Raw genomic sequence first — 71513 nt, forward strand, 5'->3', positions numbered from 1 at the left:
TCCATGATGAATTCATCCACAAAAAGCTCCATAAACTCTCATGTGCCCAACAATCCATCATTAATACCACTATGGTAAGAGCGAACAATGTGGTTTCAACTGCATTTCCCTTGAAGTGGGGGATATTATGAAGAGTAGGTTCAGATAAAGTGGCTCATCACTTTAAAAAAAAATAAGATAAAAAGTGACTTTAAACTAAAAAAGTACTATAGAACTCTATAATGATACTTTTTTAGCCCTTGCGTTCCAGGCCTCACATGGGCCAGGTAACTCTTCTCTGCTTCTCAAACATTGCTTGGACACAGCCCTGATCTGGTCCTGTAACTCAGAGGAAACTCCAGGGCCCCTGCTGGTCAGGCACATGGAGATTTTAAACCTCATCAGCATAGAATCTTTTTCCAGTTTCTGTACAACTTATTCTTGGTTCCTACAAAATTAAAAGTCTAGTCATCCTACTACACCAAGCTATCTACTGTCTTTCATCTACAAAGTATGTGATTTAAGAGGTGAACCATTTCACAGCACTGAGCAGAGGGCCAGAAAATCTCTCAAGTGCCCCTGGGGTATAATCTAGAGAAGAGATTTTTTTAGAAAGCTGTTAAAAGGGCAAGTACAAAAATCTCCATGGATCCTTTGGATGTCAACAAGCTGACCTGCATGCCCTCTGTCTTTCTGTCCTTCTCTCTGTGGCTGACACCAAGAAGCAGGGGAGCTTGCCTGGCTGAGCTGTCTGGAGACCTTTCCTGCTAGCATCTTCAAAGCCAGTCCAAGAGGGCACTCCTCCCTGGCACTGAACCCTGACAGGTGAGTGCTTCCACAAAGGCCCCTCCATGTAAGAAGAGTCAGGAGCTGATGCCCACCAGTCAGCACCCATGTGGGAGCCTCTAGACTCTGGAGGGACCTCCTGTGGTTCTCCCAGGTAAGGACACCATAAAGAAACTGCTTTCAGCAAGTGCGCTGTGCTCTGGAAGTTCTAAGCAGGGCTGGCTCTATGCTGTTGGTTTTTGATTCTCCTTCTTCATTATTCAACTTCCAGGCTGCAGTTGGTTTGATCCGCTCTGGCTTCCCATACATGCTGATGCAAGAGCACAGGGGCTTCCTCCGCAGGTCCTGATGTGGGTGGGTGTGGGCAGACTGCAGTAGAGACAGGCTGGATCAAAAAGTGCTTCCTCCCACAAGACACTGGGAAGGAACTTCCCTACAGCAAAGATATCTGAAGGCCTGTCAACCAGTGTACCAGCCTTTTCTGTCTGGTTCTGCTGGGTCCCTGGGCCACCTTTCCTTCACGAGCTTCTCTGGACCCACTTCTGTGGACATGAGTGAGACTGACTGAAAGCAAGACAGGACACAAGCTGATGAAGGTGTACTGCAACTGGCCCCTGCCCTGTGATAAAGCTATAGGAACACATGGCTGCCAGAACTTTCTGTCTGGCTCCTATCCACCAGGACCTATTCTGTTCCCTTTCCCCACACTCTGTAACTGCTCCTGAATGGAATTTGGACCTATGCATAAAACTAAGATGTGACGAAAGCTGATTCTTGGCTCTCACCTCTGGTGGCCAGGTGTTGGAGACTTAGGGAAATGTTCAAGGCCTGTTTTGACCAAGTGTGACCGCCTTCCAATACCAACTTCAGGATCTCAGCCCCAGTTATGACATATCTCTACTGCAGGGTCACTCACTACCAGATCAGATGCCACTGTCTGCATGATTCCAGATATTTCCCCAGGTAAAATGGGCTCCATGTGTATAAATGCTGAATAGACTGACCTGCAACATCTTCTGTGGGCATAGCTTTAATCTCACACTTTCTTCACCTTTAAGGATCAAGGCATCCAAGATAATTCACCTGAATGGTCCATCCGGCCAGCCAACTACTGACTTAACTGTGTAAACTTAACTCTGAATCGTCTGCCACATAGAGGCTCTTCCCTACACATAAAAATCTAAAATACAGAACACTGTCAGGACAAGACATGGACTGTTTCTAATCACGTGCATTTCCTATGTGAATCAGAACAAAACACACGTCACTGAAATAAAGTAAAACTATAATCTAAATATTGTTTAAAACAATCCATTTTAATCATCTCAATTATTTACAATACAATAACATGGATCCTTTTAAAGACATTGGATTTTAAAACATCACCAAGTGATACTTCAAATAACACATTAAAATATATTAATAAAATTTTTTCAGTGCTCAAAACTCCCCCCACCCCTGACATGGGACAGCAGGCTCTAGACAAAAGTGCCTAAAATACAAGTCTTCCCAGTTTGCCCATCACACCAGTTGTTAAGAAAAAAGGTTAATCAACTTGTTTTCAAAATTTCTCCCTATGAAATCTTCCTGGAGAGAATGGCGGATCCCAGGACTGTGGCTAAGTGTGGATGATGGACCAAAGCAGAGACCAGACCAGCTGGATACAAATCCCAAGACAGAGGATGCCCCAAGTCTTCCCACCGAGGCTCATCTGTCTGCCTGTAACTCACTGGTTGTATACAGAGAGCCACCTGGAGCCTCGAGGATGATTTATGTACAGAGTAAAATACTTTCCACATTCCAAACATCAAAATGGTTCTGTCATTCCCAACAGAGAAAAAAAGAGCCAAATCAGAGTACATCCTTCCCCCTCTGATGAGCTTTTAGAGATGAGTCTTATCAGGAAAACAAGTTCAAAAGAACTCTAGGTCATTCAAACAATGAGACCGTCCCTAAATTAATTTTAACAACCTAGATAATTCCTTTTTGAATTCACATATCTTGAGCCTGACCCTTCTACAGTTTCAACTGTAACTGTGCATGCCTCACCTCAAATAACATTGCTGGGGTGGATTTGCTGCAGGTTTCAGTAAGGAGGGCCTAGGAAGAACGGTCACTGCCTATGGTGACTTTTTAGTCCTCATGACTAGTCTCCTGGCTCCTTTCCACCAGGAGCTGCTCCCTTCCTTTTTATGTAAGCCAGTGCTTATGGTTGGGACTTTAGTCCCATCACCAGTTCCCTCTCTCCCTCGGTCCTCCAAGAGAAGTTGTTTGTCAACATGACAGCTTCTGTTCAACTTCTCGAAGATGCACCCAGTGGTGGTCCTTGAACTTCCTGGATTCACCTTCTACCTGTAAAGCTGTGGGGAGGGCACTGTCTACCCTTTCAGCACAAGTCACTCAGATACTGTTCTTCAAGGACACCTGCCTGCCAGATGGCCACTAGGACAGAGGTAGGATGGCTAACACAGCCAGTTGCCCTTGGTTGACGGTGTAGATACTACATAGATAAGCATCTTCATTTTTGCACAAACTTAATCCGGTAACTTAATTGCTTAAAAAAAATCAAACCATAAATAAATCTAAATGCTAAACAATTGTCAACTTTACCTATGACTCCTTGGAAGTTGACAACAAAGGAAAAAGAAAAGTCAGGCCAATTCAAGTCTCTTGACCACAGCTGTCAGAAATTAGCCAGGGGATGGGAGACACCACCAAGAACCTTCCTGCCTTGTGTTTTTGTGGGGAGTGTTGGAGTCTCTGCAGATGAACATTGTGAATCACAAAGATGAATGTCCTTCCTTCAAAGGTGGTGACTCAGAAATGTTACAAGGATGACAGCACTGGGTCAATTCATCTTTTTCAGGGTCTGTCCCCTTATCACACAGAGCTTTGCAGCATGTGGATCTGGGAGATCCAGGAAGAGTAAAGGGTAACTATCTGGGGCATAGGGTGACCACAGACCCTTGCTCCCAGGGCCCTGAGTAGAAAGCTTCCCATTCTAGGGTCAACTGAGATGTGGGTCATTTTACAAACTCAGGCTCACCTTCGGAGACTGAGGTAGGGGGGTCGGGAGGCAAGATCAGCTCAATGTCTTTTCTAAATTCATCTAGAGTCCTCTGGAAGAACTTAATGACATTCTGTTAGGGTTTATTTGGTTAAACACTTTGAAAAATTCCACTTTGAACATGTGTAAGCTAGAAAGAAAGTGACATATATGCTTTCATTGAAGTAATTAAAGTCAAAAGGCTGGTATATCAAGTGTTGTCTGGATCCTGAACATTTTCTGGGCTTCTCTCTCTCTCAGTGCAACCCACAGGTAACAGATTTGTCATGTGCTTTCAGAATGACCCAGAACTCACAATTCCCCTAGTGCTGCTCAGGTCAGCCCCGATCAGTCAGGAAATCACTCTAGAATCTTCCCCTCAGACATGGGGCAATACCGATAACAGGAAGAAGGGTCCTGATGTTCTTGGGAGGCCAGTAACCCACTTCTTTTTAGCAGCCTCTCCTGCTCCCATTTAAAAATCCCTGCACCTCCAAGATGGGCAGGGGCTACGCCCATTTGTTACAAAAAGGAGGCAAGAGACTCTGTATTAAAAAACAGAACGGCACAATGGGAATGCTTTAATTGTCACCCACACAGACGAGCGGAAGCTACAGACAAAGAGCCACTACAGATGATGCCCGGAACAGAAGTGAGAATGGCCCAGAACTCTGCCTCTGGTAAAGGTGCCAGGTTACAGGACTTATTGTGGTGCCCTCACCAGACCCCTCCTCCTCCTCCTCCTCCGTGGCTGCTGGCATCTCCTGCATCTCCTCTGGGGAAGCCTGAGGCCGGCTCGGGTAACTTCTGCTGCCTGAGACAGTCACGTGTGCTCGGGACCTCTCACCTGAGGTCTCTGGGTGCTGAACTGGCGTGGAGGTAGCTAGGCCCGGGAGAGAAATGCGGTCACCTGTGTCATCTTCTTCAAAGTCGTTAAGGCAGTACACTTCATCCTGGTCAACATCCAGTGTCCGGAAGCCCTTGGTGACCACACCGGGCCGGGGGTCCAGGATGCCCCCAAGGTGAGGCTGGGCCAGCTGCTGCCAGTGGTGAAGGGTGGCAGAACCTTGCAGGAAAAAAAGAGAGAGAGAGAGAGAGAAGGAGGGGGTAAGGGCGAGATTTAGGATGGAGTCTAAGATGCTGTGGCAAGGATGACAGCACTGGGACAATTCCTCTTTTTCAGGGTCTGTCCCCTTATCACACAGAGCTTTGCAACATGTGGATCTGGGAGATCCAGGAAGAGTAATGATGCTTAGTGTGAACCCAGGGTAGGGCCTAGCCTGCTCTGGGACTGCAGAAGGCATATCATTATAGCTGCCTTAACCCTTCCTGCTGTGAAACAGTCACTAATCCCCACCACACCCGGAGGGGGCACCAATTTAAGCAATCAACCTTTTATTTGGGAGGGGGGTACTAGGGGTTGAACCCACGGCATCACACATGTCAGACAAAAGCTCTATCACCGAGCAACACTCCCAGCTTCTTAATTTTTATTTTAAAACAGGGTCTTGCTAAGTTGCCCAGGCTGACCTCAAACTTGCAAACCTCCTTCAGCCTCCTGAGTAGCTGGTATTATAGGTGTGCACCACCATGCTGGGCTCAAACAATTTTTTTAAGTAAAATGTTACACTGTATGTCAAGGAGGTTTGGTGATGCTCTTTATTTTAATCAACCAATGCCAACGCCCCAAACCAACACAGCATCATTTTACAAATACAAGAGGGAAAAAACATGGGGCTGGGGGTGCATATATACCAATTTCATGCCAAATACAGACCGCTGGGAACAAGGAAGGCTGAGACTATACAAAATCCACCCCGGGAGACACACAGAGAAAAGCAAAAGGAAATTAAAGCACACGGAGGTAAGTGATAGTCTGATTGTCACCTCCTTTACTTGGGTTATCTGCATTCTGCCAGCAACCTTGAAAGGCTGCAGGGTTAGGGAGGGGGAACTGGGTGGAGAGAGGTGTGATTTAAGAACACGGTAAGTCTGCACAGAGGTCTAAAGCCAAGCAGCCAATCTCTTCAGTGATACCAGACCCTGGGACTCAGATGACATTGTGGAAGGTCTGTAATAACACCGGAGTGTGTCTTTGAGGACTTCAAGGTGTCCCAGGTGTGGTACAAAGATAAGTATTCCAAGGCCAAGCATGCTTGGGAAACCTAGGTTCAGAGGTGTGTTTGGGGAAGAACATCTCACCACCTGCTCTGGTGGCTTGAGTTTCTGCCCAGCCTATTTGATAGAACAAGCCTTTTCTCCCCTTGAAACACTTAGTCATGCCTCACATGAAACCAGCGTTCTGGGGACAGCCTGGGAGACTGGGAGTTCAGGATCTACTATATAAGGACAGGAGTCACCCAAACATAGCCACACAAATAAATACCCAATGTTCAAGACAGAGGTGTTTAGAGAGGCATTGAAAGTGCTCTTAGATACCCACCTCAAGATCTGCCCCAGCCTTATATGTGCACAGGTAGGAAGGCAACCCACTTAACCTGCATCTACTGACTATAAATTAAAAAATATTCTACGTGCAAAAAAGGAAAAAGCTAACACAGAGGTGAACATAACAAAAGAAGTTATATCCCAGACCTGTCAGAACATCTAAAGCAGTTGTTCTCAACTGGGGACAATTCTGCCTGCCCCCCTAGGGATCAGTTGCCCAAGTCTGGAGACATTTTTGGTTGTCACAACTGTGAAGGGAGAGAAGGATGCTTATGACACCTCGTGGGCAGAGGCCAGAGATGGTGCTGAACATCCTAAACTGCACAGGACAGTTCCACCACAAAGAATGATCCAGTCCCAAATGTCACCAGCAATGAGACTGAGAAGTCCTGTTCTGGAGCTGTGGTTCTTAATGTTCAGATCTCCTGAGAATCTGAAGGAGGCCGCAGACCCTAAAGGGAGTTCATGTGCCAGCAACGCTACGCAGATATGGTCAGGGGTTCAGAGGGATCCCAAGTGCCCAGTGCTACAGCATCTGTTTTATAAAGCTACCTTGTATCGAGACACGTCTGCACGCCTGTCTCAGTGTTTTGACATGCATCATATCAACTAAATGGTTTTACATATGAGTCCATTAATTCACTCCTCAAAACCACCCTAGGCAGCAAGAATTATCACTCACTCACACATGCCAGGTGGAAAATGGAGCATTCCTGAAGTTTGATGATTTTTCAAAATCAATTAGTTATGGCAGAGCCAGGATTCAGTGACAAAGGCCAGGTTCTTACACTGCCCCCTCCCTAATGTACAGGTCTGAGAACAAGCTAGGGCATCAGTGTTCTGGCCAGGAAGCCGGGCAAGGTGAGCAGCAGTGGCTGGCCCCCAGCTGCATTAAAAAGTCAACAGCAAAATTCCCAGGTGGGTGTCTAGGTCCCAGCAGGAGACCCACACGTTCCTGTGGGGGCCAGGGGCTTCTCTGCCACTATTGGGACTCCCATTTATACTATCCAAGGGCCCACTGGCTGTGCCGGCACATTTCCTAGCAATAAAACAGTATCAGGGAGAAGACTTAAGCCACTGTCCTGTCTAACATGGGACTGCACCCTAGGGTCTTAAACGCTGACAAAAAATTCCTAGTACAACATGTCCATGTCTCCTCGACCTGTGGAAGGGAGGCCAAGAGACTCTGGAAAGTGAAGAACAGTGGAAAGGAAGTGTCAGCTTTCCTCATTCCTCCTAAAAGGGGCTCAGGATGCTTAAAATCCACTGGGAAAGGACGCAGGGAAGCTGGAGGACTGAGCCCTAGAAAGAGTCCCATAGGCTTGGATCTTCCACCTGTTTCACAGGTTACCCCTCACCCACCCACCCATGGATAGGGCTCTAGAAATGAGGCTACAGTGGGTCTTTTGTTTGGATTTAAGGAGGCTACAGAAATGCATGGAATTAATCCATTCCCTGAAACCACATAGCCTAAGAAACTCCGTACAATTTCCCCTGAAATATGCTGAATGGTGTATCATACTTCAATTTTTACCCCATGCCTTGGGCATCCCCTACTCACATAAGAACAGTCGACCTTTACTGACCACTTAAGTGTCAAACACTCTTCTGAGAGGTCTATGTCTATAACTTGTTTAATTTTCACGATAACCCTGTCATCTCTATTTTACAGACAAGGACACTGAGCACAGGGAAGTAAAAGTAACTTTCAGAAGGCACACAGGTGGCAAGCAGCTCATCCGGGCCTGAAACTGAGACGGGGAACGTGTCCATTCTCTTAATCATGTAGAAGGCCTCTCAGCAATGAGGCAGCCTCATATATGTAAAGCCTCAGGAGTCTAGAAAATAACGTCCCTGATTGGGCTCTCCAGTCCCCATGCAGGCGTTTTATATGCTGCACAAGTGACTCCTGGTGAAAGCCATCTCCAGCCCAGCTGTTCAATTTCAGATATGCCAGGCTGTGGGGCTCAGGAACCCTTTACTCCTTGCTAGTTTTCAGGCTCCAGCAGGGTTTGCTGAACCTAGCACCTGTGCAGAACACCTCCTGCCTCCCAGCCCTGCCATATCCCCAGCCAGAACCCACACCTAGGAATTCTATCCATCTCCTGGCTGCCTGAAATCTTTCATGTGACACAAAGAGGCATGAAAATTAAAGAGTAAACATGAATCACATATTCAGAGCTGATCCCAGGTTGCCAATTTCCTAGGCCTCTTTTTTTTCCAGTTTACTACCTTGCCTAGCTTCCTTTACAGAGCAGGAGAAGCACTGTGCTATTAGCTAATATCACCTAGGACCTAGGACCTGCTTACTCTTCCCACCCTCATGATTACAGGCTGGGGAAAGAGGCAAACTTTGAGTTCCTGGTTGGCACCAAAACCAAAGAGTTCTACAGAACAAGGGTGTGGAGAGCAGGGAAAACATAATTATGGTCACGGCCCCCTTCCCTCTGTCTGCTTTCTTCCACACCCCACTGTTTTATCTGAAAAGTTTTCCTCTAAAGAGAAGAAAACCAAATCTACTATGTCAGAAGAGCATTGGGGCTTAAAAGTCAGAATAAAACCTGCAGGATAACACACAGCTTAGAAGTGTATGCTTTCCCTCATTACATAGTAAGTCGTTTCTTTGGAAGTATCGCCTCAGTTATAATGAATCAGAAAGAAGAACAAAACAGAGGGAAGAAACACCACCTTCCTCAGTCTTTTTAACACTGATTTATCCCTCTTTCCAGTTGGAATATTTTGTTTGTTCTTTTACCTGCTTAAAACTCATAAGATGCAGACCTAAGAGTGCTAGGCTAGCATTCTTAAACATCTAGCTCAGCTATTTCGGTTGACACAATAAGCAGATGGCAAGATTAATCAAATGGGTAAGAAATGGTCTGTCTGCTAAGATCCCACCTAGCACTCTCCAAGGGCTTCAGCCTAGATGCCTTCACCTAGGCTGGTAGATGGAGATCAAGGGAATCCTGTCAGGTTCTCATCTGGGTCAATGGAAAAGGATAATGTAGGAACATGATCCCAGCACAATGCTGGCCCAGGTCTCAACACTGATACCTGGGCCCTTGAGACCTGAGCTGCTGGAACTAGAGTAAATTTGAGGTGCCTAAGTTTTAATAAGTATCTGTTGGGTGCTAGGCACAATACAAAACACACTGCATTAACTCTTCACCACAATCTATTTAACGACTATAAGCCTATTTCACAAATAAGGAAAACAGCTAAATAGATGGGTTATCTTATCAAATACTATAGTTACAGGGTACAGAAGCTAAGCTTCAGGCAGACTTCTATGTCACATCCCCCCTTATCAAATTAAACACAGTAACACAACAATTATAGAAGGAGTAATAAAATATTGCTTGTATTTTAAACAGCTAAGAAATCAGAGAACTACAAAATGGAGCCCAAAGGATCTTTATCATGAGGATGAGTTACAGGGTGTAGTGATAAGACATGACTTTTTAATGGTAGTAATTTAGCTTCTTGGGAACAGGGTGCTACAAATGAAATTTATCTTGCATATCAAGTGGGATTTTCTCTTATTCTATTAACTTATCACAAAAATATTTCTAAGTCAGAGGTTAGAAGAAATAAAGATGAATTGGTCAAAATAAATTTTTAAAAATCTCATTCTGCAATATACTTGGGAAATTAATCCAAAAAAACATATTCTTAGATGATCCAATGAAATACAGTAAAATAAAGAAAGGAAAGGATAGAGATGATAACATCCAATGATCTTTGAGAGACAAAGGAAGGAAAAGAAAAGAAAGGCAGAAAGGAAAATTGCAGAAATGGAAGATTTTATTGAAAGGAAAACAGACATAATTGAAAATCAGAAAACAATTGCCAAGCTTACAACTGAATAAATAATTTTAAAAAAAGAATGAGCCATCCCTTTTCTGAAATCTAGAAAGGCCCTAAATTATACAATTAAAAATTACCATGGAGACAAAAAACAGCCCATTTTCTTCCCTCCTTTGGAAAATAAAGGATTTTGTCATGTCTTGAATCTTTAACAAGCACAACCTAATCTTACAGCCTGCATTTTCAACAGGGAAAAAACAGATGTCTTTGAGGTGAGAAAAATTATACTCCTTTTAGGCACAGAATATATATTTTTATATTTGACATATATCTACATATAGATTATATATGGAGTACATAAATGATATTTCTGTGATATTAAAATTGCATGGTGGGTGCAATTAGGTAAAAGTGTCTAAAAATGGTTCTTAAAGAGGTAATAAATGTTGAGAAGTATTGACTCACAGAAATTTTGGCTTTGCATCAGAAATATAATGCAGAATTCTAAAACACCTTCTCAAAGTCTCTGTGGGTTTCCACACTAAAGGAGTGAAAAATGAAAACTACAAACATGGTGGCTCTTGGCAGGTAGCAGTAGGCACAGGGAAAATGTTTTATAATACCCAAAGCAAAAAATGAAAAAAGGAGAAAGAAAACAAAAGTTGAGTTTTTCCATGAGTCTAATCAACCAAGAAGCCCTGACACTAAAAAGTGAACTGCCCCTGCAAAAGGGTGGCTTAAACTAGAGAGCTACAAAAGCTCACTGGTCTACACAGCTACCCTTTCCTGGTTACCAAACTGCAGACTCTAGGAGTCTTGCTCGGAACACTGCATCTGTAGAAAGCCATACTCTTTGTATGAAGATCAAATCAGAACACATGAGCCCACAGATCATTTTCACATGGTTATTGAAAAAGAAAAAAGAAAAAAAATTATGGTAGTTGCTTGGCACTACTCCTTGATGGCAAAATGTCTAACAAGTGAAAGTGTGAGCTCCCTATAATCCTCAGGCATGGCTAATGATTTTCGGGGTCTGTCAGCAGTGCCTCTGCCTCTCCAAAAGGTCTCATATCTAAGGCACTAAGGCAAAAGCAAGAGAATTAGAAGGCTACTGTGTGCATCTCCCTGGGGTTACTTCGGTGGCCGGGGCATGCACTGCCAAACCCACTGAGGCAGCAACAAGGCCAGGTTATGGGCCACCCTCAGAGGAACTCGAACCAGCAGCGTGGGTGGCTGTCACGGAAGAAAAAGGAGTAGGTGTGGCAGCGGTGGCCACGCCTACTGTGGTGGATGAGGGACCACAGGGAGTCGCTCAGGAGGACAGAGAGGGGCCGTGGCCCCTTGCGATCACCTTCCAGCGGCTTGACGATCTGCAGCTTCTCGGGCAGGTAGGAGCGGCTGCTGAAGGACATGCCCGAGAAGCCAGTGAACTCGGAGCAGCGCGAGTGCGTGCCCAGCGACATGATGCTCTCGGTGGGCGTGAGGGAGCCGCTGCGCAGCTCGCCCTTCTCCGCCAGCTCCCGCAGCTTCCTCTCCTGCTCCTCCTCGAAGAACCTCCACTCGGACAGGTAGTTCTCCTGGCGGAGAGACAGCCGCCGCAGGGCCGTCTCCAGGTCATGGGAGCCGGGCGTGCCTGGTGTGCCTGGCTTCTTGCTCCGCTCCTCGTTCCTGCAAGAAGAAATGCCATGAGGGTGCAGCGGGGCAGCCGGCAGGACTGTTGAGATGGGACAGACCCAGAGGACAGCTCCAGGGCGGGCAGCTTGGCTCTGCACGCAGGACTAAGGAAACCAAGGCCAGCGGCTGAAATGGAGGCAAGAATGGAGAAACAAATGCCTGTCGCCAAGAACTACTTCACTCTGTGGGTGTGAACTAGTGTTTTTTTCAGAAGGGCCATGGCACTAGGGTAGAATGAAAATTGAAGTAAAATTCACCCCCTAGTAGCATCTCCCTCCTGAGCCTGCAGGAAGAAACCTTCCATAGGCTGCAGTTCCTCGCTACCAGAAGGGCAGCCAGCTAGTTCAAGAAGAGGCTTCTCTTTCCTCTTGAATTAAAGGAGCTGAATTTTAACTCTAAAGCAAATCAGCTCTGATCAAGGAGCTTCTCATCTGTCTTACTCTCTTGGTCCAGAAGAATCAGTTTTGATAAATAAGAGGACAAGGGTGTAGAAAGTAGGCAGTGCAGGGTTGGGGGAAGGATCTGCAGGACTTCAGGACAGGGAGGAACTGACCACTGCACAAAGCGCCCAACCTGCAGACCCACAACATGGCAGACATTTGCTAGGTGACTGGGATGCCTGCACCCCACCTCCACAACAAACAAGACAGAGAGCCTGAGTCCTAAGCATTTTCAACATTCAACTACAAAGGGGTTCACAAAACAAATGTCAGTGATGATTAATGGAAAAACATATTTATCAATCCTCTTCTTCAACAGAAAAGCATCAACTTGTCACACCTCTTTCAACTGGGTAAAATATCAGTCTCAAGGATAAGGATGAGCTTGGTGGGTTTGTAGAATGTATTTGGAGAAGTACAGGTCTAATTTTCCAGGCAATTCTCATCAAGCTCCCTCTGATGACTAATGAGCCTCTGGTTCAACCCATACTACCTCTCTTCTCTCCAAAACAGACACAGAAAACTCCCAGCTCACTCACCCCAGATCTGCTGCTTCAGTTTCCAAGATAATGCTGTTGGTCTTGTTATCAAGGACAACATTGCCAACATCACTGCCATAGAAGCTGGACCGGGGGGTGCTGACACAGCTGGACAGGAGGGAGTTCATGGCTGAGGACTGGTTGGAGCCAGGGATGTTCATGGGAGAAGGGGTCAGTGACCTCTGCTTGACAACCTGGTTGATGTTTCTCACAGTCTCAAAGACACCCTTCTGGTGACTGCAGAGAACACACAACATCCATGAGTAAGCAAGTTAGATCTTCCACAAAAGACCAACTGATGGCCCACAAAGACACCTGGCCCTCAAGAAACCCCTGAGCAGTCTACTATATCCTGTGCTTTCAACATCTTTCTTAGGGTGTTGGGTGCCTCTTCATAACGTGAAAACAGAAGACTCAACACTCACTGATTCCAAGACTGTAATGCACAGTTGTATACTAAAGGTGATACTAGCAAAGGTGACATTGCTTTTCATGTCCCGAAAGCTTGACCTACAAGTAAAAACTCTTAAGTATAACTTATGTTGAGCTGGGGTTGTGGCTCAGTGGTAGAGCACTTGCCTAGCACATGCGAGGCCCTGGGTTCAAGCCTCAACACCACATAAAAAAATAAATAAATAAAACAAAAGCATTGTGTCTGGCTACAACAACAATAAAAAAAGTAAAACTTATGTCTCCTAGCAACTACTCTTCTTTCATAATATCCACTCTAAAGCAAGCTCTAGGAGGGCAGTGTTCACTATTGAGCACTGAAGCAGCAACAAGGCCAGGTTATGGGCCACCCATAATCCTGGCTATGCTATCACAGTGCAGCTCAATAAATCTTTGTAAAAGGAATATTTATTGACTATTCCTATTAAAAAAAAAGCAAGACCCCAAATCAGTCTTAAATTTCCAGAATGAAATGATAAATATCAGATTTTTCTATTTTCACAAACAGCTATTTCTAAGAGTAGAACCACACTTTGATGCTAATTCATTCTCTTTTGAGGAGAAAAGGGTAGATATGTTCCATAATGGCATTTCCTTTGGGGCCACAGAGGGCTTCCTTCGCATGAGTACTGAAGTCCTTTGGACACTGATACACCCAGGGTCCCATTAAAGATCTGTCTGTGGAGTATGGATACAGAGAAAACACCACAAAATCTGGTCTACAGGTTCCTTATAATAAGCACCTTGGAGCAGGCCAAGAACCAGATCTTAAGTTAGGAAGAGAGATGTTGAAGCTGATGTCCCTACATGCATCCAGAAAGGAAATTGAAGCCTTGCTCACACCACTGAAGAGCCCTCTGCACATAGTGGGGTCATAGTGGGGCTTGATAAATATTTGTAGAACAAATATTTGTTGACCGAGCCTATATGCGCGTCAGGTCCTGGGTTTGATCCTCAACACCACATACAAATAAATAAATAATAAAATAAAGGTATTTTTTAAAAAAGCAAGACTTAAAATTGATCTTAAATTTGTACAATGAGAGGATAAATATCCAATTTCTTTTTTTTTTTTTAGAAACTGCTATTTCTAAGAGCAGAATCATACTTCAATGCTTCACCTCTTCTTTTCCAACTTTCTAGAAGTTTGTAATATATCTTCACAACCTCTCAAGAGGAGATGAGGGATGATGTTAACTGCATTATCTTATGTCCCTTTATCACCTGGGAAGGACCACAGTCATTACTGTTGATACCTAAGACCTAGTTTTTGAGCACCATGGGTCACAAGTCATTCTCTGGGAGATTTAGCGCTATAAAAGTGGTTTAGCCTTACGTGATGTCTGGAGACTCAGGCTCTTCCAACTGCAACTCCTTGCGCATCGTTCCCTCGATCTCTGCAGCCAAGGAGTCCTGAGAAAAGCCAGAAGACACATGAAAAGAGAGCAGCAATTCAAAGGGTCTTTCTCTATAAGAAGCTTGTAGCCAGGGGAGCCATTAAAGAATAAACTGAGGCATCAGAAACCCATAGACTTTCTGAAACACAGCATAAGGTTAAGAGCATTCTCTATGGTCTCTATGGTAGAGACCCTGGCTATGCTCTCACAAAGGCAGGTTCTGAACATGGCTGCACCATCAGGCCCTGAGTATAATGTCTAAAGTGCTGCTGAGTGTCTGAAAGATCCCATGTTCCCTTAGCCAAACCACAGAGCTACAACTATGGCCACGAAGAAGAACAGAGAATTGGGAGGGCAGAGGGGAGTGTGTTCAGAACAGTGGGGACAGATGAGTTTGAAAATACCCCCAAGCTTATAAACGGTTAGCTATGACATCACAGCCCACGTGGGCCACACTAAGTTATTGTCCTCCCAGGCCACAGGGTCTGCTGCAGCCCCTTGGCTCACCCAGGATTCTGGTACTGAGGTTGGATGAAGGCCCTCCAACTTTACTTCCTAGGCAGGTACTCCCCACCTTTATAGAGCAGTCTAGTTCTGCACTAGATAGAGTCTCTATGTAGACCACTGGGTTGTGGGCACTATCATCTCTAGGCCTCTGTCCTTAACCTCCCCTGGCCTCCCACAAGGGAAGGCCCTCTCCCCACCAACCCACCCACCTTCTCTATGAAAGGCATGATTCCTGTTCCACTAGGAGCCTTGCATTTGCTCCCAAGCAGACCCCAAACATAAGTTCTTGCTAGTTTTCTGAACAGCTCACTCATTTCTCTTTCTACCTAGGTTGTGAGCTTTGGGATGAGGGAAGAGCCAGTCAACGATGACTTCTCACTTCCCCAGTGGTCCAGGCTCCAAGCTGAGACTCAACAATATAGATTGCCTGATGGAACCCCTCTCCTATACCACCCACTGTTCCTCGCTATTTGAGGAAGAACCTAACACAGTCCCTCCTCACAGTGATGTGGCAGATGCCCATGGGGTCACATGTGTTCAGAAAAGCAGCTGCTGAGCACCAGGGGAAGACATGGAGGTAGGATAACCTAAGGGGAGGGCTAACTCCACGCTAACCCACAGAACTTTTGGCAGTGATGGAATGTCCTCTATACTGTCAACATGATGGCCACTAGCCTAGCACTTGAAATGTGGCCAGTATGACTGAAGACTGACTTTTTAATTGTACTTAATTTTAATTATTTAAATTTACATAGTCAGGTGTGGCCAGTGCTTCCCAGCGGGCAGTGCATGGAATCTCCTGGGCATCATCTCCTGGGCCCCATGGTCCGCAGGGACACTCCAGTCTGAAGCTGAACCAAGTGTGGAGACGGCAGAGGAGCCAGCAGGAAGCTCCATAAGTAAAGGGCTAGTGAGCTTGTTTTCAATCCTAACTCACAAATAAGCCATTTTACTTCATAATTACCACCCACAGATTGCCATAAGCATAAGCCTTGTTGAAGGGCTTCCCTGGGTGAGTCTGAGGTCTGTTAAGGTGAGGATATTTTTCTTAAGACTTCTATTCACCATGTGGTTTATATCCAGAGTTCTGTGGAAAAGAGAGAAAGAAGGGACCTTTGTATACCCTAAGAAAAATGAGATACCAAACTACTAATTTCAAAACCATGCTGGGGCAAGTCATAAGTGGGCTCCATGACATTTTGGAGCCATGACCCCCTCTAATCTAGCAATCCAGGGAAACCTATGGATGCCTTCTCACAATACAGTTTTTTAAAAAATAAAATAATTAGGACTATAACGAAGACAAATTATTTACTTATGTATGTATTTGGCTTCAGGAATGATAACTGATTTTGACATGGAGATTAGTTAGCATCACTGGTATTTTGAGGCATCTGTGACAACTGGTATTGCTATATAAATACCTATGATTTCTACTGGTCATAGATGGTGTTCACATCACTGTGGCTTGTTGCCTATCTTCATGGAGGAAGGACATACTGAATACAGTTAGGGATTAATGAAAATAACACATGATTTTCCCTCCAAGTTCACAGGCCTCCTGAATTCCATCTGTGGATCCTAGATTAAGAACTCCTGCCATAAGGCAAAAGAACTGGGAACACCGTTACACAAACTACTACTCGCTGTTTTATTCTACAATTAGAATGGCAGGGAGCGAAAGAGACAGAGCTGGGCGTTCTGCTCCAGAAACAGTCATGGTATGATCTTTAGAACTGTTTTAAATACCTTCAATGCATAACGCACTTTAAAAATAGCCATCCTCAAAAACTGGGCTTGCCAACAACTACAGAAAAAAGCAAACAAAAGCTTTACTTCAGCAAATATGAAAGCTGAGACTCCTTCCAGAAGGAAAAAAAATGAAGTACGTGTTTTCAATTCAACTTTTCCCTTACAATGGTTTGGTTTTCAAAGACAGATTTGTCCTTGAGAGTAGGAAAGGCAGTGGAGTGAATCCAGGTACTTACAAAACAAGACAGCCCCAGGAGCTCACTACATCAGACTGAGAAGCCAGGAAAGAAGGAAACCCAGGCAAGAAGCCTGCAGAGCTACACAGGCCAGGGGGAAGCCTCAAGCAGTTACTGCTAGATTGGGAAACTTGGGGGACAAAATATTCTTTGCTTTTATTAATCATCCATCTGCCCCTTAGAAAACCGACTCTTAACATTTTTCTTTTTGATTTCCCTTACATGTCAATCAAGTTGGGTTTTTTTTTAAATTTTTATTCTTTTTAGTTGCAGATGAATACAATACCTTTATTTATTTTTATGTGGTACTGAGGATCGAACCCAGTGCCTCACACGTGCCAGGCAAGCGCTTTACCACTGAACCCCAGCCCCAGCCCCTCAATCAAGTTTTTAAGAGAGAAAGGGAGAAAGGGTCTGAGGTTGTGCCTAGCATGTGTGAGGCACTGGGTTTGATTCTCAGAACCACATATAAATAAATAAATAAATAAAAGATCCATCAACAACTAAAAAATATTTTTAAAAAAAGAGAAAGAAAGAAAGGGAGAGAAAGGTCTAGTCTGACTCTAATATGTAAAAGCAAAGAAGAGAGATCGGGATTTAGGAAGAAGACCCAACAGAGCGGGGAATGGCAGGATAGTGTCCTCCAGGGTCAGCAATGGGAGAATAAAGGGAAAAAGCTTAAGAAAAGGGGGATCAAAACCAGAAGGGAATTGGTTTTACAAACTTATATAGTCATCTATTTTTATCTCATTGAGATGAACTTCTTTCCAAATCTGTTCTCACCTCAGAGAGAATTTGGTATTTCATCAAATCATGAAAATGAAGACTGAATATAAAGAAGTTCTTGATAGTTTGTTCTTTAGGCCTTCTATCCATCAATCATCCTTTCATCCATCTGTGCTTCCTTCAGCCATCATCTATCCATTCAGCCCACCAGCCAGCCAGCCATCATCCATCTGTCCATCCATCCATCCATTCATCATCTGTCCACCCATCCATTCCACCCACCCACCATAATTCAGCATCTATTAAGGATCTACAATACTACAACATACAAATTGTTGTGTTTGGTACAGAGTATTAAAGGGAGGAAGGGAGAGAAGAATATTACTAATAAGACATTCCTCTCCCCTTCCAGGGATTTATACTGATAGAAGATAAAATAAGTAAGCTGATTTCCCTATAACCAAATGCCATGTAGAAATGACCAGACAAGGAGCTTAACCCTAATGCTGTCCAGAGAGATTAACCTCCTGAAAAATCCCCTTCTCTAACACATTCCCCCTAAAGCCCCAACATGAAACAAATTAAGTGGGGCTAAAGAAATAAGGTTGTGTGAAAATAGTATGAAAAAAAAAACAAAACAAGAAAAATTGTTTAGAGATCACAGACACCAAAAGTCACCAAGAGAATGATTCATAAGTATACAGAGATCCAACAGAACTGTATGGCACTTTAAGAATTCTGGAATGTACTTTTGGAGCCAAAAGAAATAACACATACTCAATAAGGTTAGGAAAAAAAGTCATGTAGAAAATACATCCAAGTAAATCAAGTTCATAGTAAATTTATGTTTTAATGGCAGGAGTAGGAAAGACAACAGATTTAGAGGGATGGAAAATAAAGCAACAATCTGTCTTATGCAGTTAAGAAGACATCTACTGGCCTCACTTGCCCTTGACTGTGAAATAAGAGGCTAAGTATAAACGCCCAACTCCAGTGCTCACAATATCAGGCACCACGGCCATCCTACCCGACAAGCCTCCCTGTGGGTGGGAAGAGGGGTGCTGGGAAGAAAGCACCAGCTCACCATGGGAAACAGGCCCAGCGAGTGGTAGCGCCGGGACGTGGTGTTGGGCATGGTTTTGTTCCTGAGGTTCTTCAGCTCTTCCTGCGCTTCGTGAAGCATCTCCATGCACTCTGCGTACTTGTCCTCCAGCTCACGCAGCTACAGAAGACCAGGAAAGATGCAGAGGTCAGGACCTCATGAGTAGTCGGGCGCATGTCCCCCACAAGAGCCAGAAACACACATGCAATCTAACCAGGCCTCCAGTGTGGAACAGCTGCCCTGCTGGCCAAATAGCAAAAACTCTCAAGATTGGTTTTTCTTTGACTTTTACTTAGAGTCTACAGTCTCAAAAATCTCCTAAAATACCAACAATGAGCAACATGGATAAAACAACCTTAAAGGAACAGAAAAGCAAACCAGCACACCCTGCTTCAAGGCATATCCTTGAACAGGCTCCTCTCAATCCATATGTTGCATGGTTTACACTGGTGAGCATTTACAGAGCCAAGATTTAGCAGGTGCCAGGCCCTGGGCTGGTGTGGAGCATGGTCTCCCTGTGCTCACAACCAGCAACAGGGGCAGCAGGCGCAGAACCAAGGTGAAAGCTATATTAAAGTCAATATAAAAACAGTTGTTCCTCAGCAACTTAGTGAGATCCTGTCTCAAAATGAAAAGTAAAAAGGGCTGGGGATGTGGCTCAGTGGTTAAGCACTTCTGGATTCAACCCCTAGTACAAACAACAACACCAACAATAAAAACAGTTGTTACCATGGACATGACCAAAGCCTGTCAAGGGAATATGCTCTAACTTCACTGGAACCAAAAGCCCTCAAGAGGTAAGGAAGACACACCCACCTCAGCCGTGAGCTGCCGCTGGGCATCCTTGGCAGCTCCCAGGTGTTGGACGAGTTCCTCATTTTCCACTGCACACTAAAACACAGCAAAGACACGTAAGTAGACACCAGATAAGCCCAACTCTTCCCCTCATTACCTGATCCATTAGGACCCCATCCCCTTTCTACAATGAAATGTATTATCTCAAACTGGAGTAAAATTTTGTCTTATATAATTTTGAAGGTCTTACAGTCCAATTTCCACTCCCTACCTCCAATGTAAAGGCTGCTTTCTAGAAGCCAGTCTCTCTCCTTCCTTCCATCTTTCTTCTTTTTCTCTCTCTGCTTCTTTCTTCCCCCTTTTCATTTTCCAAAATTATTTAGCCTCTCACAGCAAAGGTTTCATATGGGAAACAAAACTGTTTTTTGCCATTTCACTTAATCCTCAAGGGGCTACTTCTACTGCACAACATACTTGGTGCACTGAGTCCAAACAAATACTAGGCAGGTGATTAAATTAAAGTTCAGAACTTCACATCAACAGCACCTTTTTATTTTATTTTATTTTCTAAATAATGTCCTCCTGTGGGATTTCTCACAAGGACAGTCATAACTGCATTGTAAATTATCTTAGTTGAGTTCATTGAAAAATAAGAATTGAAATCCATTTAATTACAATAAATGAGGAATGGACACACAACAAGTAATGTCTACAATAGTCCACCCTTTGACTACCCAACATCATCTATATAACTCTTCATGACCATAGAGCGAACTCCCATCCTTACCCCCAAAGCTCATCAAAGTACTGAATCTACCTCAAAGTGGAGACCTCTAGATGAAGAGCACTGTGCTTCATCAGGTCTCAATTTAGATTCTAGGGAACTGGTAACTTAGACACTTTCAAATACATGCCCTGAGCACATCATATAAAAGTACTGAGAAATAATAATAATAATAATAATAATAATAATAATACCACCTCCCATTAAGGAAAGAAGAGGAAGGAAAACATAGAGTGGCAGAAGTAGAAGAAAGTAGAATTGGGCAGGAAGAGAAAAATTTCTTGTTTTGTAAGTACAGTAACTCTCATTACCCTGGCCTCTGGCCTCTGGAGGAATGTTACTTCTCTAATTAATTAGTATGGTCACATCTAGGAATGTCACACTCAGAGGAGAATGTACTCATGGAAGGCTGCTCCACTCTAGTAACCCAATTCCTGCTGGTGTAAATTTGGGTGCTGGGATTGCACTAAGGACTGAACAACCACAGGCTATTGTCAAGCATAATTACTGTGACCAGTATATTAGCTTCTAATGAATTCCTGCAGCACCTTTTTTGATGAATTCTATTAATCTGTAGATTATTCTCAGGAGGTAAGAGGTTATGAAAAGACCCTTTGCCAACTCAGGGCCACAAGACATTTTATTACTGAATCCACTAAGCTTTTTCTCCAAAGGGGCAGCACACACTCTTCTAGAGTAATGGCCCCTTCCCATCTTGGCACAACCACTGTGGTGTTAGCCAGAGTGATAGAAGCCTTACAGCTTTTGCCTTTTTCTGCAAGTCGACGATCTGTGACAGCAGGTGCGTGATCTCCTCTTGCTGGCGGGCAGCATCTTCAGTCTTCTTGGCCAGCTCCTCTGAGATGCTGGCAATCTGCACGTTGGCATCCCCTTTGACAAAGAAATGACAAAGAGTAAGAGAGAAAACTACACACACAGACCAGAGAGAGTGGTTTCCTGGTGGTTCACACATGAAAACCCATCTTTATGGGGAGGAGTACAGAGGGTACATGATGAAGGGATGCATAGTGACTGTGTTCTTCCATGGTGAAGCAAAGTGGCTTCTCAGGACTCAGTCAGTCATGAGAAGGAACATGATCTTCCCATGGGCTGTCATCCTGGGCTCGGTGCAAGGGCCTAACCCCACTGATCAAGTCTGTCTCCTCAGAGCCTGATTAGGCAGGCACTGGGAGTCAGCCAGGAGGAGACACCCCAAACATGGTACATCTGGCCAAATCTCAACATTCCACACATGAATGGATCCATGTCACCAACAGGAAGCCCTGCTACATGCACCTTGTTCTAGAAATCCCAGTTGCTGATGCATACTACAATTCCCTTTGGTTTTCATTCCTATTCAGACATAACCCATTTTATAAGACTTAAACACGGGGTATGGTTCATTTGCTTAGTATTTTGATGAAATGCAAAAGATTCTATTTGCCCTTTTATCTTACCTTGCAAACTTACAATGGAGAAAATGGTAGGGGGGTACTTATTTGCAAAACTGAGAACTCAGGCCTCAATTTTCACAAATCAAATCACTAAAAAGCAGTTTTCTTCATATTCTCAAGCCAGATTTCTGTATCTGAGCCTAACTTTGGCATTTAATAATTCTAATATTCCAGCAGAAAGCCAAAATTAAATATCCCTTTCAGAAGAAACTGAGATAATATATGGTTAATGGCCTAGAACCCAATTCACAAATGGGGAGGGTGTGCCATACAAGGTCAGGGAGCCTGCTCTTCATCAAGGATGATACAAAGCCATTGGGTCCTGACAATGGGAGATACAAGGAAGTAGAAGCTGGGGTGGGGGTTGGGAGCGAGTGGGCAGGGGACATACTCAGCTCCTTCACACAGTCGTTGACCAGCTGCTGCTCCTTCTCTTCGTAGGTGATGGTTTCTGTCTTTAGCTGGCAGGCCTGTAGAAAAGGCTCGGGTCAGGACCCAGCACTCACACTGCACTGTGACTTGCCATGCGCATGAGGGCGAGGCATGGAGCAGGGGCAAACCCGAGTCTGGGAAGTGCTGGTCAGTATCTCTTCACCTGTCATTAGTTAGGCCCTCAAGTACAAAACATTTCCTGCTTAGTTAAAGGGACACTCTCAAAGCAGAAAATTGAAAAACACACACCACTAGATGGCGCTACACAAAGCCAGCACCCAAAGGCCACACAGCAAGCTCTGTAAGATTCTGCAGGAGGGTCTGCCTGTTCATTTGTCTGTCCAGCTCATAGATATAGACACTGCTGTGGCTCTCACAGTGCCTAAGACCCTGCCCTGCCTATGGCAGGCATCCTAAGGAAAACCACAGGACTAGGGCTGTAGCTCAGAAGTAGAGTGGTTGCTTAACATGCATAAAGCCCTGGGTCCAATCTCCAGTACCATTAAAAAAAAAAAAAAAAAAAAGCCAGGTGTGGAGATCCTAAGGACAAGGATAAGCACACATCATATGAAGCTAATGTACACTCTATCACTACTCTGTGCCAGGCACTGAACTATGAGGTTCTGAGTTGGAGTTAAACCTGCTGTGTTCAGCATATGGTCCAATACAGAAAATTTAGAGACCCAAGAGCCGTCCCAGGACCCTGGTCAGCTTCCTCCAGGAAGAGATCTGAAGGATCAGTGAAAATGATGCAGTTTGAGAAAAGGTGTCTCAGAGCCCTCTGATCCTGGCTGTAGAGAGAGAGATACTACATTTCTGAGAACAAAGGCAGGACAGTGAGAATCTATAGATTGGGATCAGATTCCCTCACTGACTTTAGGTAAGATTCTGACAGAGGGTGGGATTGCTGGGTACTCAGAACTGGGGCATCTCCCAAGGGCTGGAACGGCAGTGCTAGACTCAGAATGGGAAACACTGGGCCTGTAATTGGCTAAGCCACTGGCTGGCAGAGCACAATGGGGCAACCTTGGCCTCTCAGGGTTGTTTTCATTAGGAAGTGAAGAGCTGGAAGAGGTGAAGTCTACAAGAATAGGTCTTCCAGAAAACCATCTTGTTAGGTTCTTTCCAATGCGCGGCAATTTCAAGGTGACAGACAGTCTGCCCCACTGAAGGGGCTCAAGGGAGTCTAGGGCCAGCTTAGGTGGGCACACAGCCTGAACCTGACATCATCCCTCTGGCTAGAGAACACAAACCCACTGCCAATTAAGACAAATAGTACTAAATTTTTATGCATCCATGTTTTTAGAGAAGGGCAGTAGGTGAAGAGGAAAAGTGTGGGCTGAGAGTCACATAAATGTCCAAATCTTGGCTTTGTCACTTACTACAGACTGTGGGACCCCGAGATATCAAAACACTTAGCAGCCTGGAGCCTGGTTTTCTCACTATAAATGGGAATCAAAGTAAGCAACTTGCAGCCTTGTTGTAGAAGATTAAAAATTATAATAATAACATACGCAAAGTGCCAGCGTAGTACCTTGCCAATAAAGGGAACTCTCTAAAGCAGAGTTTCCAAGTTGCCTCAGCTCAACCTTTTTAAGTCAACTGTTCAAGGAACATGTCTCCAGGCTCTGGAGGCACTGTTTCTTTGGAGCCCATCTGACTACAGTAACATGAAAACTGGCTTCACCCCCACTCTCAGTCTTTTCCTACACATTGAGACCAGAGCTGAAGAACACCGTGGAAAGACCCTATGGTGAAGGAGGAGAGATCTGCACGTCTTCTCAGTCCACTTGCTGCAGGATTCAGCACCTGGGAAGGCAGTGTCCAGTGCAGGGGTGAGGCCTGTCTGCTGAGTATGCCCAGCAAGCCCAGGCTCCGTGGTTCTTCCAGAGATGGTGGCCTCTGAGGACAGCACTATAACTGTGGCTATTCTCGCCAGATACAACAAACAGGGCCACCACCCTTCCAGTGGGTGACAAGGACAGGGAGGGAGTGCACTTCACCTCGGATCGAAGTACAACGTTCTCCTCTTCTAGGTCCTTCAGCTTCTTTTGAAGAGAATCCAAATGAAAGTAATTCTGGACTGAGGAGGATGACTCATTCCTCTTCAGCCTGGGAGAGAAAGTGCGCTTACCATCTGGGGAGGGTGATGTCTCCTCCACTACCTAGCCAGCCCACCTAGAGACCCAGAAGGGCTGCCTCAAAGAAAGTTTGTGAGGCTTGCAATTAGACTGCTCCCTAATGTCCAGGAAAATAGCACCCCAGTGTACACCCCTCTGTCCACAATTTGCAGTTGCTACATTACCTCAGAATTCAGAGGGATGGGATCTACACAAAGCCAACACAATTCTGGAAAGCCAACACAATTATTTGATATTTAGGATGCACTTCTATGTTCTAAGAACTGCTTTAAGTATTTTGCATGTATTAACTCGATGCTAGAACTCTATGACTTAACTGCTATTAGTAGCTCCATTTTACTAATGAGGAAACAGCACAAAAATTAAGTAACCTGGCCAGGAGCATGCAGGTTAAGTCGCAGAGCTAAGATTGAATTCAGGCCATCAGGCTCTAGAGTTCCACACGGGGCTCTGCTGACTTTCAGAACAGCCCCCACACCTTCTGTCCCAAGGACCTGCCATGGCACCTCCAGCTTCAGAACCCTGTGTTCCTTTAACAGCAAAGCCCACCTTTTTTTTTTTTTTAACCTGTTAACACGCCAGGGCAAATCAACTGACCTGACAAGTAAGCAATAAGACCCAGTAAGAGGAAAATTTAAAACCTGCCCTTCTATGTCCCACAAAAATAGTACAAATCAATCCATCTGAGGCACTTAGAGATGCTTATTCTGGGGAAGGCTGACCTGTGCTGCTGGTGGAGGTGATCCTGCCTAGGTGACTCCAATGACATCAACAGCAGCCTGTGCCCTGGCCTCCAGAAACACAGCCCCCAGGTGACTTACGGGGTTGAGCAGACAGACTCCGGCTCGCTCTCCTCCGCAGCACTGGTGTAGAATTGGAGCAGCTCATCCTTCATGGACAGCTCATGACGGAGCTGAGAAACCTGCACAGACAAGAGCCAGGCCCACCTTTTGCTTTCTAAGAGGTGATAATGTCCTCCTTGTACTCAAATACTTACTACTTAGAGACAAACTTCCCATTGAAAATGAAGACACTAGTCGGTTGGTTATGTGCTACTCAACAAAACAGGGGTTTCTAAGAGTTGAGTCTGATCCCACTTAAGAAAAACAGAATCTCCTTCTCTAAATTAATAATTTTAATTTTGGTATAGAAAATGGACACGAAGGCTCTAGAATGATGATGGAGGACATGAGATTACTTCTGGGCTTTGGAAGTAGTTAGATGACCAGCTGGACACACTACCAAATGAAAGAAGAGGCCTTTCACTTCTGCTGGAACCAAATCCAACTCAGAACAGGATCATCGAGATGCCAGCTCTGGTGGGCTGCCGTAAGCAGCTAGGCCACTCTACCTGGAAGCCCACACAGCCCCACCTGGTGACTGATACACTTTCATGGGGCTCCTGGCCACTCTCGGTCAGTCCTTGCTCTGTGCTCAACAATCACTAGACAGAAATTTCAGATACAGGAGGAAAAGAGCAACTATCAAGAACTGATCACACAACTACTGCTATGGTGGTTTTGCAAATCATGGAGATTTATTTCAGGTTTTAAAGTAAAAAAAACTTTTGCTATAAAACTCTTCATTTGCCCTTCCAATATTTAGTACTGATGAACATGAAATCAGTACTAAAAAGAGTAGTGCAACTCTGTTTTCTTTCTTATTTAGAACTTGATGTGAGGTCTATGGTTAAGTCCAATCTCTGACCCAACACAGGGAGTGAATTGTTTCTCCCGAGGAGAAGCCAATTTATTATATACACAAAGGCTTTAACACCTAGACTGATCATTCAATGATGTGCCAAAGAGGAACATGCTATACTTTGTAAATTCAAAGCTTTTCCAAGGCAGGGGGACAAAACATTTCCAATCCCAGAGAATAGGATATTTTTTGTATGTGGTAAGGAATTCCATGAAAGAATGGTAATGTGATTTACTGGTTCCTGAGTGGCATGTTCCTCTGCCCAGAAGGGGCGAGGTGGCTACTAGGGAGGCTGAGGGCAGAAGGATCACAAGTTCAAGCCCAGCCTGGGCAACTTAATGAGACTCTGTCTCAAAATTTAAGAAATAAATAAAAAGGTCTGGGGATATAGATCAGTGTTAGAGTACCCCTGGGTTCAATCCCTCGTTTCAACAACAACAACAACAACAAAATTGCAGTCTGAAAACAATAGAAGCAGCCTAAATGTCCATCAATAAATGGACAAGGAATGATTTTTTAAAACATGGTATATTTATACTGTGGAGTTTTATTCAGCTATGAAGAGTAATGAAAATATTTCATTTGCAGGAAAATGAATGGAACTAGAGAACATGATAAGTGAAATAAGCCAAACTCAGAAGGCCAAGGGCTTTATGTTTTCTTTCATATGTGGAAGCTAGAGAGGAAAAATGAAAAGAAAGTGGATAGAAATCTCACATAAATCTAAGGAAGATCAGTAGAGGAAAGGGTAAGGGACCAAGGGGAGGAAGGAGAAAAGGGGAAAGGGTAATACTAGAAAATGATATTGTCCAAATTATAGTGTTATACTGTTTGCATGTAAGAATGTGTTAACAAAAAATACCACCATTAAGTATAAATATAATGTACCAATTAAAAAATGAAAAATTGTAAGAAGGGTCCCAGGCTAACGCCCACACTTTCTTCATGGTCACCTAAGAGAAGGGAGGACGACTTCAGGTCACGATGCTAGGGGCAGGGAAGACAGGGGTCGACTTTATTTCTCCTAGAACACAACAGTATTCTACTTCACCATCTTTAAAGATAGCCTGGGATTAAATCTTTTCATATAGTATGACAACTCAACTTCATCTTATTAAAATTGCCATTAAACCCAGGTTGGGAATCGTTTCAGTGAGAAGAAAATTTGATTACATCTTAGGGACATGGGTAAGGACGCACACTCCCAATAAGGAAGTTCCTGATAGAAAAATAAGAGAGAAGCTTCCTGTCAAAAAAAAAAAAAAAAACTGTCAAAATTTCACAGTCAAAATTCACTGTGGAAATAGGGTGACAGGAAACAAGGGCCTGACTCTCAGCTTCCTGCTCCTGTTCCAGAAGCTCTGGCTGACTCCATTGCTTCCTTCCTCCTGGCCACACCACATGGCTTCAGAAAACAGGTGTGGATCCTCCTCATCCTCTTAGGATAAGTCTGATAAGTCAAAACATTTCGTGCCCTTCCTGTAGCCATTGACAGTCACCAGCCAAGATGGGCATCATGAAAATAACAGGGTTTTTTCCATGAAAACAATAGGCTAATTTTTTTCCTATACATATGATATTACATTACAAGGATGAATGCCAGTCACCACCCTCCCCTGCAGCAGGAGGTGGCCTTCTCTGGCCCAGCCACCTTCTGCTCACTTGCTGTTGTGTTGGCCTGTATGTGCTTCTGCTGAGCATGGAGCAGCTCTGAGGTTGGAGTCTGCACTTTGAGAAGGTGAGGACTGTGACCGGTCCCTGCTGCCCAGCCTGCCTACGTGACAGGGTACTATAGGCCTACTAACTAAGGACTGTGCCTACCCTGAGAGACCCGTCCATGATGTGTGAAGAAAGAGCTGCAGGACACCAGCTTCCGGCCTCCAGGAGGCCACTTCTGACAGGAGCCCTGGCTCAGGTCTGGGTGCTCCCTCAGGGTGGCTTCTCCAACCCATCTCCCTCCACCTTGCTCCCAAGCCCATCGTGCCTCACCTCCTCCCTGATGTGTTCCACTTGCTCCTCTAGCAGCTCGTTCCTCTCAGTTAAGGTCTTGTTCTTCTTCAACAACGACTGGCCGATCCGCGCAGCCAACTCCAAATCCCGTTCTTTCTACAAAAGGCAAGAGGGAGAAGGAGGATTCAGAAATACCCCCATGTCCTGAAGGAGCCATTAGGGCTTGACGTCAAGTGAGGAAAACAAGGGCATCCAGAAATAACAAAAGTGTCACCATCAGTGTCAGCATTTAAGAGGAGTAAACTCTGCCCACGTATGTACGAGAGCTACGCAGACATGAAGCAACCAAAGGGAAGCCTGAAGATGTGATGAAAACAAATCTTTGTTCCCACAGTGGGAAAAATGCTTCCAAAGACACTTCTGCACAACTGCTTTTGGTGTTTGTGCAATCATTGATAAAGCTTCTCTCCACCTGCCACTGGGCTGCTGTAATGCCAGGGCTCAGCACATGGAAACACCAGTAACTCTTTGTAAGAGGAATGAAGAAGTTCTAAAATGCTCTCACAATGCAGCTGAGATCTGGCACAGGGGGGGCAGCCTCTGTACCATTTACCAGGCTGGAATGCACTGAGTTCCTTATTTTTGCCTCATATGAAACAAAAACATTTAAAGTCACTCTGAGACACAACTACATCTGTTTTGTTTTGCTATTTTGTGTTTTGCTTAGGAGAGGTTATGTAGGCTTTATTAAAAACAAACAACAGTCTTTCAAAATGCAGAGATGATGCACACATTTGCCCTACTTTAGAGGCAATGTGCTCAGACACAGGATTTTCTAATGGTTTGGTCAATGACCTCAATTAGACAGAGCAGCACACGCTGGAAAACCCAGTGTGGCACATAAAGACAGGACTGTCTATGAGAGAAGAAAGATGTCCTGGATGATGGACAGACAGATGGCTTCCCTGAGTGCACACTCATGATCCCCACAGCATCCATCCTTGCCTCTATGGTCATACTCCACCTGTCACTGCTAGGTGGGGACAGGGGATGATGAGAAGAGGGGGCTCTGGGAAACCACACTTCTGTAGCAGTCTTACACTAATTACTCTGTTCGCCAGTATTTTAAAAGCATGGAAACATGTAGTTTGGGGGAGAAGAAACAAAGCTGGAGAGGAGTCCCAGGTTATGCTCCAACACCCACTTGTTAACCACCCACGTGGCCTGAGGCAAATGGCTTTGGCTTCACCAGCATCAGGAACACTGTGGGTTAGTTGTTCCGAAACACATCTTATGACCCCTAGGTGGGCTGAAATATCATTTTAGTCATCATTCAGTTACCAGCATTTTGTTTTGAATTCAAAACAATAGCACAAAACTGAAAAATACCAGAGTGCATGCACATGATAAGGGCACTATTTCATGTTTAAACTTTAGTTTATCACATGTTTACCTGTATGAGTATCGGGACAAAAACCTAAGACACATTCCTTTTCTCTTTTCTTTGGTGCTGGGGATGGAACCCAGGGCCTGGAGCATGCTAAGAACTCACTCTACCCCTGAGCCACATCCTGGTCCCTAAGCTGTGTTTCTTACAGCAGGCACTGGTCACCAGTTTAACTGCTCCCAGGTGAGCCATGCTACTCTAAGTTGAGTACAACAGTTTGAACATCCCAGTGGCCCAATTCCCTTGTCTGTTAAATGGAGGGTAAGGAAGGGGGCAGGCTAGCTGAGAGCACCTTGGAAAAAAAAAAATCTAGCTTTATGACTAAGTTGTATGACAAAAGGAAAATACAGTTTTTATTTCTAGCATCTTAGAAATAGTTCCCTTACCACCTAGAGACTCAGCACATGTGGAAAGGACCCTCCCATGCAGCCAAGGGGACATGGTGGCTCTGCCCAATCCATCTAGATGCTCATCTCTGTGCATTTATTCCTGCTGGCCACAGCATCTACCAGGAAGCTTCCTTATCTCACATCCCTTCGTCAATTCTCAGACTCAACAGTTGTGTTTACTTGGTATCTAAGGGAAAGAATTCAAAGAACTGTGTGCAAGGGAATAGGTGCAGAATTCCAGTGTCTCAGTACCCAGTCCAAGTGGGTTTCAGCTCTTTTGCATTTGGCTAAAACTGCAGTACAAAGGACACTTCTCTGTGAAGCAAAGTCTCCATAAATCTAACTTGAGTCAATTAAATTTCTCTGCTAGAACAAGCTCTTAGACTGAGTGCCCAACAGTGCTTAATTAACGCCCATCAGCTCACTCTCTGGCTCCCTGCTCTGCACTGCTTTCCAGGCTGCTGAGCCCCAGCAAGCACAGACCCTTTGCACACCTCAGCCACATTTTGTCTGCACGTTTCCCTGCAGACAAATTGAGCAAAAATTACAATGCTGAAGGCAGGTTAGGCAAGGCACTGCCAGGGAACCCAAAGAAGGAGGGATGGCTTCCTAGGGCATTGAGGGCCACCACCCAAGAGCAATGGAAACAGGCAGGGTGTGTGTGTGTGGGGGGGGGGGGGGAAACAAGTGAAGTGGTAGCTCAACAAGGAAGGCTTTTGCCCTGCATTCACACCTCCAACCCCAGCCCTGGGGCCTCCAGCCTCTCCTGGCCCCATGGAGGGCTGGCATCTGCACACAGGAAACCTTATCTCTACAGTCATCACAAAGAACATTCTCTGCTGGTAAAAAAAAAAAAAAAAAAAAAAAGCAGGAAGTTACAGAAAAAAATATTTATGGATGAAATGAAAAACACTTCCAAAATTATTATAGCATCTCTGGTCTTTTTTGCTCTAGTTTTACTAATGCATCAGGCTGGTTGAGTTTCCTTGGAGGGAATCACAAGATGGGGAAAAAAAAAAGCTCCCATTTCTTATTACCAATTATCATATGACAAATGTTTGCTTCTAAATTCAGGAAACAGCTAGGAAATGACTAGTGGATTAAACCATAAGAGAATAAGAGACTACAAATAATTTAGGCCCTTGGAAGTAGTAAATTATTAGGAAAACCTAATCCTCTTACCACGTGGGAAATGAGGCAAGGTGGAGCTTGCTCTAACTGCCTGCTCCCTCCCTTTGGCTATGCTTTGCTTTGTTTTGCTTTTGAAGACTGCTGCTTGGACTCAGCCTTTGGTCTTCCAACAAAACCCTGCACTGACAGTGCACCCACTAGAGAAGGAACAGCCTGCCTCCCTCTTGTAGCAGCTGACTCATCCCATTTACTAATTTTAGGATAAAAGCATGACTAAGGGGACAGTGGAACACCTCTCTCTCTCTCTCTCTCTCTCTCTCTCTCTCTCTCTCTCTCTCTCTCTCTCAGAACTGGGGACGAGACAAGCTCTACCCAAAGGTATATTCCCAACAGCAGGGAGCCAGGGTGAGCTGCAGCAGCCTTGTCCCCTTAAACCAGGAGCACAGTCCACATTCAAGGGCTGTGCTTCAGCATCCTGTGCGACTCCCTGGCACCAGCCTGCAAGTGGCTGGCATGCAAACCAACACAAATGAGCAGAGGAAACAGAGGCAAAGGCCAGTGAAAAGCACAGCAGGGTGCAGCTGTCACATGACTTGTGCAGCTAGACTTTAACCCGACTGCTTCCAGAGAAAGGCAGTAAATTCGTCTGGGATTTTTATCAGGGCAAGAACAAAATGGTGTTGCTATATATAAAACACAGAGATAAAAACATGATAACCCGGGGCTGGAGTTGTAGCTCAGCGGTAGAGCGCTTGCCTTGTACACGTGAGGCACTGCGTTAGATTCCCAGCACCACATATAAATAAGCAAATAAAATAAAGGTCCATCAACAACTAAAAAAAAATATATTAAAAAAAACTAAAAACATGATAACTCTTTAAAAATAAAAGAAGCCACAATGAAACACTCATGTGAAGAAATTACCCTACCAATATTCTTTCCAGCAACTCAATTTTTAAAAATATGAGACTATATTCTTCATATAGCAACATTCAGTCAGGAAATAAACTAGAGGGAAAGTGAATTACTTATTTATTTGTTTGTTTTTCCCTCTTGTGGTGCTGGGGATTGAACCCAGGGCCTTGTGCATGCAGGGCAAGTAATCTACCAACTGAGCTATATGCCCGGCCTCTGGAAAATGAATTCTTGATACTAAGTATCTACATAAAAAAAACTTATGTCCTTGGCTCCTTAGAAATGATCTGTGCTCTCTCTACTTTCTTGTGACCAAGAAGCTGCTTCTTCCTCTATACCTTTCCACCATGATGGTCTGCCTCACCTGGGGCTCAGTCAGCCATCTAGGGACTGAGACCTCCAAAACCATGAGCCCTCCTCAACACACACACACACACACACACAAGAGAGAGAGAGAGAGAGAGAGAGAGAGAGAGAGAGAGAGAAAGTAAAAAGAAAAAATAAAAGTGGTCCTTGCATGTATTAGCAGAGAGCAGGGTCATGCCCTGTGGAGCATTTACCTACACAGCACTGCCAGCTCAGACAAGCCTCAGCAAGGACCTTGGCAGTGCACACCCAGAGGCTGCAGTGCCCTGGTCACATTTTCCAAGTAAGTGTCCCACGGACAACTGTATTAACAAAGACTAAATGGGCCAGCAAACAAAACTGTCAAGAGTGACAGTCCCACTAGGCAAGGGGGGGTAAGGGGCAGGGCTGGGAATCTGCCAAGTAATCCTGGTGCCTGTCCCATTGGATTCCGGCTCCTTCCATGTAAAATGGAGGAAACAGCAGTATCAACTTCTGAAAGCTACTACAGAATTAATGAGATGGCCTGTAGAAAACACTCAGCTCTCAGTTCAGTTTTATCCCAAATAGTAAGAAACAGATATTTTATCAAAGATCTATTATATCTAAGGTTTAAAAAGTCCCCTGGGCCCAACCATGTGAACCTGCCACATGGCCAATGCCACCACAAGATGGCTGCAATTCTGGATGCCACCACAAGGCACAAGGTCAGGGCCCCAAAATGCTTTCCCCCATGGCCAGTCACACAGAAACAAACCCTGACCATCATTTATATGGCCCTGAAGAGTTTGCAACTTCCCCTTCAAGAGAATGAGACAGGAGTGTGTTGCAGGGCAGGTGTGGGAGGCTGGTTGTGCAGAAGGGAGAAACACAGGAAGACAGAGACATGAAACAGGGAGAACAGAGAGTCACTGCAGAAGCTTTGGGTCCCCCCCCCATACTGGCTCAGGTCCCACCCAGGTTTCAACCTTGTCTTCCCAGTGCCCCAAAAATGGTAGCAATGATTTCAGTCTCCAGCCCTTCTACTCTTTTTCCAGGGAAGATGTGAATGAACAGTCATGAGCCCAAAGTCATTCTGGAGTCTAGAGCAGAAACACAGATCTAAAAGCCAGCACCTGTTCACTAAAGGCTGGATTCAGTGGTGCTGGGATATTTGGGGCACTTAGCAAATACTAGCTAAAACCCTACCTGCTCCAGCCTGGGAGAGGCCTATGGATGCGCGTGTCACGCTCCTTTTTCTGAGGCCTTCGGACCTCAATTCTCTGCCAATGGAATGCTCAGAAGAAACTGAGAACCAGTCCTCAAGTAGTTGCCTAATCCTAAGCAACTTCTCTAGATTTTCCTTGCCACGCTTATTTTACTTCTTCCCACACTGACACTGTAATATCACACTAGCCCGATATAAGCAAAAACTTAAAATATGTTAGAAAGACAGGGATAATCATGTATTTTTCTGACATTTGGGATTTAAAATATATTTTAGTGGTTCTCAAATATTAAACTGGGTATTCTAGCAAGTATCTGAATGCTACCATATTTTGTGTCAATGATATGTTCCTTTAAAAACCTAAAACACTTGCAGAAAACTTCAGCTACCAAGGTCAGCTACATAACTACTAGTTCAAAAAGTAAAGCCATTAAATTATGCCCCAAGGAGGCCCAATCTCTAGGACTCCTGCTGAAATAGTAACGTTTGCACTAATCAATATAAATTACAATCGATCAATTATAAGCAACCTTTTTGTCTTCCCCTGAATACTTACCTCCTCAAGAAGTCGAGTAACAGCATCTGTCATTGTATGTCTTAGTCATCTGGCCAACTCTTTCAGCACATAAAACTGTAAGAAACAGAAGTCACAGTGAGACTGTGGTGCCACAACCCCACCCAACAAATGGTACATGTAAACCACTGGCCCTGAAATTGTCTCTGCTTATTAGGCATGAAGGATAATGGATTTTGCTGGGTTCAACCCACACTGTACTCAGCACCCCAGGGGTCTCATGTCCCAGTTCCAGTGAGGAAGCCCAGGTTTGTGACAGGGAGAGTTGTCATGGAGTTCCTATGAAGCCCTGACTTCAAGGTGAGGTCTGGTGGTGGCAATGAAAGAGGGTCTGGCCTCATACAGACTCAGCAAATTGAAGTGAATGGGGAGGAGGTCAGCAGCACAGCTCCCATGAATGAATTTCCATAATTCCCATAGGATCCAGAGCCTATTGACTGTACAGATTCACATGGAGAGAACGGGAGCTTTCAGGAAGCAGCAATTGGTTTAATTACTGAACAACAACCTTAAACTGGTAATTTCATAATAGCACAGGCTCCTTCTTCCCAAATGTCCTCAATTCTAAGCCTACGCAACCAGCGTTCATACCAGGAAACTAGGGTGATATATATATATATATATATTTAAAAACACTACTACTATTGTTGCTATTGTTGCTACACACACACACACACACACACACACACACTGTGGTTTCATTACACATACACTTCACTGCGGTCACAGAGGTGGCTCACAAGCTGCTTTAGGACTATGTGTCTTTGTTCTCCTTCTAATGAAGAAAAGGGTTATGCAAGGAAAGAAGTGTGCCAAAAAAAAAAAAAAAAAAAAAAAAAAAACCTCATAGTTGTTTTATTGTAAATCAGTGGCAAAGAATTGATTTGCAGTTCAACAAACACAGAGAAGGTAGCACAGGTTTTCTTCTACAGGGGACGGAGTGAATGTAAATGGATTCAGGGCCAAAGTGCAAATTTTTTGAACCTTGTCACTTTGGTGCTAAATAAAACTTCTTAGTAATGCTTCATAACTAAAACACTGGAGAATAATTCTGTTAGGAGTGGATGCTTTCTTAGTGGTCCAGCCCATTCAGTAATAGCCCATGAAAGGCATTAGGAATTAAAGTGTATTAGTAACTCATATTCAGGGGCATTACTAATGGCAAACTGTAACTGGAATTCAATAGGTCTTTAAATATTTTATTAAATGCAAGTAGAGATCATCCTAGCAAATGAGCTCAGAGAAATCTGAGCTGTTGGAATGATTTTCTAGCTTAAGGAGGAACCTTGAAATCTGGTCCTGAATCTGAAACCGACCAGACTGAGTTCTCCAAGCCAGGAGCCTGGCCCTCTGCCCCCTGCCCTCCATTCAGCACTTCCATGGCAGGATACCTCCTGCCTGCTGCAGGGATACTCATGGCCTGAGCCATTTCCCTTTCCCTTGCCTCACACAGAGTTGCCAGGGAGGGAGTGGCAAAGGACATTTATAAGAGTAGGCTTAAACCAGAATCTAATTTGATGTAGATGAAGTCCAGCTCCAATTGCCCTAGATAGTCCATCAGCTCCAGGGCACAAGAAATCCTATGTGAAGATTCCTATGCCACCACCAGGAGTTAGTTTTCCTCCTGCATAGAGGTGATGTTCTTCTACAATAAGATTCAGAGCTGCTATTTCTCTAGCATTACATTAATCAGAGATTACACTTAAACCTTTAGAGCTCCATTTGTGAACCAAGATCACTGTAATTATTCATACAGTCAGTCACATGTAACCACATGTAGTTGTAAGAAATTAGAGAGGGATCCCGCATACCCTGGAGTCAGGTTCCCTCAATGGTAACATTCTGCAAAATTATCACATGATACTACAACAGGAATACAACATTGACACAATCCATGCATCTTCCTCAGATTTCCCCAGTTTTACCTACAGTGTGTGTGTGCGTGTGTGTGTTTGTGTATCTGACCAGGTGTACATGAAGCTCTGTACAACCTTCAGCCTGTGCATGTTTATATATCTACCACCACAAGGATTCCTTGTGTTGCCCTTTTATAAAGCTAATTTCAAAAAGCTTTAAAATACCTTAGCAATTGAACCCAACAAAAACGCACAGCTACACCAATGATCTTGCTAGCATCACTTTATCAGGCACCCACTGACACCATGCACATAGTGAAAGGAGGCTGGGGTGCCCCTTCACACCCCAAATGGCACAACTGTAGCTGGGGGGAAGGGACAGGGTTCAGAGACCCCCATAAGTGCAAGGACCTTTGACTGAATCTAATTAGACAAGTCAGAGGTATAAGTGAAAACCTATTGCCTATTCTATTGCAAGGAAGTGTGTTATTATTCCAGTTATAGTTTTAAAAGTACATATTATACCAATTTGGGGGGAGAGAGAAACGCATAAATTTATAGTATTCAGTAAAAAAAATTAAGGATAGCCACAAAGAAGCTGACATTTGGATACATTCACAAATTTTAATTTTCTTTTTATTCTATAATAACCATTGGGGGCATTACTTTAAATACTTTTCAGGGAAAATATATAGTCAGCTACAATATAAGGTTCTAGGGTAGTCTCCAAGCTTACTTTTAAGAGAAATTTATACCAGCAGCAATAGAACTTTTTTTTAACAATTGACAGATAATAAGTGTACACCTTCATGGGGGTACAGTGTGGTGTCTTGTGCCTTTCTACATCATGTATGGGTCAACTCAGAGTGCTCAGGTTATCCATCTGAGCAGATCCCACTGAGAATATGTCTATGGCCAGGTCATTCATAACCCTCGGTGTGGATTCTCTCTAGTAATCCTCAGAGCAATATCATGGGGTGGGCACTTTCACCAACACCATTTTACGAATGGAGAACTGTGGCCCAGAACAAGGAAATAACTCGCTCAATGCCAGACAGCTAGCAAGAGCAAATGCAAAACAAGAACAGTGTCCCCAGCAGGAGCATGGCTAACACCTATGGTGCCCCTATGCTGTCTCTCGGGACATGATATTCCTTCTGATTGAACCTTCATAGCAACCCTGCATGGCAGGTGGAGTTCCAGCGGTGACTCCATAGATGTCAAGAACACAATGTCACAGAGAATGGGGAGAATGGGGCTGCACTGCAGGGACTGATCCTAGGCCTAGGCCAGTCTGACAGAGAGCCACAAAGGACACAAGAGAGAGGCCAGGGCTGGAACCAGTCAACAGTGCTCAGGATGTGTGTGAACAGAGTAAGAAGCGCTGATGGTATTGGGGGAGGAAGAGTCTTGACTTTGAGGCTTAGATTTTTACAGGAGACAAAGGCCAGGAGGCCTGGGCAGGTCTCTTAATGGCTGAGTCTTGGGTTTCCTCTTCCAAGAAGTAAGGGGGCAGGGCTGAGACCAATGAGGCCGGGAAAATAAGAAACCAAGCCATTAGAGTGTAAGATAAGTACAGGCTGTGCTTTTCAAGCAGCAACTTTCTAGACACTAAATCGACAACAAACCGTGGCCAAGTTTTTCTCTCTTTCAAATGGAAGCTCCTTTTCTGACCCAGAGAGCACTACCAAGTAAACTCACTTCCAATGCCCCCAAACAAAACAAAAAAAGAAGATAAAGGAACAGCCCCAAACCTCCATAATAACTAATACATTAACATTATGGTCTAAATCCTAGAAAAAGAAATTAAACGTACCCTGTCTAGGTCATCAAGTAGCCACGTGACACACTTATGTAGCCTCTAGTACTAGTGAACTCACACCTAAACGGCATTCATTATCATCACCAGGCTCTATGCCCAATGAGTCAGGTCACCTGCCCTCCTGGGGTGCAAGGGAAACAGGAAAGCCAGGGAGAGGTGTCCGGGGGTTCAAGGCCTGGCGAGCCTCTCTACAGAACTTTTATCACAGGACAATGAAAAGCCACTGCAGGGTTTTTCAAAGGGAAAGTGTGAGGTTTGTGTTTCAGAAAACATTTTGATCTCATTGGGGAGCCATGGGGGAGGGGATGCAAGGAAATTTACAGTGACCAGAGTCCGGACTGCTGGACTAATCCAGGAAGGTCCTGGCTGGCAGTGGAATAGACAGAAGTGGGCTCTTTCCATGAGATATCTGTGAGATCAGAAAAAGCAGGAGGTAAATCACAAAGTACAGGATCTGCACCTCTTGCCAGATGAGGGGGACAAGAGCAATCTACTTCCTGGGTTTGATGTCCCCCTTTGAGATGGGCACATGACAGGTCAGAAGCAACATGGAACTTGCCCAGTGAAACCAAGGGCTTTGTGAAAGTCATATCACTGCAGGATGATGTGCCAGGCCCACAGGGCTGACCACAACCCATAGTGGCAGGACCCCTCCTTTCCTCCCGCCAGCATCACAACTGGGTGCCACTGGGGCAGAATCCACTTTGAAATGAGGCGAGAATCAAGTGCTCATTTTGGGGAAGGCAGACAGAGGAAGGTATCACGAGGGCAAGGTGGAATGAGTAGGCCTGGGCTGGCTGACCAGAGGGAGGGAGATGTGTGTTTGGGCTGTCACGGCTAACTGGGTTGCGGGGGCACCATTCTGAGAGGTGTTTTAGTCCAAAATCCAGTAGTGCAACTTGGATGAAAATTAAACCATGCCCCAAACAAATTGGAGAATAAATGCTGGCACCTATTTTCCACCTCCTACTCACTGGCATGAGATGATAGTCAAAAAAATTCTCAAGTATCTATGTGGGCAGGCCCTGAGTAGGAACAAGCCCCTGCCCCAGGCAAAGGAGCCCTGGCCAGTAGGAAGCTCAGGAGTAACTGGGGGTGAGGGCCCGGGTGCAAACCCACAAGGGAAGAAAACAACAGTGATGGGGAGACACTGAGGTGCAGGGTGGGAGCCTTGGGAGGGCTGTCTGCAGCAGCCAGAGCTGAGACCCAAGCAGAGAACTTCAGGTTTCATCCCCAGCAACATGTAAAACTTCTATGTGCCATGTTTAATTAGCTGAAAGACCTGATTTATTGAAGTTGGAAGGCTGCCTTTTTTGTTCACAATACTAAAAAAAGATTGCTTGTACACAATAAAGGACTTTTTTTCTGCTGCTGCTTTGCTTGCTCTGCTTCTTCTTCTTCTTTGTTTTCCCATGCTGACCTGCAAGTGAATTACTGCTACAATAAATAAATCTAAACGCTAAACAATTGTCAACTTTACCTATGACTCCTTGGAAGTTAACAAAGGAAAAAGAAAAGTCAGGCCAAATCAAGTCTCTTGACCACAGCTGTCAGAAATTAGCCAAGGGATGGGAGACACCACCAAGAACCTTGGCTCCTTCCTGCCTTGTGTTTTTCTGGGGAGTGTTGGAGTCTCTGCAGATGAAAATTGTGAATCACAAAGATGAATGTCCTTCCTTCAAAGGTGGTGACTCAGAAATGTTACAAGGATGACAGCACTGGGTCAATTCATCTTTTTCAGGGTCTGTCCCCTTATCACACAGAGCTTTGCAGCATGTGGATCTGGGAGATCCAGGAAGAGTAAAGGGTAACTATCTGGGGCATAGGGTGACCACAGACCCTTGCTCCCAGGGCCCTGAGTAGAAAGCTTCCCATTCTAGGGGCAACTGAGATGGGTCATTGTACAAACTCAGACTCACCTTCAGAGACTGGGGTAGGGGAGTGGGGAGGCAAGATCAGCTCAATGTCTTTTCTAGATTCATCTAGAGTCCTCTGGAAGAACTTAATGACATTCCGTTAGGGTTTATTTGGTTAATCACTTTGAAAAATTCCACTTTGAACATGTGTAAGCTAGAAAGAAAGTGACATATATGCCTTCATTGAAGTAATTAAAGTAAAAAAGGCTGGTCTATCAAGTGTTGTCTGGAATCCTGAAAGTTCTCTGGGCTTCTCTCTCTCTCAGTGCAACCCACAGGTAACAGATTCTGTCATTGCTTTCAGAATGACCCAGAACTCACAATTCCCCTAGCACTGCCCAGGTCACAAACTCAATGGGGAGTTAAGAAAACCTCCATGAAGAAGGTGACACCAGAGGTCAGGTGCTGGATAGGCAGCTCATTATAGAGTCACACTGGTGCAGAAGGCCGAGCTGGCTGAATTAAGGTGAAAGTACAGAGTGTCCAGAAGGGCTCCTCCTATTCTGTGCTGGACACCAGGCAAAGGAGGCACCTGGCTGTGGTCCCCTGACAAGTGTCCAACAGACAGTCTGTAATGACTTGGATTTGAACTTGAGCAGAGAGGGAAGCTCCCAGAGAACTTGTTCTAGAATGTTCTTCAGGTTTCCTAGGAGATGGGGGCACAACACAAACAGCATATCCACACACAAAGAAAGAAGCCAGGAGGAGGCATCTCCTGCTCCACCTCAGTCCCTCGGCCCCTCCTAGATCTGAGATGTTGTCAAAGCCCTGTCTTCTGACTGAATAAGTCTCCAGCAGAATCCAGGCTGGGCCACACTTATAAAAGAAGGACAGAAAGCTCCTGTGTCTCTCTCTGAGAGGTTTCTCTCTACTTTGGGGAAGAAGGACTTCAACTTACAAGTGATGAGCTAGTAAGATGGGTTTCCAGTGAACACCAGAAGCTGCAGTTTACAGAACCAAATCGTTATTCTCTTCCAGACTGGAAAACAAGTGTGGAGTTGGAGCTTGAATAAGACAAACTTTGGCCTCAATTGGAACCTCTGCAGTATACAATTTTTTTTTCATCCATTCACTCAAATGCTATTTTCTGAGATGATTGTGGTCCAGGCACTGTGCTGCGCACCAGAGATGCTGAAATGAGAGCTGAAAGGGACTGACATCAGGCTTCCTCATTCTAGTGGGAAGTGATAAATCAAGTCAAAGAGCAAAGATGTGGAATCATTTGCACTTGGACACCTAGTGACATTTCAAAGTCAACTGTGCATATACTTCAACTCATGGATTTCTCCTGAAACTTTATCCACCTAATACCTTCCCCAACTCTACTGATGGCAACTCCATCCTTCCAGCTGCTTAGGTCAAAAGCCCTGGGACGATCTTTGACTCCTCTCAACTTCCATCTAATCCTCAGCAAACCTCTTTGTCTGATTGGCTTCAAAATGCATTTAGAATTAACCCTCTCTTCACCTCTTTCTCCACCACCACCTGGAACAGAGCCACGAACTATCCGTCTCCTGGATGATTGTGCTAGCCCCGCAATTGATATGACCGCCTCTACTCTAGAGTTTATATGCATCATCATAGCAATGTGCTAGGATCTTTCTTTCTAAACAGGCCTCAGAGCCATGGTTTATCATCACGGTTTCCTTCCTTCTCTGAATATTCGACCCTGGAAAGCCCATCTAATAGGCCTGGCCACATATGGTTTGGATCTTGCTAAAATGAAAATTTTCATTACTCTCACAAAGAATTCCGACCAATGGAGGACAAAGTTGAACTAGGTGCTGGAGGAATGTCATCACAATTATCAACCAGTAGGAAGGACTGTCTCTTTTTCAACAGAGGGAATATGGGGAATTGCTTAAGAAGGGGATGGAAGATTGAAAAAGCAAAAGGGAACATTGGGAAAACATAGTGCTGATAACCACAGGAATCAGAGCCCCCACTTCTGTAAGACTTGGGGAGCAAAGGAAACAGGTTAGAATAAAATAAACTGAGAAGGCCGTAGCAGGGGGTCCTGAGCAGGGGAACCCAGAGCTCTGAGGGGAGGGTGCGTCTCCACTTCCCTCCCTGAGCAGGAGGAAGGAGTGTTGTGCTGAGGCAGGTCTAGGATGAGGGAGAGCGATGCTGTTGCCAGGGTGGAGAAGCACTGCTGAGGGAGACAGCTCACAGGCAGGAAGAAACAGGTCTCCTGCTTCTCCTCCTGCCCTCAGGGGTCTCCCTATCTGCAGCACCTGACACAGAAGCCTCAGCAGGGTATATAATGGCGAATTCAGAGCTAAGAGACAGTAACTTAATCATTAGATTTTCCCCTGATTTTTTGTTTGTCTAAACAATGTCACATATTTCCTTTGCTCCCCCAGTCCTACAGAATTGAGGGCTCTGATTCCCGTGGTTATCAGTACCATTGCTTTTTCAATTTTCTCTTTTGCTTTTTCAATCTTCCATCCCCTACTTAAACAATTCCACAGTTAACACTACAATGCAACCACAGATTCTAGTTCATCAAGTCAGGGTCAAGAAGGACAAGATGTGGCCTGGACATCTCCTATAGATCCTGGACTTCTGTTTGAAGAAAACCATGCATTTATGTTTCTTTGCATGAGGGGTGGCTGTATCATCAAGTGGAAATGTTCACTGATGATGTTTGTTTTGAGGTTAAATAAGAGACGAAGGGCCCATCCCAAGGCATCAACTTCTCCCCACTGCTCTGTGCCATGAGGGGGATTTTTCTAGAAGCAAAAAATAACAAATTATGTTTAAAAGCTTCATCACTTAACCAGAAATTCATTATATTTAACAAAAAGGTGCTTTATACCATGGAAGTCCCCACACCAGCACTACCTGAAGAATGGTCTGAGGGCTCATGTCAGTCTGCAAACTGTCCACAATGAGATAAGAAGGGAAATTGAGAGTAAATGGTTAGATGCATTTTGGACAATTAACATTGTCATGAAGTCCAAGCACATGACCAAGCATGTGGGTCCGCTCAAGTGTCATGGAACACTTGGGTGGAGTTGCAGGTGGCATGAGCCACTAACTAATGATCACCTTACAACAAGTGATGCTTTAAGGTTTGTTTGGCAATCTTTAGTTAAGGAAACCTCCATGAAGAAGGTGACACCAGAGGTCAGGTGCTGGATAGGCAGCTCATTATAGAGTCACACTGGTGCAGAAGGCCGAGCTGGCTGAATTAAGGTGAAAGTACAGAGTGTCCAGAAGGGCTCCTCCTATTCTGTGCTGGACACCAGGCAAAGGAGGCACCTGGCTGTGGTCCCCTGACAAGTGTCCAACAGACAGTCTGTAATGACTTGGATTTGAACTTGAGCAGAGAGGGAAGCTCCCAGAAAACTTGTTCTAGAATGTTCTTCAGGTTTCCTAGGAGATGGGGGCACAACACAAACAGCACATCCACACACAAAGAAAGAAGCCAGGAGGAGGCATCTCCTGCTCCACCTCAGTCCCTCGGCCCCTCCTAGAGCTGAGATGTTGTCAAAGCCCTGTCTTCTGACTGAATAAGTCTCCAGCAGAATCCAGGCTGGGCCACACTTATAAAAGAAGGACAGAACGCTCCTGTGTCTCTCTCTGAGAGGTTTCTCTCTACTTTGGGGAAGAAGGACTTCAACTTACAAGTGATGAGCTAGGAAGATGGGTTTCCAGTGAACACTAGACGCTGCAGTTTACAGAACCAAATCGTTATTCTCTTCCTGACTGGAAAACAAGTGTGGAGTTGGAGCTTGAATAAGACAAACTTTGGCCTCAATTGGAACCTCTGCAGTATACATTTTTTTTTTTCATCCATTCACTCAAATGCTATTTTCTGAGATGATTGTGGTCCAGGCACTGTGCTGCGCACCAGAGATGCTGAAATGAGAGCTGAAAGGGACTGACATCAGGCTTCCTCATTCTAGTGGGAAGTGATAAATCAAGTCAAAGAGCAAAGATGTGGAATCATTTGCACTTGGACACCTAGTGACATTTCAAAGTCAACTGTGCATACATCAACTCATGGATTTCTCCTGAAACTTTATCCACCTAATACCTTCCCCAACTCTACTGATGGCAACTCCATCCTTCCAGCTGCTTAGGTCAAAAGCCCTGGGACGATCTTTGACTCCTCTCAACTTTCCATCTAATCCTCAGCAAACCTCTTTGTCAGATTCGCTTCAAAAATTAACCCTCTCTTCACCTCTTTCTCCACCACCACCTGGGATGGAGCCACCAACTATCCATCTCCTGGATGATTGTGCTAGCCCCACAATTGATATGACTGCCTCTACTCTAGAGTTTATATGCATCATCATAGCAATGTGCTGGGGTCTTTGTTTCTAAACAGGCCTCAGGACCATGGTTTATCATCACGGTTTCCTTCCTTCACTGCATTTGTGACCCTGGAAAGCCCATCTAATAGGCCTGGCCACATATGGTTTGGATCTTGCTAAAATGAAAATTTTCATTACTCTCACAGAGAATTCCGACCAATGGAGGACAAAGTTGAACTAGGTGCTGGAGGAATGTCATCACAATTATCAACCAGTAGGAAGGACTGTCTCTTTTTCAACAGAGGGAATATGGGGAATTGCTTAAGAAGGGGATGGAAGATTGAAAAAGCAAAAGGGAACGTTGGGAAAACATAGTGCTGATAACCACAGGAATCAGAGCCCCCACTTCTGTAAGACTTGGGGAGCAAAGGAAACAGGTTAGAATAAAATAAACTGAGAAGGCCGTAGCAGGGGGTCCTGAGCAGGGGAACCCAGAGCTCTGAGGGGAGGGTGCGTCTCCACTTCCCTCCCTGAGCAGGAGGAAGGAGTGTTGTGCTGAGGCAGGTCTAGGATGAGGGAGAGCGATGTTGATGTCAGGGTGGAGAAGTGCTGCAGAGGGAGACAGCTCACAGGCAGGAAGAAACAGGTCTCCTGCTTCTCCTCCTGCCCTCAGGGGTCTCCCTATCTGCAGCACCTGACACAGAAGCCTCAGCAGGGTATATAATGGCGAATTCAGAGCTAAGAGACAGTAACTTAATCATTAGATTTTCCCCTGATTTTTTGTTTGTCTAAACAATGCCACATATTTCCTTTGCTCCCCCAGTCCTACAGAATTGAGGGCTCTGATTCCCGTGGTTATCAGTACCATTGCTTTTTCAATTTTCTCTTTTGCTTTTTCAATCTTCCATCCCCTACTTAAACAATTCCACAGTTAACACTACAATGCAACCACAGATTCTAGTTCATCAAGTCAGGGTCAAGAAGGACAAGATGTGGCCTGGACATCTCCTATAGATCCTGGACTTCTGTTTGAAGAAAACCATGCATTTATGTTTCTTTGCATGAGGGGTGGCTGTATCATCAAGGGAAATGTTCACTGATGATGTTTGTTTTGAGGTTAAGTAAGAGAAGAAGGGCCCATCCCAAGGCATCAACTTCTCCCCACTGATCTGTGCCATGAGGGGGATTTTTCTAGAAGGAAAAATAACAAATTATTTTAAAAGCTTCAACACTTAACCAGAAATTCATTAAATTTAACAAAAAGGTGCTTTATACCATAGAAGTCCCCACACCAGCACTACCTGAAGAATGGTCTGAGGGCCCACATCAGTCTGCAAACTGTCCACAATGAGATAAGAAGGGAAATTGAGAGTAAATGGTCAGATGCATTTTGGACAATTAACATTGTCATGAAGTCCAAGCACATGACCAAGCATGTGGGTCCGCTCAAGTGTCATGGAACACTTGGGTTGAGTTGCAGGTGGCATGAGCCACTAACTAATGATCACATTACCACAAGTGATGCTTTAAGGTTTGTTTGGCAATCTTTAGCCAAAAATGCCTAAAAATCTGAGCAACTGTAAGTGTATATTTATTTTTCTAATTTGTTTCTTTTACCATGAAGTTAATTCTCATCAAGTCTTTCAAAATTTAAAGCTTTACATTAATATCTAACTTGGAGGCATAAAAATTTGCATTGTGTAGCCTTCAGCCTGAATTATAGATTGGAAAACAAACCTCACTGGAAATTTTTTGTCAAGAAATTAGATATATCAGCTTCAATCTGGAGTGTTAGTAAAAGAGAGCTGAGAAGCTTATACATTATCCCTTGTAAATGGGACAGTTATCAACCTGAGCTAGCTGAAAAAAAAATTAAAAGAATCGTACTCATTTATTATATTATAAACCTTAATACTGATAAAACAGTATTCATTCAAATGCGGGTCTCAGTGTTTAGTACAGAAAATCACCACTTACCTATCTTTTTACTATTTGGTTAGTTATAGCTGCCGAACTATGAAAGTTGAATTTAACAACGAGTCTCCATGCTAAATGCCCTAGGCACATTTTCAATGAATAATGGGTACTGTCTTCATAATGCTTTTAGTTTTCCCTATGTTTGTTCCTATATTTTAAAATGCAATTTAATGTCTGTTGAATCCAATAAAATTTGATATTATATTTTAGTTTCCTTTGCTTTTATTTTTTCTCATAATTTGGTGTTATGGTATTTTATAAAAATATTGACTCATGATGAATTGATAAAAATGCAAAATATGACCAACCAGTTATCACTGAGAGTTGAGAAGTACCACTCATATATGTCTGTAAAGCCCCCGAGGCTTGGCTGGCTGTTGTCATCTGGCTGAGCCTTCCCTCTTCATCCCTGGGACAATTATGGTGGGTGGGGATTCCATCCTTGAGAGCACAGCCACTGACAGAGACCAGGGGCTAGACCACAGCTGATGGGCTGAGGGGCCTACTTACCTGGTTCCTGAGCCCTGCAACTTTACCTGCTTTGGCTGGTCGGTTCCAGTTTCTGCAGAACACCAGAACAGCTGAGAATACAGTACAGTTGCTTTTTCTGGGGCCTGAGGGTGGCAGGAGACACCACTGTTGGGGGTCAGGCACCCAGGAGAGGCAGGGGTTGGATATGGCTACAGCTATTCAAGGCCTTAGTGTCACAGGTAATAGAGGCCCCGAGGAGGACTGTGGGCTTATATATTTTGGGATGTGGAAGAACAACACCTCTCTTTTCTGTTCTTTCTCTTCTAAAAAGAGGTCCCTAAACCTTTGGCTGGAGTTCAGAAATCTCCTCTTCCAATGGCTTCCCTGGAAACTCATGGAAACCTTGGTGGATTCTGCCTTGCCTTTCATGTTCCAGGTTCCTCTCTTGCTTCCTTTTCCTGGATTTGTCTCATCTGCTATGCGTTGCTGAGCTGCTGGTCCCCAAGTTGCTGATCTAAGCTACAGGTCCAGATTTCCCTCACTGGTTTAAGTTCTTCGGGGCTTCAGAGCAAGATTAGCCTAGCATGGTGTATACTAGATACTATTCAACAAACATTTTAGTCCTGGATTTAATCACTGTGCTGGGCTTTATGGGGCTTGGAAAATACAGGCTAAATGTTAAGGCGAGGGCTGGGGCTGTAGTTCCGTGGTCGAGTGCCTGCCTAGCATGCATGAGGCACTGGGTTCCATCCTCAGCATCACATAAAAATAAATAAAATAAAGGCATTCTATCCATCTACAACTACAAAAAAATTTAAATCTTAAGGAGGAAAAGGGTCATAATGCCTGTAACTTATTTGCAAATGTTTGGGGTGGGGGTATAAAAGGAAGATGCATTAATTAGGTGGGCTAATTTCAAAAGGTGGGAAATACTCTAATAACACAGAGCATTTTGTAAACTATTTTTTAAGATGCTTTCCTTTGATCCTGGTATGGCAGGAGGGTGTGCAAGGGGTTTCCTCTCAATCTGTGATGTTTCTTCTCTTCCATCCACACCCGTGGGTAAGTGTTCTTCTTGGCCAGACATGCCTCCCTGCACTTCACCTGGAGGACATCAACCAGGCCTCCCAACTTCCTGCCCCCAAAGCAGAGGGACTCATTCAAATGTGCCCATGACCAGTTCAACTGCCCATGCACAGGGAGGCCCTCTCTGGATCCCCAGAGGAGCATGGAACTGAGATATGACTGAGTGGGAAGAGTGGGAAGAACCCTGAATCGGGTGGGAAGACCTGCAACCTAGGGAGTCCTTGCCGGTCTGGCATTGCCCACCTACCCCCAGGCAACTGTAGCCTCCAGAAACCACTGACGCTCTAGAAAGGATCCGGAATGTGAGGGGCCGAGTCTCCTCCATTGGCATTTCCTCCCACCGTGCACCCATGACAAACTGTTTCCTGGCAGGTGGTGGTGTAGAGGGGTTGGGAGGTTCAGCTCCTGCCCTGGATCTCTTCTTAGGAAAGCAAACCCCACATACCTGATCTTGTGCTTCCATCATTAGAGCCAATTCCTTCAAGTTTTCTGCTGTCTCCAAGTGCCCTCTACTGGCTACAGGAAATTCTACCACGCGGCCTGCTCAGTGGTTTCATTAATGAGGTTCTAGGCATAACGTTAGTTAGAAGAGATCGAAATAAAAACACAAGACTCAATTACCTTATTTCTATTGCTAGGTCCGAGATGGCTCCCCTCTCTGGTTCGCTCCTCTAAACTGCCCAGCAGGACAGCAGGAATTACTCAGGGCTAGCAGGAGAGAGAGAGAGAGAGAGAGAGAGAGAGAGAGAGCATGCTGGGGACTAGCCTTTTATTAGGGAACAAGAGATTCAGGGGAGAATTCCATCCAATGAAGGTTGAGGGGGGGCTGCACTCCAAGGTCAGGGTCAGTGATTGGGTCCCCGGGGTCAGTGGTCAGGCACACGGATGGGCTCTCTCATCAGGAAAGGGTCGGGAAAAACTTCGACTTTTGCCAAAGTGCCTCAGACCCTTAACGGGAGGCACCCGATCACGTGTGAGAATGGCTCCCCACAGTTTATGTGAAATGTTCAGAAAATGCAAAACAATGGGAAGCAGATCATTGGTTGCTTGGCTTGGAGTATGAAAGACTGTATGCCATGAGGGAACTTTTTCAAGTGGCAGAAATGTAGTTTGTGGACATGGCTATGCAACTCTAAATGACTAAAGATTGAATTGTACACTTGAGTGAATTTTGCCAAGCATGGTCATACACACCCAGACACTTGGGAAGCTGAGGTAGGAGGACTGCAAATTCATGACCATCATGAGCCAACTTATCAAGACCCTATCTCAAAATAAAAATTGTGCTGGGGATGAAGCTCAATGTTAGAAAACCCCTAGGTTCATCCAAAGTACCAACAAACACATACATTTAAAAAATTTTTTTAAAGAATTGGGGCTATAACTCAGTTGAAGAGCACTTGCCTAGACTGTAAGAAGCCCTGGGTTCAATCACTAATACTGCCAAAAAGAAAAGAAATAAGTGAATTTTACAGTTTTTGAGTTATACCTCTTAATAAAGCTGTAGAAAGAAGTTTAAATTTAATGTATGTTTGAAGTCTCAAGGAATAGTAGTAAATCCCTAAGGGCCGGGTATGTAAAAGGAATTTAAAAGGTAGCAACTGCCTTGGAGGGAGAAGGTAGAGTACTGACATTGGTAGTGAAGAGGCTTGGGTCTTATCACCTGTGTTAGCTAGGGCTGCCATAACAAATGACAGACTGGGTGACTTAAAGCAACAGTTTATTTTCTCACAGTTCTGGGGCCAGAAGTCCAAAATCAAGGTGTGTTGGCCCGGAAGAGCATATGCCCCATGCCATTCTCTCAGTTCCTGGTGTTGCCAACAATCCTTTGTATTCCTTTGCTTGTAGAAGTGTCACTCCATTCACAGTATCACATATATCATGGGGTTCTCCCTACTGCTCCCCGCCTTTTATCAAACCCAAGACCTTATGCATGCTAGATAATCACCCTACCACCAAGCTGCACACGCCCCTGCACCGCTTTTCTTATGAGGACCCAGTCATATTGGATTAGATTACTGCGATTACACGTGCAATTACCCTATTTCCAAATAAAGTCACGCTTACAGCTACCAGCAGTTAAGACCTTAACCTATCTTTTTAGGGGACACAATTTAACCCGTAACATCACTCATAGCAAGGAAAGAAGACAAGGTAGTCCTCAGGACATGGAGTTAGGATTGAGAACCCAAGGAGTACAGGGATCTGGTCTTACGCATCCAGGTTACTATGATGCTTGGAACAGGAAGGGCCTGGCCCAGATTATGTGCTCATTTGTTTGAACAGAAGAAAAGACAGGCACAGAGGAATGGACACCATGAAAAGAAACGACACTGAGGCAAGGCTGGAGAAAAAAGGGTGGCAGAAGGCACTCATTGCCCAGGTCATCACAGCCCCCACCATCACCCCAGGGGCTTCATGCTTTAAAATTCCCTCTTTGCCCCCTTTTAGATTATGACATCTGGCTCTTCTAGGTGAGGAGGAGTCTAGGGTTTCCCAGAACTCAATGGATCATTTTTTTGCTTATAAGCCATCTTTAAGTTTTGTTTTAATTTTTTTTAAGTAAATGTGGAATGGGAGATTCCCCTCGTTTACCCAGTTGAGGCAATTCTGGCTTGCATCGTTTTTTTAGTAAGTTTGTCCACAGTGTATTCAAACATCTGTAGAAAGGTCACAGATGAGTTGGTCGCACTATCCAGTGCTGCAGCAGGAACAGAAAAAGGCATGTATTTTTCTGCCCTGACAAAGTCCTGTGAGGAGACATGTATGCTGCAGGATGCCCATGTGCACTTAGAACAACAGTTACTTAAAGCTTTGCTCCTCAGTGTGGTCCTTTAACCAGTAGCACTGCTACTGTCTTGGAGGAGCTCGTTAGAGCCTCAGTCCAGCTCCAGATAGCTTCAATGCAATGCCCTGCACTAGGCCTTAGACATCTGAAAACAACTGAATGTGTAATTAACTATCCTCAAGGAGCTGGCAGGCTAGTACAGACAGACAACCAGAGGAACCACCACAGGACTGGTGAAAATTTCAGAGCAGGTGGCTTGAAGATGCTCAACTGCTAGCCCTAGAAAAGACATTGTTTGTTCTAAGAGAACCCCTTGTACATTATGTAGTCTTGATCAGGCAGACACCACTTGATTTCTTGAAGATTCAAAGAAAGGAATTTTAAGGGGAACATTTTTTGAGCGGGGGTTTACTTTATTTTTTCTGAGCTTCAATTTTCTCATCTGCAAAATGGGACAGTCTGTACCTCATAGGAGTTACAGGGATCATCCATGATTTTATTTGAGCCACAATCCACTCTATGGGCGAAGCAAGGTGGCACACAAAGACTTCCATGAAAACTCCCAGAACAGGGAACAGAATGCTGTTGAACATTATGTGTGCTGTGAAATAATTTGTGTTTTAGAAAAGTCCCAGGCTGGCGAGGTAGTTCACCTCACCTGCTGAGCATGCCAGGAGGAGGCGAGGGATTCAATTCTCAGCATGGAAGCTGGGGGATGGGGTGGGCTGGGGATCCCATATATAAAATACTTTAAACATTTGTACTCTATATAACTAAATATGCATAGAGAAAAAGTACTAATTTTCCTGGAGAGTGGAAATAGCATACATTCCAACAGTTCTATGATTTCAAGAAAATGCAATTTTTAAATGACATTATAAAGACACATAATTGCATAGAAGATCAGAGGTGACGTTGATCTGAGCAGAGTGACTACGGACGACTTCTCACTGCCTACCCTCAGGTTAACTTCCCACGTAGGGCGGCGCACCACCCTCTCTCCACCCCAGCCTCCTTTCTCAGTCCGGAGGCGTCCAGCGCCCTCTGTCGAAGCAGCTCTTCACTGTACGTGTCTGGACCTAGAAAGAACAGGTGAGCGGGGAGGAGGCGTGGGAATGCAGGTGACTCGCGGTTCCGACGAGTCAGGACTGGGCATGAATACGCTGCGCGGGTCGGTGCAGGGCAGCGCTGTGTGGCCGGGGTTGAGGCCGCAGGTTGCAAGCGGCTGTCGTTCCGCACCCACAGCCGCCACGCGGGCCCCGGACCTGGCGTCTACACTGCGGGCCCGGCACCACCCTGCGTAAGACGGGAGCTGCGGACGACGGGCTCACGTAAGCACGTCACGTGGCCGCCTCCGGAGCGTGGACCGTCACGTGGGCACGTCCTCAGCGCTCGGGCTCCGGCGGGCGGGCGCGCGGCTGACAGCCGGCGGCGGGCAGCGGGTGGCAGGCATCATGGCGGCGCGGTCGCTGCCGCAGCCACAGCCGCAGCCCCCTAGGGGCGCCGTGTCGGCCACCGCCTACCCCGACACGCCAGCCGAGGTGCCCCCGCACCTGCAGGCCGGCGCGATGCGGCGCCGCTTCTGGGGCGCGTTCAACTGCCTGTGCGCCGGCGCGTTCGGGGCCCTGGCCGCCGCCGCCGCTAAGCTGGCCTTCGGCAGCGAGGTGCAGCCCGGGGCGGGCGGCGGGGGGCGGCGGGCGGGCGCCGCGGGCTCCGGGGCGGGCGGGGGGCCTGCAGCCGGCGCCGCAGTGAGCCGGGCAGGCGGGAGCGGCCTCCTCCCGAGTCGCGCCGACCCGGGTCCCGCGCGGGCGGTAAGAGACGGCGGACGAGGCCTCCTCCTGACAGGTCTAAAACCTTCCCTGCGGTTGGGCTAGTTCCGCTCTGGGGGAGACCGCCACCTCCCACCTCTCATTTTAAGTCCCCTGTGCCTCAGACTTTCTCTGCACGCGATTCCAAGGTGAGAAACCCGCTGCCCATCGCTCTTCTGTCATTATCGGGTGTTCTGGCCGGTCTACCCTATTGCCAGGAAAATTGGGCGTGTGGGGTACCCTAGGCATACGGGGATACTGGAAAGAACCGTCTGGAAATTCCCCTGAACTGAGAACCCTCCCCCCCAGCAGCCTCCCTCCAGGGCTCAGGTGCATCCCCTTCGCCTCCCATCCCCAGTCTCTGCTTGATAGAGGAGTCTCATTGCATCCCCAACCCAGAGTTGGGCTCAAACCCCACCGTCTGTTTAGGGCTAAGTCAGTGGGAGCTGCCACGCTTGCAGTTGGTGTACTGTGGAGTGTGATTCTTGGGGTAAGTGGTCCAAAGTAAAACAAATGACTCTGTGGACTGGGAAGTTTTTTAGTCTTTATCAGTTGCCACCCAGCCTTCATAACCTTGTATGTCAGCAGGCTGCCACTGGACCATAAGATGCCTTGTGTAAATTCTAAGGAAGCACTCTCAGTTAGTAGAGTGCTTGCCTTGTATGCACAAAGCCCTGAGTTCAATCCCCAACACCACCACCACCAAAAAAAAAGGCACTCTTTTCTCAAATATTTAGCTTCTGGTAAACCTAAGAGAAATAAGTAGGAGGTCTAGATAGGCCCAATCCATGGAAGAGGCATGCATGTCTGCAGGCAGTTTCCTTATTCTCAGCCAAGCAAGAAGGTCTATATAGGTTTTGTATAGGAGGCTTCTAAAGATTCCCTTTTCTCTCAAGGTTTTTTCTTTAAAAAAAAAAAAAAAAGAAGAAGAAAGAAAAAATTCTTTAGGTCCTTGAAGTGATTCTTGGAATGACTCACATCACTTCCGATGGTGTATCCCCAGTCAGGACTGTGTCCTGGTTAAAAGCGTGGAACTACAGTGTCTAGGGTTGAATCCTATGGGCTCTCATACTGAGGCACTTTAGGCAAGTTATGCAGTGCCCCTGGTTCTTTATCTGTAAAATGAAGTTAAGGAATAAGCAAGAATGCACCGAAAACACCTGCACAGGTAAAGTCTTAGCACAAAAGAGGCCCAGGAATGCCCTGAGGAGCTGGCCTGAATGAACTTGTAACTTGGGGATTGGGGTGCCTCGTGGAGGGAGGTATGGCCAATTTGTGCCTTACCTGATCCTGGGAAGTAAGGACTCCCCCACACACACACTTATAAGCACATACCAAGTAATAACTACCAGGCCCTGTGGTCTGCAAGCGTTGGTTCCTGTGGGACCAGTAAGAGAGGTCTGTGTTCACAGGAAAATACTAATTCTGGGTTAGTGTTTCACAGCCAGCAAGAGTCTTCTCTGACTGTTCCGTCTGGAAGATGGGTCTGCTGCCCACTGAGGGTTAAGTGAAAATCTGCCCTAGATTGTTTTGAGTCTCCATGGGCTGTGGTGCCATCTTAGTAGGGGTCTGGCTGCCACAGTTATGTCCCTGGGTGAGCTGTAAGGGGAGCTGCAGGTGGATGGGCATGGCTGCAGCGACACTTTCTCCCACAGGTGAACATGAGCTTATGCATCTTAGGCATTATTGTGATGGCGAGCACCAATTCCCTGATGTGGACCTTCTTCAGTCGGGGCCTCAGTTTCTCCATGTCTTCAGCCATTGCATCTGTCACAGTGACTTTTTCAAACATCCTCAGCTCAGTGAGTAGCCTGAGGGTCTCAAAAAATACTTTTTAAGGTGGAGTTGGTCTGTGACATGCACTTCCCAGGCTGGTGCGCTAAATCGGGGAACAAAACATATTCCTTGCATCCAAGTATACCACGATAAAAACAAAACTCCAGCACAGCCCTGAGCAGATGCAAGAAGTGATGAGCTACCTTGTTAACTGGATCTGGGTGAGGAAGGTGGTCCCTCAAAAAACGACCACATTTTTGAGCACTGGTCTGCAGAACATCGGATCCCAGCTTCCGGCCCAATCCAGCCAGGGTTCCTCATCATATTCCTGGGCCAGTAGTGGATCCAGTTCCAGGGGGAGGTGCTAATGGGTCTTGGGGGTAAATTTGGTTTTCCTGCACAGAGGTCAGGATCTGCTTTCTTCTTTTGTTGCTTTACATGGGCAAACAGGTGCCAAAACTCGGCCCAGGGGAGGGGATGGAGCGGGCGGGGAGAGGCACTTGGCACCTGGCAGTTAGGCAAGGCTTGTGCTGCTCCCTTTTCTGCTCACACAAAAAGGGGCGCGGGAAGCTGGCTCCACTACTGTCCACCTGTGATTGACATGGTGGGAGGTGGCCATCTCAGCAGCCTCAACAGCAACCTGGCAAGAGTTCCAGAGATCAGGGCCCTCTGGGGTGCCCCAGCTCCAGGACAGTGTCTGACACACAGTGGTGCAAGTGGCATCACTGCTCCCTCCTTGACACCTCCCCCTGGCTCCTTTCTTGCCATTTCTAGGATGTCTGATTTCAAGTGAAGTCGAGAGAGCAACAAGGGATCCTCAATTTATTTCCTTTTAATGTTCTAACAGGTGGTTGTTGAGGCGGCTAAAGATTGTGGTCTGGAGCAAAGTAAAATCACAGGTATTAAGACCATGCATCAGAAAGCTGGTGAAGGAACAAGTAATCATGAGACATCATGATTGTAGAGGTCATCCTCATTCATAACTCAAGCATTAGGGGAAAAAAAAGAAAAAGAGAAAAAAAAAAAAAGAGGCTGCACCAAAAAGCATGCACAATGATGTCCTGGGATGATCCCCCGACCCTCCCCACCCACCTGTGCCCCTGCAGCAGCTCAGCCCCCCAGAGACCTCCTGGGAGAAAACGGATTAGGATCTCAGGGGCCATGAGGAGTCAAAGGCCAGGAAGATTCCAAAGGCTGTGAACTAGAAACTTCTAGCTCCTTATGGGACGTTTTCTCTCGGGTTTGACAAAAAAAAGAAAAGAAAAAGGCAAACAAAACATAACTGATTGGTGCCCCAAACCCTACAGATCCACACACAGCTGACTATGTCATAAAAGAAAACCAGGAACCAGATGAAACAAACAACAAATGATAACCAAAAAAACAAAAAAAAAAATGGGAGGCACATACATTGAAGGAAGTGAGGACAAAGCCAAAGCACAAAAATGGTGAGCGGGGCCAGAGGAGCAAGGCAAGACTGCGATGCCCCAACTGTGGTCTGGTGGGGCTCTGTGTGTCAAAGGAGGCTCCCGTGGCGCCTGGTACGGCAAGCAGCCTCACAGCCACTGGGAGCTCCAGGCAAATGGGAGGGAGAGGGGGAAAAAAACATTTAAAATAGGCTTTATGAATCTTTGTTCCTCAAGCAATAAATGAAATGGTTCAGGAACTCAGATAACCGAGAAATTGCTGCAAGCCAAACAAAAATGGACGAAGCTATGAAGAGAAGGCAACCGAACAATCACGATTCTCTTGCTGCGATAAGGTCTAGAAACAGAAGCAACAGAAGGCCTGGAAAAGCCATCCCAAATATCAGGGATGATGGGTTATTCAGGAAGGAGAGGGGGGAAAAGCAGTCAACAGGTAGAATTAAGACAAAACAGTTGAAAGAGAGAGAACATTAAAAAAAAAAAAAATAAGGCAAGGCTGAATTTAACATTAGAAATATACCCCCATCAAAACACATGGCCAGAAGATCAAATGAAAAGGTCACAAATGCACACTTTCTCCTCCACCCCATTAAGTATTAGATCTTTGATCACAACAGGTAGGGTAAGAAGGATGTTTTAGAGATACAGTTGCATCAACAGAAGCAAAACCCATCTTAAACAAATGGGTTTTGGGGATAAGAAAAGGCTGCTAAAAATTCAGAAGTCACCACTCCCCAGAGCAATGGATAGCTTTAGAAGACCAAGGAAGATCAACGAGGGTCAAAAGTGCCAAAGCGGGAGATTCGGCCCCTCCAAAATACCACTGGGATGCCTGGATGCGGGAGCTCTCCCGTGTCACCATGGATGGCCTGGCCGCTGCTGCACCTCCCTTCCTTGGGATGACACAACACAGAGACAGTGAGTCACCTGGGGATGGGCTTGCCAGAGCTCCTCGTGCTTGCCACAGAGAAGCAAAGGGATGCTTGCGACAGCCCTGGGTGCAGGAAGAGAGGAGATTCCCAAACCAAGAGACACGTAAAACCTTCTTCTTGGCAGGCAGCAGGGGCTCAGGGTGAGGGTTCACTCCGGAAGTCACCAAGACTATTTCACACACCAAAGCCCCTGCCCCTCTAAACAAGTTCTTTTCAGAGAATGGTAATGTGGGTTCATCTCATGCTGCTCACTTTGGGGACATGAAGGACAGGACTTCTTAGAATTAATGCTTTCTCTACTTAAATTCTTCCTCTCTCTCAACCTGACCAGAAAGTTCCTGGGTGCTACAGTGGATGGGGGAGGTATTACACTTGATCTCAGTCAAAAGGCTGAGATGCGATTAATGTGCAGGGATTAAAATGTATTAATTTACATTTACCAATAAAGAGCCCCAGACTTTTCTTATATTCAATTGCTATTCCTCTCCCTGAATTCTGATGCTGATATAGAATTTGGTAAGTTTTAAATTCAGTTAATCCTCGATTATTCAAACTCTTCTACGCTGGCAAACTGTAGGTAGTTGGCTTGCAGGTTTTTTCTTCTGAAAACATATCACACATAAGCACACACAGGGTCACTCACTACCAGATCAGATGCCAAGGACTGCATGATTCCAGATATTTCCCCAGGTAAAAGGGCTCCATGTGTATAAATGCTGAATAGACTGACCTGCAACATCTTCTGTGGGCCTAGCTTTAATCTCACACTTTCTTCACCTTTAAGGATCTAGGCATCCAAGATAATTCACCTGAATGGTCCATCCGGCCAGCCAACTACTGACTTAACTGTGTGAACTTAACTCTTAATCGTCTGCCACATAGAGGCTCTTCCCTACACATAAAAATCTAAAATACAGAACACTGTCAGGACAAGATATGGACTGTTTCTAATCACGTGCATTTCTTATGTGAATTAGAACAAAAAACATGTCACTGAAATAAAGTAAAACTATAATCTAAATATTGTTTAAAACAATCCATTTTAATCATCTAAATTATTTACAATACAATAACATGGATCATTTTAAAGACATTGGATTTTAAAAAATCACCAAGTGATACTTCAAATAACACATTAAAATATATTAATAAAATTTTTTCAGTGCTCAAAACTCCCCCCACCCCTGACATGGGACAGCAGGCTCTAGACAAAAGTGCCTAAAATACAAGTCTTCCCAGTTTGCCCATCACACCAGTTGTTAAGAAAAAGGGTTAATCAATTTGTTTTCAAAATTTCTCCCTATGAAATTTTCCTGGAGAGAATGGTGGATCCCAGGACTGTGGCTAAGTGTGGATGATGGACCAAAGCAGAGACCAGACCAGATGGATACAAATCCCCAAACAGAGGATGCCCCAAGTCTTCCCACCGAGGCTCATCTGTCTGCCTGTGACTCACTGGTTGTATACAGAGAGCCACCTGGAGCCTCGAGGATGATTTATGTACAGAGTAAAATGCTTCCCACATTCCAAACATCAAAATGGTTCTGTCATTCCCAACAGAGAAAAAAAGAGCCAAATCAGAGTACATCCTTCCCCCTCTGATGAGCTTTTAGAGATGAGTCTTATCAGGAAAACAAGTTCAAAAGAACTCTAGGTCATTCAAACAATGAGACCATCCCTAAATTAATTTTAACAACCTAGATAATTCCTTTTTGAATTCACATATCTTGAGCCTGACCCTTCTACAGTTTCAACTGTAACTGTGCATGCCTCACCTCAAATAACATTGCTGGGGTGGATTTGCTGCAGGTTTCAGTAAGGAGGGCCTAGGAAGAACGGTCACTGCCTATGGTGACTTTTTAGTCCTCATGACTAGTTTCCTGGCTCCTTTCCACCAGGAGCTGCTCCCTTCCTTTTTACGTAAGCCAGTGCTTATGGTTGGGACTTTAGTCCCATCACCAGTTCCCTCTCTCCCTCGGACCTCCAAGAGAAGTTGTTTGTCAGCATGATAGCTTCTGTTCAACTTCTCAAAGATGCACCCAGTGGTGGTCCTTGAACTTCCTGGATTCACCTTCTACCTGTAAAGCTGTGGGGAGGGCACTGTCTACCCTTTCAGCACAAGTCACTCAGATACTATTCTTCAAGGACACCTGCCTGCCAGATGGCCACTAGGACAGGGGTAGGATGGCTAACACAGCCAGTTGCCCTTGGTTGACGGTGTAGATACTACATAGATAAGCATCTTCATTTTTGCACAAACTTAATCCGGTAACTTAATTGCTTAAAAAAAATCAAACCATAAATAAATCTAAATGCTAAACCATTGTCAACTTTACCTATGACTCCTTGGAAGTTGACAACAAAGGAAAAAGAAAAGTCAGGCCAATTCAAGTCTCTTGACCACAGCTGTCAGAAATTAGCCAGGGGATGGGAGACACCACCAAGAACCTTGGCTCCTTCCTGCCTTGTGTTTTTGTGGGGAGTGTTGGAGTCTCTGCAGATGAACATTGTGAATCACAAAGATGAATGTCCTTCCTTCAAAGGTGGTGACTCAGAAATGTTACAAGGATGACAGCACTGGGTCAATTCATCTTTTTCAGGGTCTGTCCCCTTATCACACAGAGCTTTGCAGCATGTGGATCTGGGAGATCCAGGAAGAGTAAAGGGTAACTATCTGGGGCATAGGGTGACCACAGACCCTTGCTCCCAGGGCCCTGAGTAGAAAGCTTCCCATTCTAGGGGCAACTGAGATGGGTCATTCTACAAACTCAGGCTCACCTTCAGAGACTGGGGTAGGGGAGTGGGGAGGCAAGATCAGCTCAATGTCTTTTCTAGATTCATCTAGAGTCTTCTGGAAGAATTTAATGACATTCTGTTAGGGTTTATTTGGTTAATCACTTTGAAAAATTCCAATTTGAACATGTGTAAGCTAGAAAGAAAGTGACATATATGCCTTCATTGAAGTAATTAAAGTCAAAAGGCTGGTCTATCAAGTGTTGTCAGGAATCCTGAAAGTTTTCTGGGCTTCTCTCTCTCTCAGTGCAACCCACAGGTAACAGATTCTGTCATTTGCTTTCAGAATGACCCAGAACTCACAATTCCCCTAGCACTGCCCAGGTCATAAACTCAAATGGGGAGTTAAGAAAACCTCCATGAAGAAGGTGACACCAGAGGTCAGGTGCTGGATAGGCAGCTCATTATAGAGTCACACTGGTGCAGAAGGCCGAGCTGGCTGAATTAAGGTGAAAGTACAGAGTGTCCAGAAGGGCTCCTCCTATTCTGTGCTGGACACCAGGCAAAGGAGGCACCTGGCTGTGGTCCCCTGACAAGTGTCCAACAGACAGTCTGTAATGACTTGGATTTGAACTTGAGCAGAGAGGGAAGCTCCCAGAGAACTTGTTCTAGAACGTTCCTCAGGTTTCCTAGGAGATGGGGGCACAACACAAACAGCATATCCACACACAAAGAAAGAAGCCAGGAGGAGGCATCTCCTGCTCCACCTCAGTCCCTCGGCCCCTCCTAGAGCTGAGATGTTGTCAAAGCCCTGTCTTCTGACTGAATAAGTCTCCAGCAGAATCCAGGCTGGGCCACACTTATAAAAGAAGGACAGAACGCTCCTGTGTCTCTCTCTGAGAGGTTTCTCTCTACTTTGGGGAAGAAGGACTTCAACTAACAAGTGATGAGCTAGGAAGATGGGTTTCCAGTGAACACTAGACGCTGCAGTTTACAGAACCAAATGGTTATTCTCTTCCTGACTGGAAAACAAGTGTGGAGTTGGAGCTTGAATAAGACAAACTTTGGCCTCAATAGGAACCTCTGCAGTATACATTTTTTTTTTCATCCATTCACTCAAATGCTATTTTCTGAGATGATTGTGGTCCAGGCACTGTGCTGCGCACCAGAGATGCTGAAATGAGAGCTGAAAGGGACTGACATCAGGCTTCCTCATTCTAGTGGGAAGTGATAAATCAAGTCAAAGAGCAAAGATGTGGAATCATTTGCACTTGGACACCTAGTGACATTTCAAAGTCAACTGTGCATATACTTCAACTCATGGATTTCTCCTGAAACTTTATCCACCTAATACCTTCCCCAACTCAACTGATGGCAACTCCATCCTTCCAGCTGCTTAGGTCAAAAGCCCTGGGACGATCTTTGACTCCTCTCAACTTTCCATCTAATCCTCAGCAAACCTCTTTGTCAGATTGGCTTCAAAATGCATTTAGAATTAACCCTCTCTTCACCTCTTTCTCCACCACCACCTGGGATGGAGCCACCAACTATCCGTCTCCTGGATGATTGTGCTAGCCCCCCAATTGATATGACCGCCTCTATTCTAGAGTTTATATGCATCATCATAGCAATGTGCTAGGATCTTTGTTTCTAAACAGGCCTCAGAGCTATGGTTTATCATCACGATTTCCTTCCTTCTCTGAATTTTCCACCCTGGAAAGCCCGTCTAATAGGCCTGGCCACATATGGTTTGGATCTTGCTAAAATGAAAATTTTCATTACTCTCACAAAGAATTCCGACCAACAGAGGACAAAGTTGAACTAGGTGCTGGAGGAATGTCATCACAATTATCAACCAGTAGGAAGGACTGGCTTTTTTTTTCAACAGAGAGAATATGGGGAATTGCTTAAGAAGGGGATGGAAGATTGAAAAAGCAAAAGGGAACGTTGGGAAAACATAGTGCTGATAACCACAGGAATCAGAGCCCCCACTTCTGTAAGACTTGGGGAGCAAAGGAAACAGGTTAGAATAAAATAAACTGAGAAGGCCGTAGCAGGGGGTCCTGAGCAGGGGAACCCAGAGCTCTGAGGGGAGGGTGCGTCTCCACTTCCCTCCCTGAGCAGGAGGAAGGAGTGTTGTGCTGAGGCAGGTCTAGGATGAGGGAGAGCGATGCTGTTGCCAGGGTGGAGAAGCACTGCTGAGGGAGACAGCTCACAGGCAGGAAGAAACAGGTCTCCTGCTTCTCCTCCTGCCCTCAGGGGTCTCCCTATCTGCAGCACCTGACACAGAAGCCTCAGCAGGGTATATAATGGCGAATTCAGAGCTAAGAGACAGTAACTTAATCATTAGATTTTCCCCTGATTTTTTGTTTGTCTAAACAATGCCACATATTTCCTTTGCTCCCCCAGTCCTACAGAATTGAGGGCTCTGATTCCCGTGGTTATCAGTACCATTGCTTTTTCAATTTTCTCTTTTGCTTTTTCAATCTTCCATCCCCTACTTAAACAATTCCACAGTTAACACTACAATGCAACCACAGATTCTAGTTCATCAAGTCAGGGTCAAGAAGGACAAGATGTGGCCTGGACATCTCCTATAGATCCTGGACTTCTGTTTGAAGAAAACCATGCATTTATGTTTCTTTGCATGAGGGGTGGCTGTATCATCAAGGGAAATGTTCACTGATGATGTTTGTTTTGAGGTTAAATAAGAGACGAAGGGCCCATCCCAAGGCATCAACTTCTCCCCACTGCTCTGTGCCATGAGGGGGATTTTTCTAGAAGCAAAAAATAACAAATTATGTTTAAAAGCTTCATCACTTAACCAGAAATTCATTATATTTAACAAAAAGGTGCTTTATACCATGGAAGTCCCCACACCAGCACTACCTGAAGAATGGTCTGAGGGCTCATGTCAGTCTGCAAACTGTCCACAATGAGATAAGAAGGGAAATTGAGAGTAAATGGTTAGATGCATTTTGGACAATTAACATTGTCATGAAGTCCAAGCACATGACCAAGCATGTGGGTCCGCTCAAGTGTCATGGAACACTTGGGTGGAGTTGCAGGTGGCATGAGCCACTAACTAATGATCACCTTACAACAAGTGATGCTTTAAGGTTTGTTTGGCAATCTTTAGTTAAGGAAACCTCCATGAAGAAGTGACACCAGAGGTCAGGTGCTGGATAGGCAGCTCATTATAGAGTCACACTGGTGCAGAAGGCCGAGCTGGCTGAATTAAGGTGAAAGTACAGAGTGTCCAGAAGGGCTCCTCCTATTCTGTGCTGGACACCAGGCAAAGGAGGCACCTGGCTGTGGTCCCCTGACAAGTGTCCAACAGACAGTCTGTAATGACTTGGATTTGAACTTGAGCAGAGAGGGAAGCTCCCAGAAAACTTGTTCTAGAATGTTCTTCAGGTTTCCTAGGAGATGGGGGCACAACACAAACAGCACATCCACACACAAAGAAAGAAGCCAGGAGGAGGCATCTCCTGCTCCACCTCAGTCCCTCGGCCCCTCCTAGAGCTGAGATGTTGTCAAAGCCCTGTCTTCTGACTGAATAAGTCTCCAGCAGAATCCAGGCTGGGCCACACTTATAAAAGAAGGACAGAACGCTCCTGTGTCTCTCTCTGAGAGGTTTCTCTCTACTTTGGGGAAGAAGGACTTCAACTTACAAGTGATGAGCTAGGAAGATGGGTTTCCAGTGAACACTAGACGCTGCAGTTTACAGAACCAAATGGTTATTCTCTTCCTGACTGGAAAACAAGTGTGGAGTTGGAGCTTGAATAAGACAAACTTTGGCCTCAATTGGAACCTCTGCAGTATACATTTTTTTTTTCATCCATTCACTCAAATGCTATTTTCTGAGATGATTGTGGTCCAGGCACTGTGCTGCGCACCAGAGATGCTGAAATGAGAGCTGAAAGGGACTGACATCAGGCTTCCTCATTCTAGTGGGAAGTGATAAATCAAGTCAAAGAGCAAAGATGTGGAATCATTTGCACTTGGACACCTAGTGACATTTCAAAGTCAACTGTGCATACATCAACTCATGGATTTCTCCTGAAACTTTATCCACCTAATACCTTCCCCAACTCTACTGATGGCAACTCCATCCTTCCAGCTGCTTAGGTCAAAAGCCCTGGGACGATCTTTGACTCCTCTCAACTTTCCATCTAATCCTCAGCAAACCTCTTTGTCAGATTCGCTTCAAAAATTAACCCTCTCTTCACCTCTTTCTCCACCACCACCTGGGATGGAGCCACCAACTATCCATCTCCTGGATGATTGTGCTAGCTCCACAATTGATATGACTGCCTCTACTCTAGAGTTTATATGCATCATCATAGCAATGTGCTGGGGTCTTTGTTTCTAAACAGGCCTCAGGACCATGGTTTATCATCACGGTTTCCTTCCTTCACTGCATTTGTGACCCTGGAAAGCCCATCTAATAGGCCTGGCCACATATGGTTTGGATCTTGCTAAAATGAAAATTTTCATTACTCTCACAGAGAATTCCGACCAATGGAGGACAAAGTTGAACTAGGTGCTGGAGGAATGTCATCACAATTATCAACCAGTAGGAAGGACTGTCTCTTTTTCAACAGAGGGAATATGGGGAATTGCTTAAGAAGGGGATGGAAGATTGAAAAAGCAAAAGGGAACGTTGGGAAAACATAGTGCTGATAACCACAGGAATCAGAGCCCCCACTTCTGTAAGACTTGGGGAGCAAAGGAAACAGGTTAGAATAAAATAAACTGAGAAGGCCGTAGCAGGGGGTCCTGAGCAGGGGAACCCAGAGCTCTGAGGGGAGGGTGCGTCTCCACTTCCCTCCCTGAGCAGGAGGAAGGAGTGTTGTGCTGAGGCAGGTCTAGGATGAGGGAGAGCGATGTTGATGTCAGGGTGGAGAAGTGCTGCAGAGGGAGACAGCTCACAGGCAGGAAGAAACAGGTCTCCTGCTTCTCCTCCTGCCCTCAGGTGTCTCCCTATCTGCAGCACCTGACACAGAAGCCTCAGCAGGGTATATAATGGCGAATTCAGAGCTAAGAGACAGTAACTTAATCATTAGATTTTCCCCTGATTTTTTGTTTGTCTAAACAATGCCACATATTTCCTTTGCTCCCCCAGTCCTACAGAATTGAGGGCTCTGATTCCCGTGGTTATCAGTACCATTGCTTTTTCAATTTTCTCTTTTGCTTTTTCAATCTTCCATCCCCTACTTAAACAATTCCACAGTTAACACTACAATGCAACCACAGATTCTAGTTCATCAAGTCAGGGTCAAGAAGGACAAGATGTGGCCTGGACATCTCCTATAGATCCTGGACTTCTGTTTGAAGAAAACCATGCATTTATGTTTCTTTGCATGAGGGGTGGCTGTATCATCAAGGGAAATGTTCACTGATGATGTTTGTTTTGAGGTTAAGTAAGAGAAGAAGGGCCCATCCCAAGGCATCAACTTCTCCCCACTGATCTGTGCCATGAGGGGGATTTTTCTAGAAGGAAAAATAACAAATTATTTTAAAAGCTTCAACACTTAACCAGAAATTCATTAAATTTAACAAAAAGGTGCTTTATACCATAGAAGTCCCCACACCAGCACTACCTGAAGAATGGTCTGAGGGCCCACATCAGTCTGCAAACTGTCCACAATGAGATAAGAAGGGAAATTGAGAGTAAATGGTCAGATGCATTTTGGACAATTAACATTGTCATGAAGTCCAAGCACATGACCAAGCATGTGGGTCCGCTCAAGTGTCATGGAACACTTGGGTTGAGTTGCAGGTGGCATGAGCCACTAACTAATGATCACATTACCACAAGTGATGCTTTAAGGTTTGTTTGGCAATCTTTAGCCAAAAATGCCTAAAAATCTGAGCAACTGTAAGTGTATATTTATTTTTCTAATTTGTTTCTTTTACCATGAAGTTAATTCTCATCAAGTCTTTCAAAATTTAAAGCTTTACATTAATATCTAACTTGGAGGCATAAAAATTTGCATTGTGTAGCCTTCAGCCTGAATTATAGATTGGAAAACAAACCTCACTGGAAATTTTTTGTCAAGAAATTAGATATATCAGCTTCAATCTGGAGTGTTAGTAAAAGAGAGCTGAGAAGCTTATACATTATCCCTTGTAAATGGGACAGTTATCAACCTGAGCTAGCTGAAAAAAAAATTAAAAGAATCGTACTCATTTATTATATTATAAACCTTAATACTGATAAAACAGTATTCATTCAAATGCGGGTCTCAGTGTTTAGTACAGAAAATCACCACTTACCTATCTTTTTACTATTTGGTTAGTTATAGCTGCCGAACTATGAAAGTTGAATTTAACAACGAGTCTCCATGCTAAATGCCCTAGGCACATTTTCAATGAATAATGGGTACTGTCTTCATAATGCTTTTAGTTTTCCCTATGTTTGTTCCTATATTTTAAAATGCAATTTAATGTCTGTTGAATCCAATAAAATTTGATATTATATTTTAGTTTCCTTTGCTTTTATTTTTTCTCATAATTTGGTGTTATGGTATTTTATAAAAATATTGACTCATGATGAATTGATAAAAATGCAAAATATGACCAACCAGTTATCACTGAGAGTTGAGAAGTACCACTCATATATGTCTGTAAAGCCCCCGAGGCTTGGCTGGCTGTTGTCATCTGGCTGAGCCTTCCCTCTTCATCCCTGGGACAATTATGGTGGGTGGGGATTCCATCCTTGAGAGCACAGCCACTGACAGAGACCAGGGGCTAGACCACAGCTGATGGGCTGAGGGGCCTACTTACCTGGTTCCTGAGCCCTGCAACTTTACCTGCTTTGGCTGGTCGGTTCCAGTTTCTGCAGAACACCAGAACAGCTGAGAATACAGTACAGTTGCTTTTTCTGGGGCCTGAGGGTGGCAGGAGACACCACTGTTGGGGGTCAGGCACCCAGGAGAGGCAGGGGTTGGATATGGCTACAGCTATTCAAGGCCTTAGTGTCACAGGTAATAGAGGCCCCGAGGAGGACTGTGGGCTTATATATTTTGGGATGTGGAAGAACAACACCTCTCTTTTCTGTTCTTTCTCTTCTAAAAAGAGGTCCCTAAACCTTTGGCTGGAGTTCAGAAATCTCCTCTTCCAATGGCTTCCCTGGAAACTCATGGAAACCTTGGTGGATTCTGCCTTGCCTTTCATGTTCCAGGTTCCTCTCTTGCTTCCTTTTCCTGGATTTGTCTCATCTGCTATGCGTTGCTGAGCTGCTGGTCCCCAAGTTGCTGATCTAAGCTACAGGTCCAGATTTCCCTCACTGGTTTAAGTTCTTCGGGGCTTCAGAGCAAGATTAGCCTAGCATGGTGTATACTAGATACTATTCAACAAACATTTTAGTCCTGGATTTAATCACTGTGCTGGGCTTTATGGGGCTTGGAAAATACAGGCTAAATGTTAAGGCGAGGGCTGGGGCTGTAGTTCCGTGGTCGAGTGCCTGCCTAGCATGCATGAGGCACTGGGTTCCATCCTCAGCATCACATAAAAATAAATAAAATAAAGGCATTCTATCCATCTACAACTACAAAAAAATTTAAATCTTAAGGAGGAAAAGGGTCATAATGCCTGTAACTTATTTGCAAATGTTTGGGGTGGGGGTATAAAAGGAAGATGCATTAATTAGGTGGGCTAATTTCAAAAGGTGGGAAATACTCTAATAACACAGAGCATTTTGTAAACTATTTTTTAAGATGCTTTCCTTTGATCCTGGTATGGCAGGAGGGTGTGCAAGGGGTTTCCTCTCAATCTGTGATGTTTCTTCTCTTCCATCCACACCCGTGGGTAAGTGTTCTTCTTGGCCAGACATGCCTCCCTGCACTTCACCTGGAGGACATCAACCAGGCCTCCCAACTTCCTGCCCCCAAAGCAGAGGGACTCATTCAAATGTGCCCATGACCAGTTCAACTGCCCATGCACAGGGAGGCCCTCTCTGGATCCCCAGAGGAGCATGGAACTGAGATATGACTGAGTGGGAAGAGTGGGAAGAACCCTGAATCGGGTGGGAAGACCTGCAACCTAGGGAGTCCTTGCCGGTCTGGCATTGCCCACCTACCCCCAGGCAACTGTAGCCTCCAGAAACCACTGACGCTCTAGAAAGGATCCGGAATGTGAGGGGCCGAGTCTCCTCCATTGGCATTTCCTCCCACCGTGCACCCATGACAAACTGTTTCCTGGCAGGTGGTGGTGTAGAGGGGTTGGGAGGTTCAGCTCCTGCCCTGGATCTCTTCTTAGGAAAGCAAACCCCACATACCTGATCTTGTGCTTCCATCATTAGAGCCAATTCCTTCAAGTTTTCTGCTGTCTCCAAGTGCCCTCTACTGGCTACAGGAAATTCTACCACGCGGCCTGCTCAGTGGTTTCATTAATGAGGTTCTAGGCATAACGTTAGTTAGAAGAGATCGAAATAAAAACACAAGACTCAATTACCTTATTTCTATTGCTAGGTCCGAGATGGCTCCCCTCTCTGGTTCGCTCCTCTAAACTGCCCAGCAGGACAGCAGGAATTACTCAGGGCTAGCAGGAGAGAGAGAGAGAGAGAGAGAGAGAGAGAGAGAGCATGCTGGGGACTAGCCTTTTATTAGGGAACAAGAGATTCAGGGGAGAATTCCATCCAATGAAGGTTGAGGGGGGGCTGCACTCCAAGGTCAGGGTCAGTGATTGGGTCCCCGGGGTCAGTGGTCAGGCACACGGATGGGCTCTCTCATCAGGAAAGGGTCGGGAAAAACTTCGACTTTTGCCAAAGTGCCTCAGACCCTTAACGGGAGGCACCCGATCACGTGTGAGAATGGCTCCCCACAGTTTATGTGAAATGTTCAGAAAATGCAAAACAATGGGAAGCAGATCATTGGTTGCTTGGCTTGGAGTATGAAAGACTGTATGCCATGAGGGAACTTTTTCAAGTGGCAGAAATGTAGTTTGTGGACATGGCTATGCAACTCTAAATGACTAAAGATTGAATTGTACACTTGAGTGAATTTTGCCAAGCATGGTCATACACACCCAGACACTTGGGAAGCTGAGGTAGGAGGACTGCAAATTCATGACCATCATGAGCCAACTTATCAAGACCCTATCTCAAAATAAAAATTGTGCTGGGGATGAAGCTCAATGTTAGAAAACCCCTAGGTTCATCCAAAGTACCAACAAACACATACATTTTAAAAAATTTTTTTAAAGAATTGGGGCTATAACTCAGTTGAAGAGCACTTGCCTAGACTGTAAGAAGCCCTGGGTTCAATCACTAATACTGCCAAAAAGAAAAGAAATAAGTGAATTTTACAGTTTTTGAGTTATACCTCTTAATAAAGCTGTAGAAAGAAGTTTAAATTTAATGTATGTTTGAAGTCTCAAGGAATAGTAGTAAATCCCTAAGGGCCGGGTATGTAAAAGGAATTTAAAAGGTAGCAACTGCCTTGGAGGGAGAAGGTAGAGTACTGACATTGGTAGTGAAGAGGCTTGGGTCTTATCACCTGTGTTAGCTAGGGCTGCCATAACAAATGACAGACTGGGTGACTTAAAGCAACAGTTTATTTTCTCACAGTTCTGGGGCCAGAAGTCCAAAATCAAGGTGTGTTGGCCCGGAAGAGCATATGCCCCATGCCATTCTCTCAGTTCCTGGTGTTGCCAACAATCCTTTGTATTCCTTTGCTTGTAGAAGTGTCACTCCATTCACAGTATCACATATATCATGGGGTTCTCCCTACTGCTCCCCGCCTTTTATCAAACCCAAGACCTTATGCATGCTAGATAATCACCCTACCACCAAGCTGCACACGCCCCTGCACCGCTTTTCTTATGAGGACCCAGTCATATTGGATTAGATTACTGCGATTACACGTGCAATTACCCTATTTCCAAATAAAGTCACGCTTACAGCTACCAGCAGTTAAGACCTTAACCTATCTTTTTAGGGGACACAATTTAACCCGTAACATCACTCATAGCAAGGAAAGAAGACAAGGTAGTCCTCAGGACATGGAGTTAGGATTGAGAACCCAAGGAGTACAGGGATCTGGTCTTACGCATCCAGGTTACTATGATGCTTGGAACAGGAAGGGCCTGGCCCAGATTATGTGCTCATTTGTTTGAACAGAAGAAAAGACAGGCACAGAGGAATGGACACCATGAAAAGAAACGACACTGAGGCAAGGCTGGAGAAAAAAGGGTGGCAGAAGGCACTCATTGCCCAGGTCATCACAGCCCCCACCATCACCCCAGGGGCTTCATGCTTTAAAATTCCCTCTTTGCCCCCTTTTAGATTATGACATCTGGCTCTTCTAGGTGAGGAGGAGTCTAGGGTTTCCCAGAACTCAATGGATCATTTTTTTGCTTATAAGCCATCTTTAAGTTTTGTTTTAATTTTTTTTAAGTAAATGTGGAATGGGAGATTCCCCTCGTTTACCCAGTTGAGGCAATTCTGGCTTGCATCGTTTTTTTAGTAAGTTTGTCCACAGTGTATTCAAACATCTGTAGAAAGGTCACAGATGAGTTGGTCGCACTATCCAGTGCTGCAGCAGGAACAGAAAAAGGCATGTATTTTTCTGCCCTGACAAAGTCCTGTGAGGAGACATGTATGCTGCAGGATGCCCATGTGCACTTAGAACAACAGTTACTTAAAGCTTTGCTCCTCAGTGTGGTCCTTTAACCAGTAGCACTGCTACTGTCTTGGAGGAGCTCGTTAGAGCCTCAGTCCAGCTCCAGATAGCTTCAATGCAATGCCCTGCACTAGGCCTTAGACATCTGAAAACAACTGAATGTGTAATTAACTATCCTCAAGGAGCTGGCAGGCTAGTACAGACAGACAACCAGAGGAACCACCACAGGACTGGTGAAAATTTCAGAGCAGGTGGCTTGAAGATGCTCAACTGCTAGCCCTAGAAAAGACATTGTTTGTTCTAAGAGAACCCCTTGTACATTATGTAGTCTTGATCAGGCAGACACCACTTGATTTCTTGAAGATTCAAAGAAAGGAATTTTAAGGGGAACATTTTTTGAGCGGGGGTTTACTTTATTTTTTCTGAGCTTCAATTTTCTCATCTGCAAAATGGGACAGTCTGTACCTCATAGGAGTTACAGGGATCATCCATGATTTTATTTGAGCCACAATCCACTCTATGGGCGAAGCAAGGTGGCACACAAAGACTTCCATGAAAACTCCCAGAACAGGGAACAGAATGCTGTTGAACATTATGTGTGCTGTGAAATAATTTGTGTTTTAGAAAAGTCCCAGGCTGGCGAGGTAGTTCACCTCACCTGCTGAGCATGCCAGGAGGAGGCGAGGGATTCAATTCTCAGCATGGAAGCTGGGGGATGGGGTGGGCTGGGGATCCCATATATAAAATACTTTAAACATTTGTACTCTATATAACTAAATATGCATAGAGAAAAAGTACTAATTTTCCTGGAGAGTGGAAATAGCATACATTCCAACAGTTCTATGATTTCAAGAAAATGCAATTTTTAAATGACATTATAAAGACACATAATTGCATAGAAGATCAGAGGTGACGTTGATCTGAGCAGAGTGACTACGGACGACTTCTCACTGCCTACCCTCAGGTTAACTTCCCACGTAGGGCGCACCACCCTCTCTCCACCCCAGCCTCCTTTCTCAGTCCGGAGGCGTCCAGCGCCCTCTGTCGAAGCAGCTCTTCACTGTACGTGTCTGGACCTAGAAAGAACAGGTGAGCGGGGAGGAGGCGTGGGAATGCAGGTGACTCGCGGTTCCGACGAGTCAGGACTGGGCATGAATACGCTGCGCGGGTCGGTGCAGGGCAGCGCTGTGTGGCCGGGGTTGAGGCCGCAGGTTGCAAGCGGCTGTCGTTCCGCACCCACAGCCGCCACGCGGGCCCCGGACCTGGCGTCTACACTGCGGGCCCGGCACCACCCTGCGTAAGACGGGAGCTGCGGACGACGGGCTCACGTAAGCACGTCACGTGGCCGCCTCCGGAGCGTGGACCGTCACGTGGGCACGTCCTCAGCGCTCGGGCTCCGGCGGGCGGGCGCGCGGCTGACAGCCGGCGGCGGGCAGCGGGTGGCAGGCATCATGGCGGCGCGGTCGCTGCCGCAGCCACAGCCGCAGCCCCCTAGGGGCGCCGTGTCGGCCACCGCCTACCCCGACACGCCAGCCGAGGTGCCCCCGCACCTGCAGGCCGGCGCGATGCGGCGCCGCTTCTGGGGCGCGTTCAACTGCCTGTGCGCCGGCGCGTTCGGGGCCCTGGCCGCCGCCGCCGCTAAGCTGGCCTTCGGCAGCGAGGTGCAGCCCGGGGCGGGCGGCGGGGGGCGGCGGGCGGGCGCCGCGGGCTCCGGGGCGGGCGGGGGGCCTGCAGCCGGCGCCGCAGTGAGCCGGGCAGGCGGGAGCGGCCTCCTCCCGAGTCGCGCCGACCCGGGTCCCGCGCGGGCGGTAAGAGACGGCGGACGAGGCCTCCTCCTGACAGGTCTAAAACCTTCCCTGCGGTTGGGCTAGTTCCGC

The 71513-nt window shown here is 45.4% G+C and overlaps 3 protein-coding genes across 5 annotated transcripts in view; 2 read left to right on the forward strand and 1 right to left on the reverse strand.

Annotated features, from left to right (window-relative positions):
• Nucleotides 1-4328: 4328 nt before the first annotated feature.
• Nucleotides 4329-34203, reverse strand: LOC144253522 (trafficking kinesin-binding protein 1-like). Its single transcript, XM_077795677.1, is given in 14 exon segments — nt 4329-4509; nt 4512-4877; nt 11418-11734; nt 12720-12956; nt 14506-14582; nt 18872-19009; nt 19706-19780; nt 21229-21359; nt 22314-22392; nt 24358-24466; nt 25317-25417; nt 28186-28302; nt 34137-34164; nt 34166-34203. Coding segments are annotated over 14 exon segments (1905 nt in total). The 5' UTR covers nt 34186-34203; the 3' UTR covers nt 4329-4399.
• A 17538-nt stretch (nt 34204-51741) lies between these two features.
• On the forward strand, nt 51742-56743 carry LOC144253523 (transmembrane protein 42-like). Of its 2 annotated transcripts, none has more exons than XM_077795678.1 (3): nt 51742-51996; nt 53796-53942; nt 54764-56743. In XM_077795678.1, exons 1-3 carry the CDS (start codon nt 51787-51789, stop codon nt 54872-54874), a joined length of 468 nt encoding a protein of 155 aa, XP_077651804.1. In that variant the 5' UTR covers nt 51742-51786; the 3' UTR covers nt 54875-56743. The 2 variants fall into 2 exon arrangements, 1 of the variants encoding a protein (XP_077651804.1); XR_013343300.1 differs by lacking the exon at nt 51742-51996 and adding an exon at nt 52064-52289.
• Nucleotides 56744-71042: 14299 nt separating this feature from the next.
• LOC144253524 (transmembrane protein 42-like) overlaps nt 71043-71513 on the forward strand; it is a 5009-nt gene continuing 4538 nt past the window's right edge. The window contains exon 1 of one of the 2 annotated variants that reach the window (XM_077795679.1): nt 71043-71297. In XM_077795679.1, coding sequence (XP_077651805.1) covers nt 71088-71297 — 210 coding nt within the window. In that variant the 5' untranslated portion in view covers nt 71043-71087. Of the gene's footprint in view, nt 71298-71364 lie in introns of those variants that run through there. The other variant, XR_013343301.1, reaches the window with a different exon arrangement.

The sequence above is a fragment of the Urocitellus parryii genome, chromosome 3 (assembly GCF_045843805.1).
Source record: "Urocitellus parryii isolate mUroPar1 chromosome 3, mUroPar1.hap1, whole genome shotgun sequence".
NCBI classification, from domain to species: Eukaryota; Metazoa; Chordata; class Mammalia; order Rodentia; family Sciuridae; genus Urocitellus; species Urocitellus parryii.

Coding starts and splice junctions, on each gene's coding strand:
- LOC144253523 (XM_077795678.1), top strand. CDS start 51,787: ATGGCGGCGCGGTCGCTGCCGCAGCCACAGCCGCAGCCCCCTAGGGGC. Junction 51,997..53,795: donor AGCTGGCCTTCGGCAGCGAG/GTGCAGCCCGGG, acceptor TTTCTCCCACAG/GTGAACATGAGCTTATGCAT. Junction 53,943..54,763: donor TTTCAAACATCCTCAGCTCA/GTGAGTAGCCTG, acceptor ATGTTCTAACAG/GTGGTTGTTGAGGCGGCTAA.